At 40.1% G+C, this 71,937-nt stretch overlaps 2 protein-coding genes and 1 long non-coding RNA gene across 5 annotated transcripts in view; 2 read left to right on the top strand and 1 right to left on the bottom strand.

Moving 5' to 3' along the window:
* Positions 1 to 19,115, top strand: part of LOC120310133 (ATR interacting protein) — a 20,345-nt gene extending 1,230 nt beyond the window's left edge. Inside the window, exons 2-15 of one of the 3 annotated variants that reach the window (XM_039348211.1) lie at positions 1 to 44; positions 330 to 758; positions 1,610 to 1,686; positions 5,995 to 6,165; positions 7,691 to 7,803; positions 8,196 to 8,353; positions 10,356 to 10,427; positions 11,729 to 11,858; positions 13,003 to 13,710; positions 14,239 to 14,387; positions 15,460 to 15,551; positions 16,142 to 16,225; positions 16,474 to 16,726; positions 18,416 to 19,115. The exon at positions 1 to 44 is cut by the window's left edge and continues 89 nt beyond it. In XM_039348211.1, coding sequence (XP_039204145.1) covers positions 347 to 758; positions 1,610 to 1,686; positions 5,995 to 6,165; positions 7,691 to 7,803; positions 8,196 to 8,353; positions 10,356 to 10,427; positions 11,729 to 11,858; positions 13,003 to 13,710; positions 14,239 to 14,387; positions 15,460 to 15,551; positions 16,142 to 16,225; positions 16,474 to 16,726; positions 18,416 to 18,483 — 2,487 coding nt within the window. In that variant the 5' untranslated portion in view covers positions 1 to 44; positions 330 to 346 and the 3' untranslated portion in view covers positions 18,484 to 19,115. The remainder of the gene's footprint in view (positions 45 to 329; positions 759 to 1,609; positions 1,687 to 5,994; positions 6,166 to 7,690; positions 7,804 to 8,195; positions 8,354 to 10,355; positions 10,428 to 11,728; positions 11,859 to 13,002; positions 13,711 to 14,238; positions 14,388 to 15,459; positions 15,552 to 16,141; positions 16,226 to 16,473; positions 16,727 to 18,415) is intronic. The other 2 variants (XM_039348210.1, XM_039348212.1) reach the window with 2 other exon arrangements.
* An 18,490-nt stretch (positions 19,116 to 37,605) lies between these two features.
* On the bottom strand, positions 37,606 to 69,674 carry SHISA5 (shisa family member 5). Its single transcript, XM_039348209.1, has 6 exons — positions 69,511 to 69,674; positions 56,418 to 56,571; positions 54,284 to 54,358; positions 42,263 to 42,378; positions 39,995 to 40,207; positions 37,606 to 38,197 (listed from the first exon to the last, which is right to left on the bottom strand). Exons 1-6 carry the CDS (start codon positions 69,575 to 69,577, stop codon positions 38,124 to 38,126), a joined length of 699 nt encoding a protein of 232 aa, XP_039204143.1. The 5' UTR covers positions 69,578 to 69,674; the 3' UTR covers positions 37,606 to 38,123.
* LOC120310132 lies at positions 41,227 to 44,903 on the top strand. The gene is made up of 2 exons (XR_005557275.1): positions 41,227 to 41,448; positions 43,983 to 44,903. It is a non-coding gene; the product is annotated as an uncharacterized LOC120310132 (long non-coding RNA).
* Positions 69,675 to 71,937: the final 2,263 nt, after the last annotated feature.

The raw sequence follows: 71,937 nt of genomic DNA, 5'->3' as shown, positions 1-71,937 counted from the left end.
ATTCCAAAATAAGCTCTCCTGGATTCAGTTGAACTTATTCCCAGGTAAACATGTTAGGACTGTGGCTGGAATATAATTGTGTTTAAATTTTTGGTTTTTTCTTTCATTGTTTTTTACAAATCTTTGGGTCTACCAGTAAACTTCCTGAAGTTCTTCTTTGGTGTATGTGATAAATATGCATGCATTTGGTTTTCAAGACCTTAGGAAATAAGTCAATGAGACCCTAATATAATTTGTTTATGTCATTCTGCTGATCTCTTATGTTTCTTCCTTATTAACATTTGGTTGAACTCTTAACTACTTTTTTTATTTTTCTGTCTATTTGCCAGGCCTATGTTAATAGAAAATGTCAGTGAATAACTTCTTTGGAAATAAGAAGAGAAACAGCTCTATATTATATGATGTTGATCAGACAAAAATTACTTCTTCATCTTCACCTTTCCAGAGATCTATGAGCCATAATAATATTGGAAATCATGGTGAAGGATTCCCACCAAACAAGCGTTACAAAAGTGTTGTTTTACCCAAATGTAAAGAAACAGAAGATCCATTTGGGGATAATGATGATTTTACAGTAGATGACTTGAAGGAGATAGACATTATTGCTTCCCAGGCATTGACACCAGATGTTTCTTCAGAAACAAATTTGTTCAAAACAGAGCAAAATGCTCAGTTGTCCGTTTTCCCAAGTAGCACCAATCAGTTCAAAACACCCGATCAATGGAATATTACTGTAACGACTGAGACAAAATCATTTGGTATGTACACAGTGAATACAGAAATCGATAAGAGGTAGTGGATTGATATGAATCAAATATATAGGTATATGGAAAGAAATTGCAACAAATCCACTTTTATCTTCTGGTAAATTAGTTCATTTCTCTTTTCCTTTTCCCCTACATCTCCACATAATGCTATGTGAAAGAGCAGGGTTTTTATTGTACTGAATGCATAAATACAGGCTTGGCCTGTCGCTTATCAATATTCTATTAGTAAACACAAGCAATTAAAAAAATCCTTCCATTTTCCTAGCAAGAAGATATAACCATGGCAGAACCATTGCCTATTTTGTCTTTGGTTTAAAATTAAAGTTTCTATATATAAAACTTAACCTTTATAAACAAGGCATAATTATAAGGCAGGAATGGCTCTATTAGCCACATGTAACTTCCTATCACCCGTCTAAGACCATAGTACTGAATCATGACAGCAAAATGACCACAATTAGGCATTGATTTTTTTATTTAAGCTTAAGATTGGGGATCATAGTGGAAACATTTAACTGATCTGATTCTCACTCCAAACCAGACTATAATTACCTTTTCTCAGTCCGACTTCAGAATCTTTTTGGCTCTTTATAGGGGTTATAAGGATGGGATGGGAGTAGGAAGTCCTTGAGAAACAAACTGTTTCCAGGTCCGATTTTAACTCTCCCGAAAATAACATCTGAAAATTTGGGGAGAAAAATTGAAAGATCCACTTGCAAGTAGTTTGTGAGCATTCCATTCCTTTTCCCACATTTAAGATAAGAAACAAAAATAAAAAATGGACTAAAAATTAATCTAACCCTGTACTAAAGTCGCGTTACTAGATTAATCTCTATCTACAGGAAGTAGCATAGAAGAAATGAAAGGAAGATTTCAACTTGAAACACTCCAGGCACAACACAAAGAGGCCATGAAAAAGGTGAGATGCAACTCATTCATGTTTTTTGAAATTAAATTCTAGTTCTGAAATGTTTGATGCAGCTTCTCTTGAGTACTTGACCATGTAATGTACCTGCTATTCAGGAGAAAGCTTTGTAGTGTTCATTGGAACTTACTCTTGAGCTAACTGTATATAGAATTGTAACCTAGACATAGAAGAAATTGAAGAATGCATAGTTTCAAAAGGAAGATTTCATAGTTAGGGATAATTAGGTAAGAAAATTGTGTATGTGTTTACAAATATTTCAACAGATATAAGTAAATTGTGAGTGGTTGAAGAAAATGTGTTGATTTAATGAACAGTAGAGATGCCATGCGCTCATACAAAGTCCAAATAATTTTGATAGTGTGCACAACTGTACTATATATCTGTGATATAAAATAAAATCCTTATTGGTTAGTTTTGTCTATAATAATTATTATAATTATTCAAACGGAAGTAAAGTTATTAGGACAAATATTGTTAATATAAAGAAGAAATTAAGACCAAATTTTATGCCTCCAGAGTTGGCAACATTTGCCAACTTTCTGGGCTTGAAAGCTAACCGCGATTGGGCATGGTTAATATTTGGATAGCAGAACTCCAAGGAATTTCAGGGTTATTGTCTAGTCTGAGAATTTGAAACCATATCACAGTAGAACACAGTGGCAAATTTTATTTGTATCATTGCCATGAAATTACCAGCACTTGAACTTGATTTGCTTTTCCTCCTCAGTTGCAGGAATTTTCAAAGCTATGTTTGTTCTAATGATTTTTTAGTGAAAGCAATTTTTCATACATTAAAAACTTCAAATATTAATTTAAGTTTTCATTGTTGCAGTAATGAATATAGTAACAATTTGAATTAAATCCATTGGTTAAGAGGGATAATTTTATATAGATTAGGAGATGTGGATAATAAACTCCCATAAGAAATTATTTTTTATTTGATTTTGCATGGCCATCCATCTGATCTAAGATACTCTGGGTAACTCGCAACAATTAAAAATAATTGCAATAAAAACAAGTAAAAATCCAATATACAAACATATAAGTATGTCCGTAATCAATTTAAAAACCAGAAAATTTCAATCAAAAGCAGAATTCTTTCCGCATCAGCCATTAAAAAGCTTCATTCCTGGACCCTCAGACTGGATAGTAGAGACACTTCTTCCCAAACTTTGGATCAGGACCCTTCAGGGAGAGAAGAGGGAGTTACTAATTTTCAAAAACTTGATCAGTCTTGCCTTAACAAAGCAAGAATACTGTCAAGAACCTTTTCTTGGTTTTGCTTCTCATTTTGCCTATGCAAACATGTAAATCTCTTCTAATATCTAGAGGTGGCATATTTAGGGAACTGCGGTGTCAAAAAGTTTGAGAGACATTATATTAGCAGGATTTATGGTAAAAGACAGTTGTGTGATGTCCACAAATTCTTCAAAGCCTTTTAATTAAAAAAAGGATTATACCAAAGATAATAACATGTACCAGTTTGCTTACAGTTCTAGTAACACAGTCTCAAATTGTTATAACTTGTTTAATACAGTTGTAATTCTGTAAATGTTTTAAAAGGTGCTTTAGAATGCACAAGATGAACCTGAGACCTTTTTAAAGCAGTCCTGTTTTTTCTTGAGATTGTGTGGCTGCCCTCTGCAATTGTCACATTATCCCAAGCTGTTTTGGAGAGCTGCAAACAAAGATTACATTTGCATTCTGGAGCACTTTTTGGAACTCAATCTAAAGCAGTGGTTCTCAACCTGTGGGTCGGGACCCCATTTGGGGTCGAACGACCATTTCATGGGGGTCGCCAAACAAGGCTGTCCGCCATTTTTTTCCCCTTTTCTTTGGCCACGCCCCTGGCACCCAGTGATGTATAAGTGGTTGGGGGTCACCACAACATGGGGAACTGTATTATGGGGTCGTGGCATTAGAAAGGTTGAGAACCACTGTTCTAAAGCATTGCATAACCCTATTAATACAGTAGTTTCAACAAAGTCCAGGAATAGCTACAGATTATCTTCATGATCAGCTCTTGACTTGCTGAAATGAATTCTATGCCACAAAGAATTCTAGTGTTCCTCCAACATATTAAATATAATTTGTTTATCAGATTCTAAATTATACATTGGCAGTTTTAAGACTTTCAGCAGACCTTGCTGTGTGTCATGTACGACAGAGGCCCCCAACCTTTTGGGCATCAGGGACCGGTTCTGTGGAGAAAGATTTTTCCACAGACCAGAAGGGATGTGGTTTCATGTGTTGCCTGCATGCAGTGGATGGGGCCTTCGCTTGTTTGTGCAGCCCAGTTGCTAGTATTCTGTGGTCTGGTGCCGGTCCAGGGACTGAAGGTTGGGGACCCCTGATGTATGAGTTTTATGTAAAATTAAGAGATGTGTACTACTTTACTAATGTTTTGACAGTTGTAATTGTTACGGCCTACTTAGCAGAAGAAATAGTGGTTGAAAGACTCATTTAAAACCAAGTCAGCATTTGTAATCAGTCATATTCCATAATATATTCTGCAATCCCAGAATTTGTTTTAATAATCAAGTCTCTCTTGTAATACAAGTAGTCCTCAACTTATGACCACAGTGGGGCCTAGAATTGCAGTATAAAGTGTGGTGGTCTAAGTTGAGGCATTGTATGACTGGACTTGATTCTACAATTATTTTTGCATCATAAATCAAGTCACTACAGTTGTTAACTGATTCACATTGTTAAATTAGCCATATGGTCATTAAGTGAATTCAGCATATCCAATGGGCTTTCCCCCCCTTTTTTTCTGGAAAACTGCAAAAAAAAAATAGCAAACCACAGACACATGACTATGGTGCACTGCAACTGATTGTAAATGTGAGCTGGTTGCCAATGTGATCACCTGACTATGGGGATGTATGGCAGTCGTAACTCCAAGGATGGGTTGTAAGTAGCTTTTGGAAGTCTGTCATAACTTCAGATGGTCATTAAGCACCAATTCTAAATCAAGTACAATCTGTATTTCCATTCCTTGTATTAACCAAGTTTATCCTTAAAGAATGATAAAAAATGAGAAAAGAAACCAGGAGCTGAAAGTATCTTTTCAAGCTTCTACACTTTCAAACACCAGTTTCAGATAACAAATTGTCACAGAGAAAACGTATGGCCCAGAATGGAAATTCTTCTTCTTGTGCCATATCCGTTATCGGACGTTGGTGATCATGTTGGCAATCCTGTTTTTATCAGCAGCTGCACGAAAAAGTGCTGCTGAGTTTTGTCCAAACCAGTCCCTTAGATTTTGAAGCCACAATGTTCTTCTTCTGCCTGGAACTCGTTTGCCTTCAATCTTTCCCTGGAGGATTAAATGGAGTATGCCGTATTTTTCTGGGTGTCGCATCTCATGTCTGAAATATTCTAATTTTTGTTTTTTAATTGTTTTGATGATTTTCCTTGCTAATTTCATCTGTATCTGGTGAACATTAATTGCAAATGAAGATAAATATACACATCCCAGGATAATATTGCAGGATCCAGTCTGAGTCAGTCACTGGAACCAAAGGTTTATTCTTCCAAGCTTTTCAGGCTTGTGCTGGAGCCCATCATCAGGGAACCTCTCTCTGCACATATTCTGAAGAGAGAGAAGTTCCTGATGATGGGCTCCAGCATGAGTCCAAAAGCTTGGAAGAGTGACCTACTCAGATTGGATCCTGCATTAATTGAATTCCTGATTATATACATTAATTGTCTTAATTATAGGGCATCCAAACAATATTCCAAATTCAGTATTCTTAATCCTTCACAATACTTTTGCTTATATTGCATGGTTTGTGTAATTCCAGTTTATTTATAGTTTCATAAATGAAAAAAGCCTCATAAATGAAAAAAGCCAGTTGCCATTTATGAAATAAACTAGCATAACTCTGATACGTTTGGACAAAGGAAATTTTAGGAAGTATAGTCTTTTTAATGCTGTTATTGTACTAAACATTGATAATTAAAACTATTGTCGTAAGTTTTTCTATTTTAATCTTAGGCTTAAAAAAGTCATGGTTGCATTTCTTGAATTAATCTCAACCTTTTATAATAATTATTTGTAAATACCCAAATTCATCAGGATTGATATGAAATCTGGTAAATTCTTGAGGCTATCTCTGTGATATCTTTGTCAGAACATATTAATGTATCAGTTTATCAGAGTTAACATCTAAGTTAGTATTGCAGGAAAAACAATTCACTTTATAATTAAGTTATTTTTCTATTAGGATTTTGAATAAAAATTAACATGTCTGCAAGTAGATTAATTACATTAATGTTTAAATTGTGAATTGGCAGTTGAAGGAAATGCAGGATGAAATCCTTATTAAAAATGGAGAAATAAAAATTTTGCGGGATTCAATGCAGCAGATGGAATCTACTTTGGAGGAGCAGCGGAAATCATGCATATTACTGGAAAGAGAAAAAGCTGAGTGCTTAAGTGAAAAAGAAAAGGAATTCTCCAGAAAGGTACTATTTAACAAATGACCAATATAAACTGCCTTAAAACTTCTGAGATCTAAGAAGTCCTTTGTTGAAACTTCCTTTTTTCCTGTTTGGAATGACTTTTAATCATAGATGCTTGTTGAAAATAATCAGCCAAAATGATTTCACCAGCCCATTTGCTAATGAGCAATGGCAGGCAAACTGCTTTTTCCAATGGTAAAAGGACAAATGAAAAGCAGTGTAGTAGATAAAATCATTAGGTCAGAATTATTGTGATCCTGAATGATGGCCTTGAGCTAGTCACCCTCTCTCATCCCTAGGAAGAAGGCAAAGGCAAACCACTTCTGAAATCTTGCCAATAAAACTGCAGGACTTGTCCAGACAATTGCCAGGAGTCAAGAGTAACTCAAGGGCACATTGAAAAAAAATGTGTGCAACTGATGAAGTGTTTGATGTTCTATTTCCACTCTGGCTGTTATCTTATTTTTTCATTTATTTATTGAAATCAACCCTTCAGTTGAAACCAAGGGAGGGGAATTATTCTGCCGAAGCACTAAGGTCTGACATTGATTACCTGCCAAACTGGAAGCCTTATCGCATGTTTAGAAGGAATTTGGATCCATGTCCCTTGTCCATTTCAGAGTAGCTCCTTTTGGCTCTGCCAGCGTTAATGTTTTTCCAAAGCTATGCAAGGGGGATTTCAAAAGTCAGATTTGCTTGTCTGATGTCAGCGCTGTTGTTCAGCCTCAGACCTCCTAGAAGGAAATATCGTAAAGCCAACAGTTCTCTGGGAGACTTCCAGCAATGACAGGAATGCAGGCTGACTACGTGTGTTTGGTTGTTTTTTTTTTTTATAACTAAGTAATATATATTTACATAACCTCCTTTTCCTTTAATTTTATACACACACACATACACACACGCACAAACACACACATACATACATACATACATACATATATATATATATACACACACACACATACATACACATACACACAGAGAGAAAGAATGGGATTCTAATGGTAAGGAAAGATTTCAAAAAGCCTTCTATATATGGAGATGTAAAATATAAGCCAAATGGCTTACCATACTGTTGTGATGCTTTTGGTACAACGTATCTCAGGCATCCTTGTTCCTCTTGGAGTTTAAAACAAGATGATTGTACAAGCACTCTGCCCTATTACGTTGAAAGTGAATAATTTCCAGAATATTTTTCACTAAATTGCTATAATAAATGCTTCTGTTCTCTCTCTCTTTTTTGTGCATGTCTGTGTGTGGAAAACGCAAACTATTCATGCTTTTAAGAGACAAGCTTTTTATTATGTTTGTAAATCCTGTGTAGAGTGTACCTGGGAATATTAGCACTTTCTCAGAATGGGGGAACATACTTTTTACTGTTTTGATGAATAAGCTGTTAGTGTTGATTTTGATGTAACTGAAAAGAGCAAAAGTATAAGTGAAAGCGAGGAAAGAATTGCAGGCTTCTTTCATAGTTGTATATTGTTTTCTGTGCTCAGTGGAATTTGAAATGTCTTTGCCCTTTTAGTTACAGTCACTGCAGTCTGAACTACAGTTTAGAGATGCTGAAATGAATGAGATGAGAACAAAGATTTTGAATTGTGAGAGGATTAAACCTGTGACCCCTGTTTCACATACCAGGTACAAAATAAAATTGAATTTGTTTCAAGGAGTTCAGTTCCTGAAGAATTTCCTTACCTCCCCTTTATAGCTGAAAATAATGAATTGCAGAACAGTTCTTTTACAAACTAGAGACCAGACACTATAATTGAACACATAGAATAAACTCTGAATTTATTTCTAGTGTTTGAATGCATAGGTTGCTCTTATGCTTGAAAAATATACATGTGAAGACATTGTGTATTTCATTTACTGCATTGTGAATGTCTAAAATTGTCATTCAGATTCTTTCATTAGGAAATATAATTCACCGTAAATGTTTTAACTATATATTTTTTTTAAAAAAAGACCTTTAAAGTTTCAAAATGAAATGCCTCTGTGCAGTTAATCCAGACTTTATTTTTATTTTTTAGTCCTAAGAAAAGCCCCCCTAACCCTGTGAAAATTGAAAGATGCACTCATATTGAAAAAAAAAGTTACCCCACAGAAGAGTCTTTTGGATCTCAGATATTACCAATACCATCTTGTTTCAGGACCCAATCCCATGTTCACATTCCTCAGCAAAATAATGGTAGGTAGATTTTTGGTGAACTATATTTGACCAGGGTGGTGAGGGTAATTTGGTAATTTAGCATGTCTTTGTGGGGGGATTGTAAGAAGGTTGAGAAGAAATTGGAGAGGGAGAGAGAGAGAGAGAGAGAGAGAGAGAGAGAGAGAGAGAGAGAGAGAGAGAGAGAGAGAGCACAGAAACCACTAAGCGAAAATGAGCAAGTTAGTTTACACTTATCTCATAAATAACAATTTAGCCCGAGAAAGAAATCAAAGAATAAATGTTTCAAATCATTCAAAAAGAATTCACCATAGCTAACTGATAAGGTTCCTTTTATAGGGAAATTCCAAGATGCTATATTTACCCAAGACTACCACTAGCAATATCTCACTGAAATCTATGTAGTCCTTGCTCCTTTGTTCTTGCCCAGCTGTGTGGAGTTTGATAGCTTTAATGCAGGGAACAAAATTCCTGTGGTATTCACACAATTTTATGTTAATTGTGTAATGGTATTATTATACAATTGATATAATTTGTGTAACAACAGTATTGTGGATGATATTGTAGCAATGTGGAAGACCATTGTATTTCAAAGAGCTTAGGTGACATATTTTGATTTCTCCTGCAGATTAAGAAAATTCTAGAAGTTTAGAACTCATTCTAAGCTAACCCGCTTGTTTGTCATTCTTGCTTGCTGAATAAAGGAAAAGGGGAGGGGGAAATCTTCACACAGCTGCAAAGCTTTCCTTATCTGGAAAGTTCATCATACATTCATTCCCATCCTCGAGTTATGCACTCATCCACCCCAAGACACATATTGAGTCAAGGTCAGGTCTTGCTGTCTTCTCATGACCATGGAAGCAGGGCCATGAAAACTTGGAGCTAGATTTTAATAAAAAAATCTGGATGTGTCCATTAAAACGTGGTTTGAGTGCTTAGAATGGGCACCCAGGGTCTTGGGATATCTCCGCTGCTTGAGATGGGTTTCCTAGCAGCTGAAGGGAGAATGTTTTATTTGGTTAGGTTATACCAGTAGTGGTGAACCTATGGCACTGGTGCCAGAGACGGCACTCAGAGCCCTCTCTGTGGGCACACATGCCGTTGCCCCAGCCTTGCTTCCCCCTGCAACCCCCTCACCAGCAGCCCCCTGGAGGAGAGTCGCCCCCAAGCGTGGCCCACACGGAGCAGCTCAGCCAAGGACATGGCAGCCAGGCAGAGTAGATAAGACTCTGCCCTCACGCCCCATCACACACAGTTGATGCTGCAGGGCGCAGGGAGAGGACATGGCCGCCATAGCGCTGCTGGGTTGCCTGGGTGATCTGCGGTGGACCCTGGAGGCGGTGAGTGGCCCTGCGGGAAGGCAGGGTGGGGGTGGGACAGGGAGTGGAGCGGGGCGGGGCCAGTTTTTGGGCACTCGGTCTCTAAAAGATTCACCATCACTGGGTTATACTTTCTTGAGTTTCTGATTAATTTGCCTACTACAGTTAAAGATTAAAGCTTGAAATCTCCTCACTAGTGTGTTTATTGTCTCTGGATCCTCAAAGAACCAATTGTCTAGCACCCAGACACTGTTTTAATGGACAGTTAGGAATAGCAGACATTCTTTTCATAGTTGGTCCATTAAATCGGTATTTTAATGTATATAACTGTGTCTCATTTGGGAATGGTCCAGTAATATTGCTGGACTTCAGTGAATAGGGTCAAGCTTAGTCTGCATAGGTATTGTGGGAAGATGTGAAGCAGTTATTGGTCTTTCTCTAAAAAGATCTCTGAAGACAGCTTTGGGGATTCCATTACTGCCCAACATGAATATGCAATTGGATTCTCTTAATTGCAGCCATTATATGGTTCTGAAATGTAGTAGTTGCAGTGTTTTGCCTTGTTTATTTTCTGAAGTTGCGAAATGCATTTCAAACCTATATCAGATAAGTCAATCCCAAAAACTGATTGCATTGTGATAGAAGGGCAACCTATACTAGGCTAAAAATAAATACTATTTGATTTACTGGATTTTTCTATCCAGACAGCAAAATAACTGTCCTTAAAACTGAGCCAGTGAAACAAGAAACAAGTTTCAGCTGTCCTCTGAAACCAGGTAAATTCATCTAAAAGATCTTGTGATTATTTATTAGGATTAGAAACCTGTATGAATGGAAATCATAGGTTATTTTAATATTAATTTCAACTATATGGGAGGAGGAAAGAGGGGATTTGGGCAAATAAAGTAAAAAAAATTGTGGTGGATCTGTAAATCATCCCTTAATTTACTAATAAATGCCTTATTGTATTTTTGTTCTGCTGTAGAAATGAAATATTTCCAAAGTCACAGGAAGTGGAGACCTATAAAAATTCCTTACTTTCAAATTCTAGATTCTGAATGCACTCTTTCCTGGAATGATTTCTGCTTACTACGTTGAGTTATAAATTGAAATACATTTTAAAAAAAGAAAAATCAAGTGACTTTAACTTTAAATGTTTACAGTTTTAGCTTAATATTAGCATCAGCCATTCTACAATATTAACATATTTTTGTCTTATATTTTGAACTAAGTTGTTCAAGGTTTTTCTAGTTACCATATAAATTTTAGGATATATCTTGGCATAATCATCCATTAAGCTAGTTAATAAACATCTGCTTGACTAATCCCTAATCAGTCTTCTAAAGGATGAAATCAGAAATTTGAAAAGTGTTTTGTAATAACTTGGAATTTTTAGTTAGAGCTAAATGGCTCCAATTTCATTCATGAGTTAGAGCAGTATTGCTGCTATAACTTTGGCATTTTTCCAAAAATGGTTATTAAAATTAACTAATTGTTTTTTTTTCTCAGTGTAATAGTCTTGCTTATATTATGTGAGGTAATGCTAAGTCTAGAATTTTCCCTGCTTTTCACTTGGCACCTTGTAAATGTTTCACCTAATATCCAGAAAACAGGTGTGGACAGTGTTTGAACCAGGTTATTTTCTAAACACTGTTCTCTTCTGAATGCAACCTAAATGTATTTATTCTCACATACGAACCAAATGCCACAACTTTAAAGCTTATGGTATTTGTTCACTAATAAGGATAGTTGAGTATCACTGTAAAATGTACCAAGTAAGTAAGTGCAAAAGAAGAAAATACATTAACTTGGGCATATGGTGGGAAGGGAGGGAATATTTTGCTATAAGAATTTTTATACAGCTACTAAATATATAATGAATATATTCACTTACTATTCAGAGCCAGGATTTTAATCAGGGTTTCTTGCATAAGACATAGCAGCGTGGTTCTCATGTAATGCAAAGTAACAATGCACCAAGCTAAAATTAAGCAGAGTATATTATTTGTTCAGCTGTTAAACACACTATGTATCTTGCTTCAGCGTGTGTCTTCAGCCTTGGATTTATCCATTGTAGGTTCCCTTTTACTAAATGCACTGATGAAGCAGCCACTTGTTCCGGGATCATCGTTAGGAATCTGCAACCTTCTTAGCAGCAACCCTGAAGCTTGGACTGGATCCACTATGCAGTCTGCTTCTTTCAGTGTGTATGTTTGCCATTGACAATCGTTCACATTTTCTGAAATAGGAAGAAATCAGATTGCTGAAACAGAGGGGTGGATACTTTGAGACAGCATTTTATCAGATGGAGGCTGGTTTACTTTACCTCATTGTTTTTAGATAACTTGATTGGGTGAATTTGGAAAGTAAGCCTGATCCCACTCTACTGAGAATGTTAAACTTTTTTTCTTTTGGGTGGAATTTTATTCTAGCATAGTAGTCAGGTACAAGAGTTGAGGAATTTAATATTCAAAATAAGTCTGGGGGGGGGTGTTTGACAAATATCCATTTATTTTTTACCTCTCCACTGATTTAAAGCGTGCCATTAGTGGCTTAATGTATCTTTGCCCTATTGATGCTAACCATGGCATATTTACCGGACCTGCTGGTCCAGATGAATTGTAAAAAATCCTAATCCTTTCTAGTTAATGCAAATGGAGGATATAAATGTACCCTTAATGTATTTTAGAAATTAAAGACATATACAGGTAGTCCTCATTGTACGATCACAGTTGAGCCCAAAATTTATGTTATTAAGGGAAACAGTTTTTAAGTGAAATTTGCCCCATGTTACGACATTTCTTGCCAGAGTTGTTAAATGAATCACTGCAGTGGTTAAGTTAGTAACAGGGTTTGTAAGTGAATCTTGCTTCCCCATTGACTTTGCTTGTCAGAAGTTTGCAAAAGGTGTTCACATGACCCTGGGATACTGCAACTGTCATAAATGTGAGTCAGTTGCCAAGTATCCGAATCTAAATCATGTGGCCATGGTGATGCTGCAACGGTCCTAAGTGTGAAAAATTGTCATAAAGTCACTTTTTTCAGTGGTGTGGTAACTTTGAACGGTCACTAAATGAACTGTTGTAAGTCAAGAACTACCTTTCCCTTTACCACGGGCAGCGACAACCATGGCGCTTATGTGGAGACTAATTTACAGCAGTTTCCATATGAGAAGGAATATTAAATTAAGACAAACTCTCCTTGTAACAGTAAATTCTAAATTCCCTTGGCAAAAAGTGGCAGTAATGTCGTTGAGCCCACTTTGCCTGGAGCGTAATATGTGTTCTAGTTTCAGAAGATACACAGAACATCACAAACAGTACTAATTTTTTTTCCCTCTTGTTTTCGTAGAGGACCTACACAGAAATTCAGTAACAAGATTGCAAGCCCTCAGGAAGGTGAGACTTCGTTGAGAACTACTCAAAAACTCGCCTTAACTGGATTGAATCTGATTGCTGTAGATGGAGGCTCACTGGAAGGACAACAGAACAGGAGAGGCATGCCCCACCTTAAGCGCTTTAAAATTCCCGGAGCAGTACATCTTCTTCCCCTCCTGGAACTTCACATTGGTGCATATAACCAAGCCCTCTTGTCAGTGACAAAGACTGGAAGCATTTCTTCTGGAAATCAATCTCCTTGCTCCTCTAGGACATCTTCAGGTGCAGCTTCAAATCTAGAGGAAGCTTTAGCCACTCTTGAAGAGTATGCGCTCGTGTCACTGGGCATCCTTTACTATTTGGTATTTTATAGCTGGGAAGTTATTAATACACTTCTATCCCGTGATATGAAAACAGATTGTACTCCAGGCGCTATAGACGTTTCCGAGAAGAATGAGACTGTGGCTTGCCATGAACAGGATACAGCTACTCTTCAGGAAACCCTCCCAGAAATAGAGGTGACCAGTTCGGACAAATCCCAGCATCCTTTGTTTAAAAAGCTACTACAACTCTTAACCTTGTGCGTAAGGTCAGCAGGATGCCAGAGATGCCGCATCGCAAATCAGTGCCTAGAAGTTTTCGTGAAATTAGCTGAAAAGTCAACAGTTGACTTACTAATAAGGTAAAAATACAGCTTGAATTTAACCCCACTTTTATTTTTAAATAAATTTGTTTCGTGGCATTTTCACATGGCATAGCTAATTTGATTAAAAATATGCAGGTTGATTGTTTTGTTCTGGGTTCTAAAACAGCCTCTCCCAATGTGGACATCCTCCAGATGTGTGGTTTCAACTCTAAAAATTGGCAGCTAGGCTATCCATTGCTGGGGAATCAAAGCCATCCCATCTGGAGGTCACTGAGGCTGTTCTGTATCTTCTAAGCATTATTGTGAAATATTTGGAACAAAGTTATGCTGATAGCATATCCATGCCGGAGCACCTTGTGTGAGCCCAGGAAAAAGCAGCTGATTTAAAGCAGGTCCAATAGGCAGGGTGGGTGACCTACCTACATCTCCTTATGAAGCATCTTTGGATCTGAAGTGCTTCATTTCTGTTCTCTTCTTTACATGGTTAATTTTGATTGCTCAATATGAACAAACTGCTGGAAAAATCAGACACTGAATGGTGTTTTCTTATGTTTTTCTATAAAGCTTTCAGTGCTTGTTCGATAGCCAGTCACAGATCCTGCTTCGCTGCTTATCTTCGGAAACTCCCTTGTTTGCTGTCCTTCTTACTGTTAGGATGTTAAGTTTGCTTGCTGAGCATCAGGAGCTGGCTGCTCAGTTCTGTTCACGTTCAGGTAAGAAAGAGAACATCTTAGCCATCCTACTGCTTTAGTAAAACACTGAATTCATAAGGCAAGCAAGAGCATTTTAAAATGTGGTTCTAAAGTTTGGGTGTTGTTTCCTTGAGGATTTCTGTATTTCTTGGTTTATTTTAAAATACATTTTGGGTCTCTGCGAATGGTTGCATATATCATTCTGTGAAATAAAGTAGTTTTAGAGATGGTTCTTGGTACATAATTAGCTTGATCGGAATTACTGTTCACCTTTAAATCCTAAAAGTAAGTGGCTAAAATCAGTTTGCAAGAAGAGAATATAAAATTTGTTGCCAGGTTGTTTGTATGTTTTATTTTCTTAAATTTGAACAAGTTTGAATGAGCATACTGCAGTTGAACACTCTACTTGTCATGACAGCATTTTGTTCCATCAACTATATTTATATATTTACTATATTTTTGAGCCAGGAAGCATAACAAATGTAGGAGCCCAGGCAAATTATCTTGCTTTCACTCCCTCTGGGAGAAAAAAACAAGTGTGTGAAGTCTAAAGGTGCTGAAGTGGTCTATGTACTCATCATAGGACAGCCAAGAGAGTTACAATATCTGCACATATTGTTTACTGTGGTGTGGGACCACCGGTGCAATCCAGCTCCTCACCCATAATATTATTTTTGAACAAATAACACATTTAAGTGGAGTGAGGAAGAAAAGGATACAGATACAACCAGTTAGATGAAATTATGGGAATCTTGCCTGAAATGCTTATTTCAAAAGTGCTCTATGTTAGGAGTAGGCAGCCTGACCCTCTGGCATCCCTGCCAAATGGTAAGGATTAAGGAAGTTGTTTCCAAACACCAGGAGGGTGCCACTTTGAATTTATTAATTTAATGTTTCCGTCTTTTGAGGATTTCCCTTACCACTTGTCCTGTCCTGGCGTCCACTTTGAAATGAATTAAATTACCGTAGTATTTAATTTTTTGTTATATAGAAAATGAGGAGCACCCTGTATTCAAAAGAGCTTTGTCGTTTTTAAGACATTGCAGTCACATGGATGATAAGGCTGACATGTTATACTTAATTCTTTTCACAGAAACCTGCCTACTTTTGGCATTATATATGTACATCACATCACGCCCCGATAAATTAGCATCTGAGGGGCTTTGGCTGCAGTTGGAACAAGAGGTAAAAGTGTATTGCATGTGTAAAGGTAAAAACATGACGGTTTTTTGAACAGGAGGGATTAAATGCTGGATTTGAGCTTTTGAGTAAAAGTATTATAAAAATACAAGTTTATCTTAATCCTGCCTTCCAACTGAAAAACCATAAATTTGTATCAGTTTCTAAACCTCTAGAGCTATCTGAGCTATGGTTCAGCTTTTGGATGTGTAATGGAATAGAAGACCTGTGTATGATGTAGCTCTGACTTTTTTTCTGAACTTGGCTGAAACCAAGTTTACATAATAGAGAAATATAATAAAAATACATTAGTTATGCTAGTATGAGGGATTAAACTGAATTTAAAAACCTGATGCTCAGCACATTTATTTGAAAGTCCTCCCTCCCTCCCTCCCTCCCTCCCTCCCTCCCTCCCTCCCTCCCTCCCTTCCTTCCTTCCTTCCTTCCTTCCTTCCTTCCTGTTATTTCAAGCGCTAAAGATATTTGTTTAGTAAGTTTGGGGCCAGAGAAAGGCAAGGTTTTCCTTTATTTTGATACTACATGTTTTATCTTTTAAAATAGCATTTTAAAAAATATTTTGTATTAATTTTTCTTAGACCGTTCGTTTTCTGACAAAGTGTATGCAGTGTTGTAGATCCTCTGTTTTACTTGTGGGAACAGATTGTCAGTGCACTTCTGAGGTAAGCCACTAAAAATTAAATTTACGATCATAGTTTAATACTTTATACTTTTTTCACCTGAACAGTGTTACCTGTTCAGTGTTACAGTCAGGGCATATTGCTTAAGTATGCCTTGTGATCTTCAAAGCTTGGTCCTCTAATAAGAATCTCATATGTCTCAATTACAATAGTACTATTCCAAAAAGAGCAATTATAAATGTAACAGTACATACCCCAATCTGTAAGAGAACTGTATTTTTTTTTTGTAGGTAGTGAAAGCTCTGATAGTAATGTTACATAGGCAATGGCTTATGATCAGAAAAATGGAAGGAATCATGTTCAATGTACATGAAAAGCAAATTGTACAGTTTTTGCGGGATGCTGTTTTGCTTCTGCATGGTCTCTCCCAGAAAGATAAACTTTTCCATGAACATTGCCTGGAAGTGCTCCACCAATATGACGGTGTGTTGTCTGGGGTTGCAACAGTCCTGAGAAAAGGGCAGCATTTAAAAGCTTGTGAAGGTGAGACTCCTTGCATCAAACATGTGACTGCTAGCGTAGACGTTGATCTGCTACCTGTAAGTGCATGATTATTCCAAAATGAACATCATTCATTTTCTCTGTCTGTCATAATATAGCATAGAAAGGCAACAGATGCAGAATTATGTTAACAAAACCTGTGCTATTTGGATCCAGTGTCATTGCGGCTTCTAGAGTTTGTAACTGCATGGTTTGCCGTGTCATGAGTGTGCATTATATTCATGTTTAATTGATTCACAGATTTCTATAAGAGCTGCTTTTAACTAATCAACTGCTGTCAACAGTGACAGGCATCAAATTAGCTGAAGCACTTTTCAGGGCCATATTCTTTCCCAGGACTAGTACTTCAAATACACTGAATGGGATATTATGAAGCAGTGCGAGGACCAAGAATTATAAATGATATATTTCACTGAAGTTTTGTTCTTCCTAAATTCCTGTGGAACATATTTTGTTTCCTACTGTTATGTTTGTGGCTTTTTAAAAAGTTCTGGCACCGCTGTAATTGAGCCTTTAGATCAGGGGTTCTCAACCTTGGCAACTTTAAGACTAGTGGACTTCAACTCCCAGAATTCCTCAGCCAGCTTTGCTGGCTGAGGAATTCTGGGAGTTGAAGTCCACAAGTCTTAAAGTTGCCAAGGTTGAGAACCCCTGCTTTAGATGATCTTACTGTTAGAACTCACCTGGCATTCTGCCCTCTTTGAATTTTTAGAGTATGGACAGGAAGTTTGCGTGCTCCAAAATGCCATTTTCAAACGCCATCTTCCATTTTCAAGAATCCTTTCTTTGTAAGGAGGACTTTGGTTTTTGTCTCTTGGTGCTTTGTAACCTTGGCAGCCATCCTCTCCAAATTTCTGTAATCCTCCTAGGTAAACCAGACAGGAAACACAACCAGATGAGCTAATTCTACTTTATTGTAAGGCTATATTAAGTCAGACAGGAAATGCGACCAGATGAGGAAATTCTGCTTTATTGTATAGCTGCCTAAACAGAATCTTGCAAGTCTGAAAGTACAGATCATCCACCAAAACTTTTAACTTCCTGATCCATTCGGGTGGGACCTTCCTAAGTTTCCTTCCTTGACCATGAAGCCACTGCCCCCCCCCCGCTTATCTGATTGTTTCCTTGGAAAGATGTCTTCTTCTCATTCCTCAGGGTCATTCTCTCACATACTATTACAATTTCAGAAGTATGCACTGGCTCCAAAGCATTGGGAATAGTTTAGAGACTATCCTAAAGATACCTGTGTCAAACCATTACTTGTTAATACTGATGTTTTTTTTTTTAATTTAGTACAGAGTTGTCTCTATTTGGAAGGAAATACCCTTTAATTTCTGGCTTATAAGAGTCCCTCTTACAGAGTATTGTTGAGTTATACACATTCCCTGTTTGTAGACACAGAAGTTTACTTTCTTCCAGATAAGTTGATTGAATTATCCAGCTCAGGAATAGCACTCTCAAATTCTTAATTGTAGACTTTTTCTCTAGCCAGGGGTCCCCAATTCCTTGGCTGTGGACCAGTACCACAGCCATAGCATGCAAGCAACTGGTCCACACAAACAAGCAAAGCCCTATTCGTGTATTAAAATACTGTTAAATTTAGACAATAGCAGTGTTGAATAAACTTTTTTTTTAAAAAAAATCTTATACATTCTGTGTACATTCTTTCAGAACTTGCACTGGATGAACTGTATCCTTTGGAGCCCGAAGTCAATGACCAGGAAATGGATTGCAGATAATTGTCTTTCAGTAATGTATTTGTTTATATTCCAAGAAAAGGTTACAATTGTAATGTAATTCAATGTGCTTTTTAAAATTTACAGTTTAATGCAAAAAATGTTTCCTATATTAATTACAGAAACCATCACAACCCAAGCTTTTGTATTGAATAAATTCCCATAATGAAACATAAATTCCCAAAGAATATATTAAAAATTATATTTATAAACTTTAAGCATTGTGCCTGAAGAGTTATTTACAGTTAGGATTAGAGGTAGGTGAGAGTCAGGACTATTATTCTCATTAAATCTCCAAGTACAATTTTGATGAATCTGATTTCCTTAAAAGTTAATAATGCTTTATGAATTAATATTGTCTTTTTTAATTAACAAGGACAATTTAATGTGTATCTCACAGGTCCAGTTACAGAAAAATGCTTGTATTTTTGAATACTGTTTCATATCTGAAATTTTATACTGTATACCAATGGGTAAAACTGAAATTGCTTGTGCTTATTTCCAAATAAATCTCTGTCAACATTATAAATGAAAGGATAAAAAATCAAGGTAATAAGTATTTGTAATCTGTTGTTTACTGTGGAAAAAAAATGATAAAAATAATAAATCCTGAATCTTTTTTTTTTCTGTGACTAGAAATTACAGTTAACATCCTATGTTCTTTGTTTTTATCATTTTGGACAATTGCAGGCTGTAGCAGCTTTACTCTGGTAGAATGGCTTATGCATCACAGTAATACAATCCCATAATTTTAGCATTCACTTGTTAAACAAGAAATGCACAGCTTATTAATCAAATGTTTATTTTTATCCTAAAATCAGTAACCAACATTTTTCATCAGTCTTTCCTCTATTGTATATTTAGCGTCAATGTGAGGAAATATACCCTATAATATTAATTGTCAGAATCTCTTATTTTGCATTGTTGTATATTGTAGGAATTACATACTGTAGTTGAACAATGTCACTTAACAATTCTTGTCTGATACTGAAAAATTAAGCAATATTGGACTAGATTAATACTTGGATGGAAAGTCTTGAGTCATTTTTAGGCCTAGAGATTAAACAAGAAAGTTTTTAAAAATATATTGGAAAACGGCAAGCCATCTCTGAATTATTGCCAAGAAAACAAAATTGATGTGTCTATGAAGTCACCAGGATATTTTACTATGCAAGTTAGCTGTCTCAAGTGTGGTGGTACTACTACATCTCCAGGCTTGCACAGCCAAGCTGTGGTAATGCTTGTAATATTACTAATGTTCTTCCTTTCAACTACAGGTACTAGACCGTAAGGTATTGAATGATCTATCTACGATTCCTACTTTATATTCCACCAGCATTCCCCTCCCTTTTTAAAGCCATCCAACCATTTTCATTCCTTGAGGGTTAAGGAAAAATAGTTCAGCTGAACCACCCTTGCTGTAATGAATGTATTTTAAGTCGACACTGTCTTAGACAATAGCATTCTAAGAAGACATTCCATAGTAGAGAGCCATTTGAATATATATGTGTTTTAAAGATAATCAAAAGTTCAAGCTTGCTTATGTTGTGTACCTTAATTAATAATTCATTTTAATTATTTAGCAGCCGAATCCAGGAAATCACTGACCAGCAACTCACTAAACAGTACAATTGTGCCATCGTGACTATAATGTCAACATCTTTGTTTCATAAACCAGTGCAATGGGCTGAACCAAATATTCAGTGTGATAAGAAAATGTAATTAGAATGCCATGTTTGTTTCAAGTTCAATATCGTGTTGCGTACAAATTTTAGCCGCATGAGTCAGCAGAAGACCTAGGGAAGAAACTCAGATATAGCCTTGGAGTGAAGAAATGAGGGCTGATGAGCTCTTGTGGGGTCTGGATGTAGGCAGCATTTCTGTGAGTCAGGTCTTGTATATAGGGGGCAAAGGGGACCCATCACTTCAGTTGCTGGAGGACATGGCAGATGATAGATAGATAGATAGATAGATAGATAGATAGATAGATAGATAGACAGATAGATAATCTTTATTGTCATTTTTTCCTGTGGGCACATTAAAAATGAAATTTAGTTGCTTGCTCTCAAAGTACACATAACACACATTTAAACATGCTATATATAACATGTATAAACCTACACCCTTACATATAAATATTAATCATTGTCCATCTTGAATACATAGTGGAAAAAACCTTGAGAATTCACAAGGTTAATACTGTATGGAATGAAACTATGACTAAATCTGGATGTTGCTTCCGATACCACGGAGCCTCCTCCCAGAAAGTAACAAGGAAAACAAGGACTATGTAGTATTCCAGACAATCTTGCGGACCCTGCTCAAGCAACACTTCTGTGCTATGTCCTGGATGGAAGGGAGGGAACTGCCAATAATCTTTTCTGCCATCCTCACCACTCTCTGCACCGCCTTCCTGTCTGAAGCAGTAATGCTTCCAAACCAGACTAATGCAATGTGACAGGATGCTGTTGATCGTCCCTCTGTAGAAAGTGGTGAGGATGGGAAGGAAGGTGTACTTTTTTCATGTGACGCAGAAAATGCAGGCGCTGCTGTGCCAGCTTCACCAGTGTCTCACTGTTGAGCGACCAAGCCAGCCTACTCATTAACTGCACACCCAGGAATTTGATGCTGGTAACCATCTCCACAGATGAATCATTAATGCGCAGAGGAGTGGGGCTGTGCCTGCCTTTTCTGAAATCAACAATGATCTCTCTGATTTTTCCAATGTTTAAACCTAGGCTGTTTTTCTTACACCAGTTCACCAAACCCACAACCTCCTTGCAGTAAGCACCCTCATTTTCATCATGAATAAGACCCACTATTGGATCTTACTATAATAAGACATGCTACTTGTCTGACCTGTGAAAGAGACGGGCAGCCACGTTTTAGCAAGTGTTGCAGAACATGCTATTTGGAGAGTGCTAGAAGTTTTGGTTAGAGAAAAACGTAGTAATAATACAAGAGAATTTGTATGGTTGCAATTACCTGATGCTGGAAGGAGAAGAAGCTGAAGATGATAGTGGGAGGTTTCCCCTGGCAGAAGAGACAAAATCTCAGATAGACGAAGTTTGCAGACAGATACTTGGAATTTTGAAGTAACCTCATATCACGAAGGCCTGGGAAAAAGGCCCAGAGGGAGATGTATCACACAGTGTCTATGCAGAAGCCAGCTGCCAAGATCCTTGCTGAATACTTTCCACAGCAGTACAACCAATTCCCTTCCTATCTCTTTCTTGGGGAATGGGCTAAAAGAAGAAAAAGATGGAAAAGCTGATAACTTAGCACTGGACCAAGGGGTTGTTACTGAATAGCCCTGAGTAAAGGCTGGGAGAAAGTGACATATTTCTAAATGGGAATTCCTAATTGCTGTAAGTAATACTTACAATAGTAAAAGAATCAGAAAAGTCCCTACCATCTCTGTCATTGTGAAGCAGTTGTCCTTAGTTAAAAAGACATCCAGCTGCCAAAGAACCCACGGCCACACTGTGACACACTAAGGTTGATGTAATGTTATGTCTGGGAAAAGACCCTCTCATCAAACTGAACAAAACTCTTCAGATAACTTCTCCAAAACAGCTACACTGGAAACTGGAATTCAACCATAGCAAACCACAAATCATATGTTAAATCCAGTTGTGGATCGCATGGTATGAGCTTCCATCTCTGCTTTCATGTCTGGAAAGAATTTTTAAAAAACCAGTTGGTGCCAAGAATTCCATAAATAAAAACAAATGCTAATTCCTCAGATATTGAAGTTCAAGACCAGAATCAAGAATCCATGGTGAACCTCGGTTTCACTTCTGCAGCTGGACATCCAGGACAAAATACTTCTGAAAGATAATCAAGGGAGAAAGGCATAATTATGCCTTTAGAGATTGCTTTATTCCTAACTGATTTTTAAAGCAAACAAGCATAGATATACCGGTAGTGTGATGTGTCAATCCATTAAATATATGCTTTCCCTACACTACTCAACCACATTGTAAGGCCTCAAAGTATCTTTAGCCTCTCTTTTTCTTTGCCATTCTCTGACTGTGTTTGGATTTTATCGCATACATACTTTAGCTATGTTACATCCTGTTAAAAATATTTTTTCTCTCATTTATTAATCCTTTTTGTAACTTGCCGTTTTAAAATAAAGTTTCTGTGTTTTCTTTCTCTTCTGGCTGATGGGAAAGGAAGCTTTCTGGTGCCATCTTTTGTTCACCAGAGAGATGAATCCTTTTTTTTCTCTATGTGTTCAAGATTAATTGCAGAACATTAATCAAGATCATATCCATTATTGTTTTTGATTGCTAACATTGTCATGAGAAATAGGGTGCAATTGTTTTTATCAGTACTTGTTCAGTGGACTACACTGCTGGTAAGATGTGTCCCTCATCTACCACTATTTTGTGTAGGAGGGTGGATCTCCATTCACAGCATTCACAGCTTCTGGAGGCAGGTTGTTCCATTGATTAACCATTCTAACTATCAGGAAGTTTCTCCTTAGTTCTAGATTGCTTCTCTCTTTGATTAGTTTCCATCCGTTGCTTCTTGTCCTGCCTTCAGGCACTTTGGAAAACAGCTTGACTCCCTCTTCTTTGTGGGAGCCCCTGAGATATTGGAGCACTGCTATCATGTCCCCCTTCGTCCTTCTCTTCGTTAAACTAGACATACCCAATTCCAGCAGCCGTTCCTTATATGTTTTAGTCTCCAGTCCCCTAATCATCTTTGTTGCTCTTCTCTGTACTCTTTTTAGAGTCTCAACATCTTTTTACATCGTGGTGACCAAAACTGGATGCAGTATTCCAAGTGTGGCCTTACCAAGGCATTGTAAAGTGATATTAATACTTCACGTGATCTTGATTCTATCCCTCTGTTAATGCAGCCTAGCACTGTGTTGGCCTTTTTGGCAGGTGCATCACACTGCTGGCTCATATTTAGGTGATTGTCCACTAGGACTCCGAGGTCCCTCTCACAGTTGCTACAGATGGTTCTGTGCCTGAACAGAATGGAGGCTATTGTGTTGGGTAGACTGAACTTCCCTGTGGCTATATTGTCCCAGAATGCTCAAGGTATGGCCAGAGCAGGAGCTAAAGCTGTCGCCATGACAGTTCTTAATAAAAGGAGGAACCAGGATGCAATCAATGCAGAAAGGAATAATTATTAACATGTTTTCTGCTAATAAATGTACTGATTTAACATGCAAGTATAACAAATATAATACACATATAAAACAGCATTATGAGAAATATATCAGCATTTTGAGAAATATATACAGTCATTATGAGAAATATATCAGCGTTTTCCTTTCCAATTTATACAGAAATACTAGAAGAACCTCCTATCCAAAGGAATTTTCACTTGGAAATGGCCTGAATTTGCCCCCCACATATTTATTTACAATGAAATTTGAAATCCAATTTCACTCAAGTGCAGTTTTAACACAGCTCTAGCCTTTCCACAATACATCTTTTTGTAGAGCCTTATCTTATATTGGCACCGTGAACCTCTAAACCAGGGGTAGTCAACCTTGGCTCTTTTATGACTTGTGGACTTCAGATCCCAGAATTCCTGAGCTAGCACAGCTGGCTCAGGAATTCTGGGAGTTGAAGTCCACGAGTCATAAAAGAGCCAAGGTTGACTACCCCTGCTCTAAACAGTCAAGAAGATCAGAGTCATTCATCTCCCTCCCACTCAATCTCCCTCTATTGATGGTATGGAGTGTTGATGGGGACAGTCTGAAGTCAAAGTGCAACTAGATTTATCTGGATGAAATTACTGAGCTCTTTGTTCTTGGAAATCTTGGAACAATCGAGTTTCCTAATCTGGTTTGCATCTGTTTCATATCCTGTTTGTCAGTAAGACAAGGCTGCGGGCCTGGAAGACAATAATTGAAGGAAGCATTCATTCTTTTGATTTTAGAACATCTGAGTACAACTTTGAGAATACTCTTTGCCAGTATTCAATTTAATCAATTTAATCATTTGGTCAAGGATAACATAAAAACAAGAACAAAACCTCAGCAAAACAGAAATGGTCTCTCAACGGCACCATACGGAAAATTTCAATTTCAATTACCATGTATGGATATATAGTTTTCTATTGTTCATACTAAACTAAATGGGCCCAGAAACTGAGATGAGAATGGCTAAAAACTGAGAGTAAAACCATGGTATCATTTGAAACTAAGACATTGTTCCTAACCAAAGCTAAATGGCAGGGGTCTGGAAAATGATTTACTTGACAGATGTCAGCCCCCATCTAGTTTTAATATGGCAGAATTTAGCAATATGTAAGGAGGTGCCATCTGAATGATCTGAAAGGAGAGGTTATATGTAATAAGGAGCCACGTGTCCGGGATATTTTGCTATATGAGAGGCAATGAAATGAGCTGCCTGAAATAGAATAAGACATGAACACAATAGATTGTACAGTGTTTGTGCACAAACACTTAATTGGGCAGCACAGAGTATTTATTTTTACCTGCCTTCTAGATTCTAGAACAATAGTTGGCAGAGCATGAAGCTGAGCTGATGAAGCTCAGTTGGAAACTGAGATAGAATTTAAATATCCCACAAGTCTGAGTGAGGAAGATCAACTATTTAAAGCAACATCTTAGAAAAAATAATAGAGGATGCTTACACCTTGGTGACTTCCCCACCCACCCCCACAGCATTTTGCAATACATACAACACCATGACCAGGTTAGGGAGATAACTGTAGTCATAATAAACAAGCTGAAAACTGCAATCAGGAATATTATAATCACTTTTGAGTGTCCTTGAGTGTGTAAACTTCTTGGTAATTTGTTCCCTCCCTGATGTCCTGTGCTTGGATTAAATGCAGAAAAATGAAGAACTCATGAGGAAACTTCCAAGTGGCCTTTTCATACCAGAACTGAGAAGCTTCAAAAGAAGGAAGGAAAGATGTATAGCAGGAAATACAATAACAATGTCAATTAATAGATCATCTGCAACAATGGAGCAAGTTTAAACAAATTCTAAAGCTCTCTGATAAATGAGGCAAGTATCAGGAACTCAGATGATAAATTGTAGGACATATTAATTTAGATTTATTTTGACTAAATAATTTCTCATTGAAAATTTTTCAGCTGAAAACAAGCACAACACAAAACTTCTCATGAGATAATCTTTAGGTAATTCTAAACTAAAGAACAGAGATTCTCTTTACAGCTTTAGAAGCTTCTGGATTTCTGCTAAATAACTTTCAGTAAAATAGTTCTGAATGGAATGTTTGGAAAGCTACATGATGAATTAATGAGTCATTGTTTCCATTCTAGCCATTATTTGCATTTCATGGTCAGTGGATTCAAATAAACTGTTTACAGATGCAATGGCTGTTCTTTTTGAATAGTTATTTTGCATGCCCCAGTGTTAAAATATGTGTTTATGGGAACTCTGTTTGGCTAAGAGTTGAACAAATATGACTAAATTATAGCATAGATTCTCCAACTGCCATATTTAGAACAGCATAAGGAATTCTCACTGTTCACACCATATTAGTTTTAGAGGAAATACAGAATGAGTGTTTTTTTGTCACCCACATAAGATTTTAGCCAGCCTCTGCCTCCCAACTCCTCTTTTTTCCTTTCATAAAGCAATACAAAGACATGTTGAAAGCCTCTCCTAAGTCCCTGGATATTAACACCATCTCTTGGGAACTTCTGGTGCATGATCGACCGACATGGCGCACCTTGGTGTACCAGGGTTGCCAGACATATGAACACAGAAGGACAATCTTGGCACAAGAGAAGCGTGCATTCCGCAAAGCCAGAGCTGTAAATGCTGAAGTAACAGTGTCTACATTTCTTTGTTCAATATGTGGCAGAACATTCCGTGCTAACATCGGTTTTATTAGCCACCTACAGACACATCGTTGATGGCCCATAACTCACAAGATGTCAAGGTCTTCATCGAAATCGATGGACGAACAACACTTCCTATTCAGGACTTAGAATGCTCTTAAAGGTGCCACAGGGAAATCCACCACACAATGGGGAAAACAGAAATAAGATCATTTTATTAATGAAATAAACACAACATTCCAAACACTATTAGGGGAGTTCATTTTTTTTGTAGTAAAATATTGGCATGCAACTGAAGAGATTTATGGAGCCTCTCTGAGATTTATCTCTTGATGGAGATCAAATAAATTTCCAATCATGCAAGTTTAATCAAAGCAAATCTATCTGGAACTATTGTTACAAAAAGAACCCCTCCATCCGCCAGCATTGCTTTCAAGCTGGTTGGGCTGAAGCAACAGTATTTGGCAGTTGTAAAAAAGTAGAAAGCAAGGGATACAGTTGAAACTGGAAGCACCTCTCTGCCTGAGCAAATAGGGGACCCCAGTAATACTTCACATGACACGGCACACCTGCAATTTCTTCTGTTAATTTTGTCCCTTTCCTTGGACTTTCAGAGACTAATTCATCCCATTATATATTTTAATCCACTCATGCAAGAAAACTAGTGCTACATATATAACCTCTTTTGTTGAGAGTTACACTAACTGTTAGAAGTTCCGTTGGAGAATAATATGTATTCTGTCAGTAAGCACGTGTCAGAAATTCCTCAGATGTATCTATATCGGGCGATTATGGACAAATCATGAAATTGCTAGATTTCTGCCTGCACAGTTACATAGGTGGTGGAATTTGGTGGAAGTATATATAAGACAAAATTTTATCAGGAGCATCTTTGTCAACTGACTGGGGTAGTTGCTGCTTGTGAATTTCTCTCTGAAATTATATTCCTCCAGCCCAAATTGACTGGAAGGAGTAATAGGAACAGGGTGTAAGAATTATGAGCTGTAAATCTGTCAGGGAGTACAAAATGTGAACAAAGTCTTCATAGCTTATGTTAAACAAAATTTGAGAATTTAATTATATGTTTCAATTTCCTGGATTGTTTTTTTTTTTAACTATGTTTGGCTTGCTATTATACTCACAGCTTAAACTATGGGGTTTTTTTTTTAAATGAATGACTTTTGTTGTAAGGATATTTTATTAGCACTCTGCATAATGTTGTAATGTACACCTGAAGAACTGTATTTCTCCCAGCAGTATTTTGGCTTCTGCCAGAACTGGTGAATCTACAGTTAGAAGAATTCTCAAAGATCAGTGGAAAGTGAAAGCTTCTCCTGTTGTTAAATTCCTCTGCATCTAAGCTACAGCGATCTAGTTGAGAAAAATGCTACTGCGAAAAATGCTGTTATTGTCTACATTATTGTGTTTGCCATTTTAGTTGGAAGTAGCTTCATGCATGTTAAGAAAGCAAAGAATTTAGCATGAGTTCATTTTAAATTATAGTTCTAATGAATCTACTAGATCAGTGATGGCGAACCTTTTAGAGACCGAGTGCCCAAACTGCAACCCAAAACCCACTTATTTATTGCCGAGTGCCAGGTGGGCGTGGCTCACTGGGTGGGTGTGGATGTGGTGGTCATGGCAGACTGGGTAGGTGTGGCCAAGGTGGGCATGATCACCTTGATGTTGCTTGTGGGGAGGGACATCTGTGGGGGCTGGGCAGGGTTGGGGGAGATCCAGGGGGGTCTCTGGCAGGTGGGGCGGTGGGCAGGAGGCTTGCCCTGTAGGGTGAGGCGAGGCAAGGCGAGGTGAGGCAGGGCAGGGGTGCCATTGTCGCAGGGCAAGGCAAGGCACGGGCCAGGGCGGCTGCTGCCTGACACCATTGGCCCCACACAGAGAGGCCAGCAAGCGCATGGGGGCCAACAATGTCCATCAGCAGCCACAGCCTGCCAGCCTCTCGACCGGCACACTCTGGGGCTCCACAGCCCACCGCCAGCAGTTCAGAGAAGCTGACTCTGAGCTGGACAGCCAGCCGACAGCTGAGGAGGCAATGCAGTGGGTTGTGCCCGGGAAAAGGAGAGCATGCAGGGCAGGAGGGATGGGATGGGGGGAGGGAAACCAGCCATGCTGGGATGCATCCGGCCACATGGGAGCTCGGCAAGTTAGCGGGCGGCTAGTTGAAGAGGGGCGGTTGCCATCTCCAGGGCATGGTGCGTGTGCCCACAGAGAGGGCTCCCAGTGCTGCCTCTGGCACGCGTGCCATAGGTTCGCCACCACTGTACTAGATAATACTGTGCTTCCCCGAAATAAGACCCAACCAGAAAACAAACTCATACATGATTTTTCAAGATGCTCGTAATATAAGCCCTGCCCCCCAAATAAGTCCCAGTTAAGATCATTAGCCAGATGGACGCATTTAGTACGTCCACTGCAACACATGACAGACATATTGAATTATAAAAATTAATTAATCTGTCTTTGTTTGCCTGCAGCTGCAATGAAACAAGCAGCCATGTGGTATGTCTGGCAGGCTGGTTTCCATGCCTCCCTCCATGTCTTTGCTTCCACCTGCTGCTGGTGCTGCCCCCATGAGGGGAGGCAGGTGGCAGGGCGGGGGCGGTGCCATACCATGACCCCTGAGTGCTTGGTCCTCACCATCCATCCTTGCCCTCCAGCTCCACTGCACACACAGGACGAGCCTCCCACCCACCATCCCACCTGTGTCAGCCTTGGTGAAGGGCAGGAAGCCCCCATCCTCAAGAAGCAGCCAGGACTCTCCTCCCTGCTCTGCCCATACAAGCCCAGTCCTGGAGCTTCCCCACATATCCTGTACCCGCATACCTCAGGGCCCTGCAGCCAGGCCATCACCCCTGATTTAATGGTAGATTTAATGGGAATAATATTTTGACCCCCAGACAAGATGAGTGCAAAAACAAAGAGCTATTCTGTTGAGTTCAAGAAAGGAACAAGAATCTTATGGCTTATGGGGCAAGAATCTTATCGCTTTCTGCAAAGAGAAGCAGCTGGATCTCCGAATGGTCCAAAAATGGCAAGCAGAGTACGATAACCTCAGTCAATAGGTGGACTAGGGAAATGCTAAGAAGCGCAAGTGTGGCTCAGGTCGGCAACCATTATTTTCTGAACTGAAAGACAGCATCTGTGAATGGATTGCTGACAGGAGAGCGAAGGCTGTGGTTGTGCGCAGGGCTGATATTCAAGCACCTGCAATGGCACCACAGTTAGAAATATCCCCAGAATTCAAAGCATCTCAACACTGGCTGGATGGCTTCCTTTAGCGATATGAACTATCTCTAAGAAGATCAACAACACTGTTCAAACTGGAAGATACTGAACTTATTAAATGTGCACTTGCATTCAAGTCCTTTGATGGCATCAATTTTTCTAAATACCAACTCTCCAACATGATTGCCATGGATGAAACTGCAGTGTTTATGGGCCAAGGATCTTAAATGACAATTGATCAAAGGGGTGCCTCATCAATCTACATTCCCTTCACTGGTTTTGAAAGTGCACGTGTTACCAGCATTTTGGCAATTCATCTGGATGGAAAGAAAGCCCCACCTCTAATCATCACTCAGGGCAAGAAAGATAAGCTTGAACGTACTTCAGGCATTTATATTCTTGAAACCGGAGAAGCATGGTGCACACAAGCAGTTTTAAGGAAGTGGGTCAATTTAATGCTGCCACTTGTTTTGCGAGGTGGCCAAAGAGATCTGCTAGTCTGTGATTCAGCCAGCACTCACTGCACTAAAGACACGAAGAGCTTCCTTGCAGAGAGAAGAATAGATCAAATAATGATTCCCACAGGAATGCCTGCCTCCAGACTTTGATATTGCAATAAACAAGGGCCATTTGCACATGGAAATCAACGACTACATTTAAAATAGAATGGAGAGAAATCAGCGTGGAAACTTTGAAAGCCTAGCTTGCCAGAGATCCTGACTTGGGTGAAGAATTCATGGGATAAAATCACTGACAGCTGTGTTGCCAATGCACTACAAGCATGGCTACATGGACAAGGAGTGCTCATTTAAGGACAGCTCTATTGCTGGACATGAGAGATTGGGGCCAATGGTTTTACAAGAAATGGAGTTGCAAGAAATTCAGGCCGGAATTTGGGATTTGGAGAGTTATGATGACGTTCCAGAAGAAGGTGGCATGACTGGATTTGAATAAATGTAGATTGTTGTACATCTGATATACTTTGCTCATTCTCCTTGCCCAGGATGGGCGGGGGCTCCTGCTGGATGAGGCTGGTGCTGCTGGTGCTGCTGCTGCGAGGTGAGGCAAGGGAAGGCAGGTGGCGGGGCGGGAGGGCTGGCTTCTGGGCCCCAAGGTGCAGAGGTGTGGGGTGCATGGGGCAGCTCTGGGGCTGGGCTCGGGCAGGGCAAAGCAGGGAGGTGAGTTCCAGATGCCTCTTGGATTAATTTGATAATCAGATAGGTATATTGTGTGAATGCAGCTGTATAAAGAAAAACATATTTTGGCTATAGTTTTGCTTGTGAAATACATTTGGTAATATCCTGCTAGTCAAAGTTAACATAGCATTTTTTTTAAATCAATCAGCTTCTCTTTTCTCGTTAAGCAGATTGGTTTCTTAATGGCATCAAAGATCAAAAGTCAGATTCTTTTGAATCTCCTTCCCAGCATGGTGGAATAGTTAAAAAGAATGTTTTTTTCTTTTTCCTTTTGATAATGGAGGCTGGGACTCTAGCAATTGGATGGAAAAAAAACAGGGATTTATCAATATTTTCTCTATAAATAATCATTGATGGTAATCAGATCCCCTTCTAATTCTTCTTGCTGTCAGACTTGATAAAGAATCCTTCAGACAGTAGCTAGATGCTATTCTGACTCTTCTCTCTAATTTTCCACAACAGTTTTCCCCATTTTAATTTCATAAATAAAGTAAGTTAGTGTTGGTAAAAAAAAAATTAAGTCCAGAGCAGAAACCGTGGTAATGTTTTTTGTATTAAAAAAAACCTTCTAAGATCTCCGATTGTAAAAACTTTGAAACAAAAGTTGACTGCAAAACAAGCTCAGTTATCCTTTCTTCTTTCTTCTACCATCTCCAACTCAGCTTTAAAATAACTCCATCTGCACACATGTCAAATGCACATTTCCAGCAAAGTTTCCACCCACCCTTGCGACCTGCTCCTTCCTTCTTTGCTATTCAATGCTTTCTGAATAGGTTGTAATCTATTGTCTCTCCTGAAAAGCAAGACAGTGGTTGCTGTTGAAAGGAGATTCTAAGGGGGGAGGATTTTGAAAAGTACATCTCAAGTTCTGGGTGCAGAGCCTTTTCCAACCTGAACCACAATTCCAATATGTGAGGATGTTGTTCCCCAAACTGGGTCTTAGCTTGGTGTTGAAGCCAATTAATTACAACCCAAGGTATGGAAAAACAGACTTTTATTTTGGTACCAAGGAATAAAAGTCACCTCAGCTTTGAAAGCTACCGAGGTGTCATTTAGAGTTTTACAGCAGTTTTTATAACCAAAGGTGATTTTCATACACCCCTCTGCCCACCCAATACATCACTTTTCCCTCCCCCCCATAATACATGCATAACATATAATATTGACTGGTTACCTGGATTGCAGCCCCCTAAAGCTTGCTTGCTTGCTATATAAAATAGCTAAATGTCAGGCGACCTTTGCTCTCCTTAGGTCTAATTTCCTGTGCCAGCTATGTGGTTTTAACATTTCTTGTAAATGAAGTTCAGCATCCTGGCTAAGTGGTTAAATCTGTGATGTTTCATTGTCCCTGCACCCCCATCCCCCCCCAGCCTCCTAATATGTCAACTGTTAGCAAGCTTGTCTGCAAAACCCTCAGTGAGCAGAAAGGGAAAAAAAACTGTTAAAGAAAAAGCTGTTTAAGAGTAAATGTTTCTTCTCAGACTTCCTCTTCCTCACTCCCATCTCCATCACAACCACACCTGGATCCTATCTCCACATAGGACCCTTCTTCTGATCCCCAGGGCCTCATCTGCACGTACATTGTTTCATCTGACCCTTCAAGGGGAAATCATAGTTTTCTAAAGTCTTACAAGAAATGTTAATGACTAGTAGAAAGGTTCTTTTTTATTCAATTTTCATTGTGGAAGAAGGAACAGAGATTAAGGAAGCTAAGACTTGAAGATAAGGTGGCCTTCACAGTTGGCAGGATTCAGCAACCCCTTGTTGAAGATGGTGAAGGCAGCAGGAGGAATCAAGTTAATATTATCCTTCCTAAAAAGGGCCCTGAGATGGGCTGTTCTCAGGCTACTCAAAGTAGAGGTGTGATAGAAATGATGGGTGATGTTAGCATTTGGGGATTAGGTGATTGAAGACAGAGGAAGCTGCAGGCAAAAGGAGTAAGGGAAGGAGGGGGACAAATGACAAAAACTTTGAAGTTGCTCCAAGAAGAAAGGAGTGAAATACAGGAAGGAAAAAACAATAGCAGGACAGGAGACAGTAACAGAAACAGTGAAAAAAAATCTGTCTTCCTTCAACTTGCAGGCAGATCAGATGGCGCTGATGGAAGCTATTGTATCTTCCTTGGAATCTGCCAAAAAAGGGCATCTGAAAAGAGACATGGAGCGAAGAAAAAGGAGTGTCTCCAGTCCCTCCCTTCCTGCCTAGCCATATGCCCCACCTGCCTCCGCAATATATTCTTGCTGTAAAGTCCATAATTCAGGGCTATCTAGGGGTATCAAAAACAGCATGATTGGTGCCTCAGTTAAGCACCTATAAAAGGGGTAGAGCTTTGATTATAAAGTGGTAGCCACCACCTTGGCCTTTTTTATTGCCGTCTGGCTTTGTAGCTGCAGAATCAACACATTTTATCTCCAAACAATCAGCAGGTAGTTTTTGTAGGTAATTCAGTAATTTAGTTACAGTGATGCTTGGCTGGTCTGAAAAACAATAAAGACACACCCCATACGGTTAAAAAAAAGGGGGGGGAAGTATAATTTGTGTTTTTTCCATATATGAAAGGGCTTATTGTTCTGCACATTATGCAATCCTACTCAAGATTCATGTACTGGATCAGACTAGCCAAACTGTAGCTCTATAAGGGTCATTATAAGGTCAGGAACAGACCCCAGATTTGAACCTGTTTTATGTGCTACATCATAAGGAAGTTATCTTTTTTCTCATTAGTTTGACTTTTTTTTAACAGGCATACTACTGAAAGCTCTACATTTCATCTTTATTGGAAGTTCATAATGAAAGTGAGGAAAACAAATGTTTTGTAATACTAAATGGATAACATACTAAATAAACATACTTTTCTTGTTGAGGAATGCAATGTGTAGAAAGAACAATAGTGAAATATTAAAGTTTAGGTTTAAGATGATATTGAGCACTTGCTCAAAATTTTCTTCCCTGATCATTTTTTTCAGTTCAAGTTCTTTTGGTGATTGGAACATATTTGCACACATTATTAACACAATCCATTAATTTTACCTGGCTTTTTATTCCTTAAATTTTTCATATCCCTTTTTTCATTTCTCATTAACTCCATCCATATTTTTCTCAGCTTGCCCCCTTCCTCTTAAACCATTTCTTCTTCCTTCTGTATTTGTTCTGCAATTCAGTCCTTCTTTCCCCGTTTGATCAAATCACCTCCTTTTTCAGGGGCCATGTTTTGATACAATCCACATTCATTTAGACCAGGGGTAGACAATCTGGTTCTTTTATGATTCAGGAATTCTGGGAGTTGAAGTCCACGAGTCATAAAAGAGCCAAGGTTGCCTACCCAATTTAGACTCTACTTGATACTGTCTCATTGTTTCCACTCATCCCACCTCATTCAAAATTTATTGTATGTCTCTTCACACCCCAAACTCTCACTTCCTCAGGAGTACAGAAATGTTCACACAGCTGTTTCACCTATAGCTAAATCAATGTTTTATTGCCATCCAAAGGAAAGGCCAGGAGAACAGACTGCTTTAGGTATGGAGGTTCAGCTGCAGGATGGTGGGACACTCTGAATTAATGACTTTGGGAGGTAAACAGCCAGGAGAAAACTCAGACATTATTGTCAATACCTGAGATAAGAAATGGGAGAAGCCACCATAGTAAAGGAAAAGGACTCCCGCTAGAGGGAGGTAAGTTTAAGTAGGTTAAGGCTTAATTTCTTATATTTTCTCTCCTATTCTGGAAACAATACTCTACTTCTGTATATTAGAACTTCATACTATTGCATCAGAACAGAAATCAGTGCCAGAATAAAACCCCTCATTTGTGGGGTTATTGGTGCTCTCTGAGTTTGTTTTTTTGCAGATGTTTCATTACCCAAACTAGGTAACATCATCAGTGTTAACATCTACAAGAAAACAAGCAAACTCACAGAGCACCATGGATCCCTCATGTCAACCTGAGCTACAAATATTTTCCTTTATTAATCCCTCATTTGTTTAACTACTCTCTTTCTCTCGGTATATCTGTATCTGCTCCTATCCTAAGTCACGTTCCAACATACTGAAACACAATAGAATACTCAATAAAAAACTATTTTAAAGGCACAGAAGATGCTGGAAGTTGGGCTTAGTTGTATCTTCCTATCATAAGACTGCTCACAATTAGAAGTCACATGAAAAAAGAGCCACCACCAGGAAAAAGAAATCTTAGTCCCATTGAAATGTGTGGGAACATTTAATTAAAATGAATATAAGATTAAGTGTATGTGAAAACAGCTCCATGCAATTTTGAGTTAAGACCACTAACATTTGATTCAAGGATGCAAACACTTTTAATCTAAGCCAAATTCAAGTCATTTAAAAGCAATGTGTATTTTAAATGGTCTGATTTATTAGAAATATCCACAAATATGCTAGCCTTTTTTCTGAATGTATTTTCTTTACCAGAAGCAACAACATGTAAAAGAATTTTTTTTATTAAAAACAAAATCAAGATTCGGAACAAAAATATCACAGTACATTAATATTGTACAATAGCTATGGTGGCACAAGTTACAGAAATTTGAAAAGGCACTTTAAAAGTTTACAATAAAAAAGGATAAACTAAAATCTTCTCTTCTTCAACAAAGAATGCAGCATTTTAATTGAGACACTACATGTGCCACTTGTTACAATTCTTCATACAAGTACTATGAATTGTAACAGGACCCACTTCTACCAGTAGAAAGTGCCATTAAAGAAACACCTTCTATTATAAATTTTACATACGCAAATACTTTTGAGAAATTCTGTTATAGTTGTGAATTACTGAAATCTTGCCAATGTTAACTATGATTTCACATATTACAATGATTAGAAACTAACCTCAGCAATATATAGCCTAAATAAGGAAACAGAAGCAGCTCGAGGCAAGCAGGCAAACAGCCTTCAGCAAAATAATACTATGATTCCATAATACAGCACAGGGATAGAGAGAGGTATTCTTTGTGAGACCATATGTGGAAGTAAAACCATAGACTGAGTCATGCTGTGATAAAAACTGAAGCTTGCTGAAATAAGATATCTCTTATCGGTAGGAATAAGGGGGGCAAACTCTTTCAGACTTACAGGTCATCCTCGTCTTACTGGTTGCAAAAAAGTCATAAAATCATATGATGTCCTGCTTTACAACCATCATGACTTGCAATCATAAATGGCAGATTTCATTATGGTTATAAGTTGAGAATTACCTGTATTTACAAAGAGTACAGTAGTGGAGCTGAACATAAGCTGCAGATATCAGCCATTTTCTCTTTCCTATGCACAAAGAAGTATTCCATTATCCACATACATAACTTTTGATTTTCTGATATCCTTTCATTTTTCTGTAACATAATGTAGTCCACTTCTCTCAGATGAGTGCACTTTATCGTGTTGGATTATAATTTACAGTATATCCAGCAAGCATGGCCATAAACCAACATATCTCAAGATTAGTGCTATGGAAAAGACTGATACAACCTATTAATGCAGAGGAGATACTACATTTTTTGAAGAGAAACGTTCCTGTGTAAGTTTACTGTAAAGTCCCCCTTCATTCTGCAAGTATTTTAAATAGAAAAATGGAACTGAAATTGGGAGCTTTAGAAGACACAAAGGTAACAAATATTCTTCAAACACCAAGACTACAATCCTATAACTACGGAAAACTATTAGCAGTAGAAAAAAAACATACACCATGTATGTCTTGGCTGGGTATTTCTGAACAGGGACTATAGTTCTCAGAACTTAACTAATCTCATAATGTTGGCTGGTTTTATGAAGTGCACTGATTTATTTTGGGTTCTGTATCATTTTATTTGGAGCAAAGTTGTTTTCCTTTGGATTGCTTTAACTAAGCAGAGATTGGGAACCATCTCTTTTCTGGGGAGTTAGCCCAGGGTTAGGCTTTCTTCCTTATCAAATTAGTTCCATATTACTATGTAAAGAGTTTTGAAATATTTCCACTTTCGTACAAGTGTCTAGGATGCCAAATGTATTACAGATAATGTTTGTTTCAAGACAGAAATTCATCTCTCTCTCCTTAAGTAGTTGAAAAATTACTTTCAACTGAGAAATGGATTGTTCTGAAATGGCAGCAAAACATCCATTTAAAATGAAATATTATTGTGATATTTCCTCCTTCTAATAGTATGCTCAGGTTAGTGAGACTCTAATCCAGTGGTTCTCAACCTGTGGGTCAGGACCCCATTTGGGGTCGAACAACCATTTCATGGGGGTCGCCAAACAACGCAGTCCACCATTTTTTTCCTCTTTTCCTTAGCTGTGCTACTCCCTTTTATTCTATTGGCTTTTGAAAGCCAATAGAATAGACTCTCTTGAATAGAGTCTAATTCTATTGGCTTTCAAAAGCCAATAGGAATTGTCCAGGCTGTCTCTGCCCTGCTGAGCCCGCCAAAAGTCCCATTCTGCAAACGGTGCTGCACCAGTTGAGTAGTCCTCGACTTACGACCGGTTGGGGGTCGCGGCATTAAAAAGGTTGAGAACCACTGCTCTAATCAAAACAAATACAGCCTAGATCAAAACTATATATATGCCTATAGGAAACAGATTGTCAGTTAGATAAGAAAAATGGTTAATGTGTGGAGGAATGAAATGTCCCATTTAAATAGCCTAGAGCAGGGCTATGCAATTTAATATCCCTCCAGCTGGATTTAAATTCCCAGCAGCCTCTGGATGCTAAGGGCAAGGGATTCTGGGAACTACAGATAAAAGTAGAAGAGGTCACATTATTTATCTTTGTTTGGTCCGAGTCTGGGTCTTCTTTCACAAGAGCACAACGTGCTGTAATATTTTGTTGCAGAACACAGAAAGCTGACAAATGATCCCATTCAATAATCTCCATGCAACAGAGGATACAAAAGATTTTTTAGTATCGTGATAAAATTCCAGTGAAATTCAAATATTTGCACTGAGATACTGAATAGCTGTGCAATGGACAAAAACAAGGGAATTATTGAACAATATGCCCCATTTGTTGCTAAAGAGCTATTTCCCTATTACTTATAAAACATTGTTTCACAGCAGATGTTACTCTTCCCTGAAGTAGAGATTAGCCCATTCTTAATTGATTTTGATGAAATGACAAAATAATTCCACAAATGATTGTTCCTATTTAATCCAATTATATTCTTGATGTTTACTTTTTAAGTTCTTTCTTAGATTCATCCCTACTTTTTTTTTTTTACCAAAAAAAACATATTTTAATTGCTTGAATTTCTTGCACGTCTCAATGCACTGTAAATAAAATTGTCTAAACTGTGGCCCACCCCTCCAAACAGATATGTCGGAATAATATCTTCAGAAATAACTCCTTGTGAAAAAGGCAGTTTGAAGAGGCTTCCACAGAGACACAGAGCAAAAGTCCATTTAATAGGAAGCCTTTGGAGGATCCATATATGCTGGATTATAAGGGGGTTGAGCTGAAGGAGCTGAGGCACCAGCTGTAAAAGAAACAAACAGACAAGCACAGCAGGTTAGTGGCTGTCCACAATTTACCTTTTTATAATTATTTCTGCATATTTTTTAGATTTTCATCACAAGGGCTAGTGTCCATATAGTTATGAAATCAAGAAAGTGTCTATGGAGATTCTCAGTCATCCGGGTATGGTTGTCCCAAAGGTGCTTTTTTCAGAAGGCGAGTGGACTTTGTTTTTTCTTTGAAGACGTTTTGCTTCTCATCCAAGAAGCCTCTTGGATGAGAAGTGAAACATCTTCAAAGAAAAAACAAGAAAGTCCACTCGCCTCCTGAAAAAAGCACCTTTGGGAAATCAAGGAAAGTCTCTAACTTGATCTGTAAGTTCTGAAAATTATATTGCAGAATGAAGCATATTAAAGTGAATTAATGTCCATGGGGAACTTTTGTTCTTCCGTCATAGAAAATAATACAAACACGTTGCTTGGAGCACTCTGTAAGATGTCTGTATGGAAGCCTTATTCCTATAGTAGGAAAAAAAGCCAAAATGTCTTCCTAATCTCCATCTAGCTCTCCTTTTCTATTGAGTTAATTGCCCTCTGTACAACAACACTCCTTCTATAGAGATTGTCTTTGAATTACAACCATTTGTTTAGCAACTGTTTGAAGTTATAACAGCACTGAAAAAGTGACTTACAACTCACCTTTGAATTTAGGACTCTCACAGAATACTCATGTTCACACAATCAAAATTCGGACATTTGGTAACTAGCATGTATTTGTATTGGCTGCAGCATCCTGGGGTCATATGATCACCATTTGTGATCTTCCCAGCCAGTTTCCAACAATGGGGGAAAACATTCACTTAACAACTGTAGTGTTTCACTTAACAACTGTGGCAAAAATCATAAAATCGGATGTGAGTCACTTAACAATAGCCTGCTTAGCAATGGAAATCATGGCCCCTGTTGTGGTCAAAAGTTGAAGACAACTTGCATTTGAAATGTTAGGTTGTTGCTTTTTTCTTTTGCACAACATCTGTATTACCCCATGGAAATTTATAGGTAAAGTGGTCTCTCTCTGGTTTCCTGATGAACGTTGCATAGTAAATGATATTGCTGGGCCTCTTCAAATCCTTGAAGGGGGCTTCGCTTTGATGAAATACAAGCAAAGTACCTCCTTGAAAATCTTTCATAAACCAAAGTTTACTTTACGGCAGTGGTTCTCAACCTTTTTAATGCTGCGACCCCCCCCCAACCGGTCGTAAGTCGAGGACTATTCAACCGGTCGTAAGTCGAGGACTACTCAACTGGTGCAGCACCGTTTGCAGAATGGGACTTTTGGCGGGCTCAGCAGGGCAGAGACAGCCTGGACAATTCCTATTGGCTTTTGAAAGCCAATAGAATTAGACTCTATTTAAGAGAGTCTATTCTATTGGCTTTCAAAAGCCAATAGAATAAAACGGAGTAGCACAGCTAAGGAAAAGGAGGAAAAAATTGGCGGACTGCATTGTTTGGCGACCCCAAATGGGGTCCCGACCCACAGGATGAGAACCACTGCTTTATGGGTAAAGACTAAGAGAAGTCATCCTCTGCAGTGCTGGTCAAAGTCCTTCTAGACTGGGATCTCTCAGCAAACACTGTAGAAAGACTACAGAGTGCACCAAACCAATCCTGCAGCATGAGTCAAAGCAATCTGCCCTAAAGCCTCATCCTCATAAACCAAAGATCTTCCAGGCAGAGAGGCTTCAGTATCTGCTGAATTCTGCACCACATATCTGTTTCTTTTTTCTTTTTAGTACCTCTCTCCCCTCTTGTTTCCTTACCTGCCACAGTTTCCTGGTATGGTGGTGGCCTTATAGGCTGTGTAGGATAGGGCGGAGGGTGCTGGATTGGGTAGGGTGCTGCTGGCATTCCAGGCTGGGGCTGTACCGGCAGTGGATTGTATCCTTGGTATGCTCCTCCAGCATAAGCAACTGGAACCGCAGGCTGTTGAGGGTAAGGCATCTGCATCACAGTTGTGGATGTGGTGACTATAGCTGTAAAACACAAGAAGGGTGTTTAGAAAGGAATCAGTACAGGAGTGTGATCGTTAGGTGTCAGGGCATTTATGTGGTTACTAGAGTAGAATATGACTTGATGGCACTTAACCAATTGATCAATCACAGTGTAATGGTATGTGGGAAAGACCTTAGGAAATTGGGGTGAGATAATAATAACAACAGCAATAATAATAATAATAAAGTTGGAAGGGACCTTGGAGGTCATCTAGTCCAACCCCCTGCTCAGGCAGGAAACCCTATACCATTTCGGACAAATGGCTGTCCAGTCTCTTCTTAAAAACTTCCAATGTTGGAGCATTCACTGCTTCTGGAGGCAGGTTGTTCCACTGATTAATTGTTCTAACTGTCAAGAAGTTTCTCCTTAGTTCTAGGTTGCTTCTCTCCTTGATTAGTTTTCACCCATTGCTTCTTGTCCTGCCTTCAGGCACTTTGGAAAATAGCTTGACTCCCTCTTCTTTGTGGCAGCCCCTGAGATATTGGAACACAGCTATCATGTCCCCCCTCGTCCTTCTCTTTGTTAAACTAGACATACCCAATTCCAGCAACCGTTCCTTATATGTTTTAGTCTCCAGTCCCCTAATCATCTTTGTTGCTCTTTTCTGTACTTTTTCTAGAGTCTCAACATCTTTTTTACATCGTGGTAACCAAAACTGGATGCAATATTCCAAGTGTGGCCTTACCAAGGCATTGTAAAGTGGTATTAACACTTCACGTGATCTTGATTCCATCCCTCTGTTAATACAGCCTAGCACTGTGTTGGCCTTTTTGGCAGCTGCAGCACACTGCTGGCTCATATTTAAGTGATTGTCCACTAGGACTCCGAGGTCCTTCTCACAGTTACTACTATTGAGCAAGGTACCCCCTATACTATACCTGTACATTCGGTTTTTCTTGCCTAAATGCAGAACCTTGCTTTTTTCATCATTGAATTTCATTTTGTTAGATAGTGCCCAGTGTGCAAGTCTGTCCAGATCCTCCTGTATCCTAAGCCTGTCTTCTGGAGTGTTGGCTATTCCTGCCAGCTTGGTGTCGTCTGCAAATTTGATGAGTTCCCCATCTATCCCCTCGTCCAAATCGTTGATGAAGATGTTGAAGAGCACTGGGCCCAGAATAGAGCCCTAGGGCACTCCACTATACAATTCCCTCTATGTAGATGCGGTTCCATTGAGGATCACACATTGAGTACGGTGAAGCGATGATGCCTAGGGAATGATCAGGTAAGAAGCAGCACAGTCTGCAGCTAGATAATGAGCAAAGCAAGAAGCTCAGAAGGGACTTTCTCTACTTTCTTGGGCTGTAAAGACGACAGCAGAAATGTACTTTCAGATTTGCAGATTCTGTTAATGTTTCTTGACAACAAAATAGAATTAGCTTATATGTTTCCTGTCTGGTTTACCTGGTAAGGCTGACTCAGGGCAGGAAGGAAACTCAATATTTCCCTTCTTGTGCTGGTTTTATAACTTGGCCACTATTTTTCAAATATGTTTTGAGCTTTCTCCATAGGCAAGAGGTAGAAAAAGAAACTTATCATTCCTCCCACCAGACATGTTACTTCTGCTAAGAGGCACACCAAGAGAAGATGTCTGATCTTCTAGTATCTTATGCCTCACGCCTGCTGATTTGCCCAGATACTTAGAAACTGTAAGCCAACCTTTCCATCCTTATTCAAGATTACAGTGCCCATAATTCCCTATAAGTATGGTCACTGGAATCTCCCAGCTCCTGGGGATTTCTGAGAATGATAGTCCTAAGCTAAGTAAAGTCACAGTAAGACTGAACTCCCTTAAGTTTGTCACTCGTGCAGAGAACCAAAGAAAACAGCATTTCTGATGGCTGAGGTAAGTGTCCATTCCTGGTTCAGCCTCTGATCTAATGTTAGTTACATTTTAAATAAGTGACTTTTCATCTATTTTAAAGGCAGCATTTTTGGGAAGCATTCTGCTGTGATTGCTTTTCCCCCCAGTGTGCTCAACAACAGCACTCACAGTTTTTCTTAAACAGAGCAACAATTCAGCCAGGGAGGATACTTACGCTGCGGTCTCCTTCTGCAGGCTTTATACAGGCAGCAACATGAGCAGGTGAAGCAGAGAATGATGGCTACTACAAACACGACAAAAATTGAAATGCCGATTGCTATAAATGTCCCACTGAAAAACATAGAGAAGGCAAGTTGTCCAAGTTAAAGGCTTCAGAAAGTAATACATTTAAAACCAAGACCTTTTTGCTAGTCTAAAGGCAAACAAAAATGGCAACCGGGTTAGGATCGAAATGCAGGATTTGTGCATGGCTAATCTCCATCAAGTCAAACTTTCAGAGAGATAGTTTTGTTAGCTTACTACCATGGAGAAGGGGGGGGGGAATCAAGTAGGCAGGCCTAAAGGCACAAAAAGAGTTTCATCTCTTTTAAAAGTATACCACGTAGACATCAAGCATGTTAAAAAAGCGGGAAAAGAGGTGAGGGTCATCTGCGTAATCATATCCACCATTTTGACTTCTTTTTACACCACTTTTTTACTTTTCTTCTGCTACATCAATCAACAACTTTGACGCACCCAGATGTTGCAGACTACAAATCTGATCATCCCCAGCCACTGCACAGGGATTATAGAACATGCTGCCCTAAACAACTGGACAGAACAAGGTTGCCACCTCGGCTATGAGCATCTCCAAAATAAGCCTTGCTAAATTTTCAGTCTACACAGTCACATTTATTTTGTTAAATCTAGACAATATATCTTTTTCAAGAGACCAGAAAACCCTTGGTTAGTTTAAGTCCATGAAGTTAACTTTACCGAAAACAATTATAAAGAAGCAAATAAAGAATTTTACTTCGAGGACTTTATATGCATGACGGACTGAAAAAAAAAGTTAACGAAAATTCAAGGTTACGATTCAGAAATGCTTATTCACAAGATAATATTTATGATTTCCCTTTACAAAAGAAAAACTGCGTTCCAGTGAAGTGTAAACTCCACATGCAAATAAAATCTTCAATGATTTCATCCTGGTCTTAGTCTCTAATTTACTATTTTATTTATTGATTAGATTTTTATCCCTTTATTACTTTATAAGAAACTTAAGCCTAAGACTCTTTCCTCCTCCTATTTTCCCCACATCAACAACCCTGTGAGGTGAGGTGAGCAGAGGGTGACTCAGTAGCCCAAAGTCACCTGGCAGGCTTTTGTGTAGCATGCAAATAAAAGCATGCAGCAGTTCGGTCTATTGTTTAACTAAAATCACAGTCATCTGGTTTAAACACTAGACCAAACTGCTGCATGCTTTTATTTTTAGCCTTTGCTTTCTGCACGTAAATGAAAGACTCTCATCTCTTTCCTTGGGGGGGAGGGGGTTGTTGCTCAGACTTCACGCACTTTACACTCAGACCAAATTGTTCCCCAGTGTGTCCTTTTCACAGGCTGATTGCTCCTACACTGACTTGGCTCATGTTCATTTGATCTCTTAACTTCTGATGCTGTTACCTCTGGTAATATAGTCTTGCTGGCAACTGAGTTTATACAAACGCCAGTGCTTCAAGGAAACCAAGGTCAGACAAGGCAGGGATCCCAGGAATTCTGCTTCACTGTTGCGGTGCACATTAACTAAATCAGGGAAGTTTGTCCAAAACTTTCATTGCCTTTTTTTAAGGACAAGATGTCTCTTGAGTCTCTGTCACATTTTCTACTTTTCTAGGGCTAAGCAACCATTGTTCCTTTCCCTCCTATAACTTCTACTTTGTTTGTTTTTCTTCTAGGTGCTTAAGGTTTGCCTAGAATTATATACAGAAAAAACAGCTGGAGATGAAGAAGCCACAAAGACAGGATTAAAGATTATCTCACTATGCATACTGCTTCATTGTGCAAAACTGTATTTGCCCAGCAGAGAAGCTGTCCTTTTGATACAAGCAGGGACATGTCACACAAAGTGCTCAGCTGGAGTGCCTTCCGGCAAGTAGCGTCACCTACCCAGGTAAAGAGAAAGGAACAAGGAAGGGGAGAAACAAATCCTTCCAAGCTTGCACTTTATTTAAATTAAAATCTAACTTGAGAATCAGATTGGATCACAAGGAAAAGTGATGAAATCTATGTAGGACTGATTGGCTTCTTTACCTATGCTAAAGAAGCATTGTTTTTCTTCTACTATAGATACCCCCAGAGATATGTCAGCTTTATTAATGAGCAATACATGAAGTTATTTTAATTTTTAGATCTGGACAAAAGTCATCATTTTGATTCTGGAAATGGGTCCAAAATTGCCTGTTAAAAGGATACTATAGACACAGGACTTTCTGTTGTACAGAATCCTATACCATGAAAGGAAAAACAGACTAGTTGTGCCACTCAGTTATCCATTTATCTTTTAAAAACACAATTCACCACACAGTATCTATTGCAAGACAGAAGACCTCCTTCTCTAACCTTATGAAAACAAGATACATAGCCAAGGACAAAGAATGATTTACTTCTATGATAGTCTATGCCAAGTACTGTCATAGCACATTATTTTATTGGGAACACAAGCATGACACGTTGCTACTTAATGACTGACTCTTTCTAGTTTGTGTAGTTAATTACCAACACATTAAAAGGATAAGAATTATTTTTATACTTAGTAATGGCTTTCCTCTTTGGCTCGAGCAAGCAAATGTGACATTAAAAACCTCTTTGTTTCTTCAGTGTTCTTTGGCTGTGTTTTCTGGACTTTGCAAAGTGAAAAAGATTAAATGACTGCTATTAACGGAATAGGTATTTCTTCTAAATAGTATCCCAAAATTACATAGGAAAGCTCCAAGGTTCATCAATGAAAAGAAAGATGCCTGCCAACAAAATGCACAAAGCTTACCTCATTTTGGCTGCCAGGGGAAAAAAACACCCTTATATTTTCCTCTTTAAAATTTATTTTAGTGATTCTGTCCCTTAGAACTATTCTCACCGAGAAATGAAACTTCAGTAGCTACATTTCTGGATAGAACCGGAAGACATGTGATTTATCTCACATTTCCTCAACAGGAAAAGTAGCTTCTTTGATCACATCCTGCTCTCTGCTCAGAGTTTTCTTAAAGATACAGAGCACTGCTGGGCCACAGATATCCCAAGCGCAACAGGCACAGCAGAAACAATTGCTCAAGCAAACTTAAACTGCTCAGTAGAACTAGCAGAGTCTTCCCAACCCTTTTACCAGAAATCAAAATATTCCAAGTAATATTTTTGTGCACAAACTATTTGGATACAGTTTGAACAACAGCAAAATGATTACTTAAGGACCATTCCTTTAAATCCTAAAATCATATAGGGTGTCTTTTCTTGAATGATTTTATTCTTAAATATATTGCTGGACTACTTCTCATCACTGTACATTTACTTTGGTCCCTGCAAAATAAACAAACCAGCTGATAGGATTGGACAAGGACCTCTCAGCAGTAGCTTGAGAAAGCACGTCAGAGAACTGTGCAGAGATGAGATAAGATATGCAGGTGAATAAGATGGTGAGATCTGCCCACGATTGCTGTTCACACTAGCTCCTATAATATATCCTTTTAGCTTAGAGGTCCCTTATTTTATATTACAACATTATAATGATAGGTACTGAAATGTCTGCAAGAAAACGATCAAGCTCAGACAGCACCAAGGAGCCCAATGCTATAATTATTTGTAATACACTACCATTTCAATTGCTCTTTTATTCAGTGTCTGCATTGTGCTGATTATGATTTTGTGGCATTACATTAGTGTCAATGATGTCTCTAGGAGGTTCCATCTTCAACTTGATCTTTGCTGCTGGTTGGTCATCATCTTCTTTTTCCTTCTATCTTTCCCATCTTTACAGGTTACTCCAGAGAGTTGGGACTTTACCTGAAATATGATAATTTATTCTGCTAATCTGTGCTTTGAGTGTGAATTCTGGGTTTTGATTGATGATGCATTTGTTTGTTTCCTTAACTGTCCATGGAATTCACAGGTGTCTTCTTCAATATCAAAGCATCAATATTCTTCCTATCCTGCTTCTTCAAAGTCCAATTTTCATTGTTGGTGGCCATATGCTGACATTGTAAACGATTAGAGAGAGTTGTAAAGCATTGTGGATCAGTATATAAATCTAAATGCTATTGCTATTTCATGGAGTGTCATAAGAACTATTGCTTGAATTATTTTCATTTTAGTAGGTACAAGTAGTCCTTGCTTAGCAACCACAATTGGGACCAGGAGCTCACTCACTAAGCTGTGCAGTCACTAAGTGGAAATCATACGACCCTGAGCCAACAGTGTGCAGCAGCAACCAAAAAACCCAATACAATCCTGGGTTGTATAAACAGAGGCATAGAATCAAGATCACGCGAAGTACTAGTACCACTTTACAAAGCCCTAGTAAGACCACACCTGGAATACTGCAGCCAATTTTGGTCACCATATCACAAAAAAGATGTTGAGAGTTTGGAAAAAATTCAGAGAAGAGCAACTAAAATAATCAAAGGCCCGGAGGCTAAAACATATGAAGAACAGCTGCGGGACTTGGGTTTGGATAGATAGTCTAAAGAAAAGAAGAACTAGGGGAGACATAATAGCAGTATTCCAGTATCTGAGAGGCTGCCACAGGCAGAAGGGGTCAGTTTGTTCACCAGAGCACCAGAGGGAAGGACAAGAAACAATGGTTGGAAACCGATCAAGGAGAGAAGCAACCTGGAATTAAGGAGAAACTTCCTGACAGCGAGGACAATCAAGCCCTAGAAATCGTGGGCGCTCCATCACTGGAGGTTTTTAAGAAATGACTAGACAATCACCTGTCCATGATGGTGAAGGTTCTCCTGCTTGAGCAGGGGGCTGGTCTAGAAGACCCCCAGGGTCCCTCCCAGCTATTCTATTCTATTCTATTCTATTCTATTCTATTCTATTCTATTCTATTCTATTCTATTCTATTCTACTCTATGCTACACTACTCTACTCTACTCTATTCTATTCTACATACAGTTTTATTTCTATTTTCTTCATAACTGCTTGTTGTAAGCCGATTGTGAAGCACATGAAGAGCTCTTATGTAACTACAGGACAGTGCAATGGTCATAAATGTGTACCAGACAGGAAGTGCCCAAATAGTGATCACATATCTTTAGGATGCTGTGATGGCCATAATTCCAAACTTTTGGAAAGTTTTTTGCTGCCTCTCTGACTCCGTTTAGGATCCAGCGGTTGCCATAGCTATTTCATGCACATTTGTGTTGTAGCTTTTTTCTTTTGAGTTAAACTTTTTCTTCAACTCTTCAAGGCAAAAGAACCTGCAGAAAGATTTTCTTTGTTTGTTTCCTTTCTTTCCTCTGTCCTTCAGTTTGGCAATCATTCATCAAGATAAGCAATTCATATACAGTATTTCTTCACCCTTTTTCTAGGCATGCAGTAAATTTAGTAAATTAAGTTGTTAAAAGGGATTGAGATTGGCCGGCAGAGGTGGAGAGTTGTTTCAGCACCTAAGGTGCGTTGCGTGCATGTGTGTAAAGATCAAGAAGTCTGTCTCTCCCAGCTTTTTTTTGTTTTCTTCACTGAAGAAATATGAGCTTCTGAGGACAGGAGGGAGAAGGTTAAGTGAGGGAAAGGTTGGGGAAGCTCATCCAGAAGCTGCAGCCTTTCCATGCATGCAGCTGGCCTCCCCTAAGCCCAGGAGAGATTACAGTCTCCTGATGGGCAGCTCGTTTGGTCTCATGTCAGAAATGCAGGAACTAGAAAGGGGATAATTATTAATTTAAATTTAAAAAGATTAAAAACTTTTATAAAAACATAAGATTTGTATAGTTCTAGCCCAGGGATAGGCAACCTCGGCTCTTTTATGACTCGTGGACTTCAACACTCAGAATTCCTGAATTCTGAATTCTGGGAGTTGAAGTCCACGAGTCATAAAAGAGCCAAGGTAACCTACCCCTGTTCTAGCCCAATGTCGAGCCATGTTGATAGCAGGGATATTTCTGACCAGAAAGTCATTCTGTGTGCATGTCGGTCCCAGAGGGCACTGTAAAAGATGGACAGTTGTTTGAATACTGCCACATTCACAGTAAATTTATTTATTTATTTATTTTCAAATATTTATATGCCGCCCGATCCCAAAGGACTCAGGGCGGCGTACAAAGTTAAAACAATCATAAAAACAATAAAATAATACAGTCATACCGCGAGTCCGATCATATCCCGGCCCCCCGGGGACATCAGCCCCAGGCCTGCTGGAACAGGAGAGTTTTAACGGCTTTCTTAAAGGCCGGCAGGGTGGGAGTAGTTCGAACCTCGGGGGGAAGTTGATTCCACCAGGTTGGAGCCACCACAGAAAAGGCCCTTCCCCGAGGGCCCGCCAGCCGACATTGTCTGGCCGACGGGACCTGAAGGAGGTCCAATCTATGGGACCTCACCGGTCTCTGGGAGCTGTGCGGCAGAATGCGGTCCTGTAAGTAACCTGGCCCTATGCCATGAAGGGCTTTGAAGGTGATAACCAACACCTTGAATTGCGTCCGGAGACCCACAGGAAGCCAGTGTAGCTCGCGGAGGATAGGTGACACGTGGGCGTACCTTGGCGCGCCCACAATCGCTCTCGCAGCTGCGTTCTGAACCAACTGCAGCCTCCGAACGCCCTTCAAGGGTAGCCCCATGTAGAGCGTGTTACAGTAATCCAGTCTTGAGGTGACAAGGGCATGAATGACTGTGAGTAAAGCCTCCCAGTCCAAATAAGGCCGCAACTGGTGCACTAGGCGAACCTGTGCAAAGATCCCCCTGGCCACAGCCGATAGATGTTGTTCCAAATTTAGCTGTGAGTCCAGGAGGACACCCAAGTTGCGTGCCTGCACTGAGGGAGGTAAATTTGCCCCCCCCCCAGGACTAAAGATGGACCATCCAGTTGGCCTTTGGGAGGCAAGACCCAGAGCCACTCGGTCTTGTCAGGGTTGAGCCTAAGCCTGTTCACCCCCATCCAGACCCTCACATCTTCCAGGCACCAGCACATCACGTCGACTGCTTCATTGAAAGGACATGGGGTGGAGATATATAATTGGGTATCATCCGCGTACTGATACCTCACCCCGTGTCGCCGATTGATCTCACCCAGCGGTTTCATGTAGATGTTAAAAAGGAGGGGGCACAGGACCGAGCCCTGAGGCACCCCATGATCGAGGCGCCTAGGGGTCGATCTCTGTCCACCCGCCAACACCGACTGCGACCTGTCAGAGAGGTAGGAGGAGAACCACCGCAATACGGTGCCGCCCACCCCCACCTCTCCGAGACGACGCAGAAGGATACCATGGGCGATGGTATCGAAAGCCGCTGAGAGGTCAAGAAGCACCAGGATAGAGGAATAACCCCTATCCCGGGCTCGCCAGAGGTCATCGGTCAGTGCGACCAAAGGAGTCTCAGTGCTGTAGCCGGGCCTGAAACCAGATTGAAAAGGGTCCAGATAACTGGTTTCATCCAAGGATCACAAGAGTTGAGACGCCACCACCTTCTCTACAACCTTCCCCACAAAGGGGAGGTTGGAGACGGGACGAAAGTTCTTCAAAACAGCTGGGTCCAGGGAAGGCTTCTTGAGGAGGGGCCTCACCACCGCTTCCTTTAAAGGTTGCGGGAAAGACCCCTCCATCCAGGAAGCATTGATTATCGCCTGGAGCCAGCCTCGTGTCACCTCCCTACTGGCAGAAACCAGCCAGGAGGGGCACGGGTCCAATAAACAGGTGGTGGCATTCATTGCCCTCACGGCCTTGTCCACTTCATCAGGGGTCACAGGCTCAAACTCGCTCCAGATAACATGACTAAGACCAGCCACTGGCAACTCAGCTGGCACTGCCCAGTCGGAGTCCAGGTCTCTCTGAATCTGAGCGATTTTGTCCGAAAGAAACTGAACAAACTCCTCAGCTCTCCCCTGCAAGGGTTCCTCCGCCTCCTTTAAGAAGGGAGCGGGTCACCCTAAACAAGGCGGCCGGGCGAGATTCTGCGGACGCAATAAGTGCGGAAAAGTGAACACGCTTTGCCGCCCTTATCGCCACTAAATAAGTCTTAAGATAGGCTCTTAATAGTGATCGGTCAGATTCAGAGTTACTGGCCCTCCAACGTCGCTCTAGACGTCTCTTGTGGCGCTTCATCTCCCGGAGCTCCTCAGTAAACCAAGGCGCCCTCCGGGGACCACCACCACAGAGAGGTCGCAAAGGCGCAATTCGATCCAGGGCCCCAGATGCTGCCTTATTCCAGACCGCAACCAGGGACCTGGACGAGTTGTGGACAAAGGAGTCAGGTATTTCCCCAAGCTCCTCCTGGAACCGATCTGGGTCCATTAGGCGCCTGGGGCGGAACCATCTAGTCGGCTCCCTCTCCCTGCGATGGCGGAGTGATGCTCTGAAGTCCAGCCTCAATAGGAAATGATCTGTCCATGACAAGGGCGAGATCTCTATTCCCCTTAATTCCAGATCATGTCTCCATTGCCCCGAGAGAAACACAAGGTCGAGTGTGTGACCACCCTATGAGTCGGATCCTGGATTACCTGGGTCAGGTCCATGGTTGCCATGGAAGCCATGAACTCCTGCGCCACCTCTGAGCGATCGCCGAGTGATGGTAGGTTAAAGTCCCCCAGTACTATAAGTCTGGGGAACTCCACCGCCAACCCGGCTACTGACTCCAGCAACGCAGGCAGGGCTGTTGCAACGCAGCTGGGAGGTAGGTACGTCAGCAGCAAGCCCAACTGAACCCGTGAACCCAACTTCAATAGGAGGGACTCACACCCAACAACCTCTGGGGCAGGAATCCCACGAGGGCTCAAGGACTTCCGAGCGATGACTGCCACTCCCCCACCCCTGCCCTGATGTCGAGGCTGATGAAGCACCACAAACCCGTCCGGGCACATCTCCAAGAGGGAAACACCCCCCTCAGGGCCCAGCCAGGTTTCAGTTATACATGTCAGGTCCGCCCCGCTGTCCAATATTAAATCACGGACAAGGGGGGCTTTGCTGACAACGGACCTGGCATTAAGCAACAGCACCCTACAATTAGGGCCCTGTACTCCCCTGTCACCAGTACTACAGGATGAGCCTTTTGAGGGGCCGGAACAAGGAATCGCTCTAACATAGCGAGTCCTCGTTCCCCAAAGATGGTCTGCCCCTCGGCTCCCGTCATATCTGCCCATCCCAGTCATGACCAGGATGCTCCGACCTTCTCCCCTCCCCGGAGTACCCCCACCCTCACCAGCCTTCTCCCTTCCTGACCGGACTCACTTTCCATACAGACCAAGCCCAAGGGTAAGTCCTGCCCCCCCTACTTTTGCTATTGCACTCAGCAGAGGGGGTACCAGGCTCCACCCCCGACTCTATCATTCTCATACCCCAAACACTCAATACACATTCACACTCAATTTATATACATAGAAAATAAAAATATTCACATTCATACGCCCTAAATACAATAATAAAATTTATACATAACAGGGCCACCATTTATCTACATGCATACTCACACCCACAACAAACATTCTCTAAAAATAGTATTGCCCCTCTGTGTCCCAGCCTGGTCTAATGTGGCCGGCTAGGTAATCATTAGGTACTTGTCTTGGGGCAGACCGTACTTGGCCTTATGCTCCTCAAAGAGCTGGGTCAACTTCTCCAAGCTGTTGCTGGCCGTCATCGCAACGGCGGCAATTGCCACCAAGGCAACGGGCGAAGGCACGCGGGGAACCCAGGTCACTGGAGAAGGCCCCGCTGCAGAGCCTGAGGAAAACGACGAGGCGGCGGCGGCGATGATAGCGGAGAAGGAAAAGGAAGCCACACACGGGGCAGTGAAGGTTGGCTGAGCGCCGGGCCGAATTGCCCAGGTGGGCTGCTGCGGCGAGGCCTGCCGCCACGGGGAAGGCTGTGGCTGCTGGTAGAGCAGGCCGGCACTCTCCAACGGCAGAAAGTCGGGCTGTGGGTCGCCGCCACGCGGGACGCGGGATATGCCGGGCAGCGGGGACGAGGCGGTGGCGGCCTCCAGGCACAGCGAAGCGGCCGAGGCGGCAGACGAAAGCCCTGCACAAACCCAGTTAGAAAACTGGCTAACCAGACCAAGCTTCAATGTGAAGGAAGCCATGAGGGTAAAAAAACGCTGGGCTGGGCTGGGCAGGGTAAGGCGGGGCAGCGGCAGCTGGAAAAGCCCTGGACGAGGTGCGCCCTGCCCTTTTCCTTGGCGAAGGTTGAAAAGTTTTCCTCTGCCCGGGAAGCTACCTGGCGGATAATCCTGCCAAGCGGGCGCCCTTGGGCCTCTTTCGCCGGTGGGGCGAAATTTAACAATTTATCAATTGATTGTGTGCTCAGAGGTTTTTCTGCTATTTTATTTCTGCCATTCTTCTGCTCCTGAAGAAGTTGAAGTTGTGCAGCATTTGGTTAAACAAAAACCTCTGAACTGATTTCACAGGCATCGATATGGAAATGATTTGATATTACTTTCTTCTAGATATTTTCTTTTTAACTTCCGAGTCCTGCGATATCTGGATTCAAGCCAGGGTAGCTTCAAGATATCAGCCAAGGCTGCCTAGAAGCTGCTCCCTACCTGGGACTCATTGGTGTAAGCTAATACGTTGGTGATCGTCTGGATTCCAGTTATCCAGTTATTCCAGATGATTACCGTCTGGATTCCAGTTATCTAGCATCGACACAAAGCCTGCCAAAAGGGGTAGCCTTCCGTAGCAGGCGTTCGGTGTAGAGAAGTATTAACTCTGCAAATCCAGTCCTGACTGCACCCCCTTCTCGATTTAGCCTGTAGAAACGGGGGTATTAGAGCGAAAGATAAAACTCTAGGCAGAAAGCCACAGCTTGACATTTACACAAACAACACTTTCACCTGCTTTTTCCCCTCACAAAGAGCGGGCAGGCCAACAAATATCCTTGTCTTCAAGCAGAAAACCCCCATTTCCCCACGTGGTCTTTAGCTCTAGCCAAACCAGTGGACAGTTTATTTAAACATCTCCAAAACATCCACTCCTCTTCTGAAACTCCAGGCAACTCCTCAAGCGGTTCTATCCAATTATGAAGAGGTTTAACTTGAAGTTTCCATCTCTTTAATGTTTCTTTTTGAGGTGTAGTAACAATCTCATTGGCGCAATCCAAAAAGCTCCTTCTTGATTTCAATCTTTTTGTGGGGGGAGGGGTACTTGGCTAAATAACGGGTGTGCCAGATCGCGTAACACCTTTCCACATCTCGTGCCACACTCCTTCTCACAGCCGCTGGGGCTATTCCTACCAAAGATATATAGTTTGGCCAGCTGATCAAGGCAGAAAGCTCCCAAAGGCAGCTGTCATTGCTGCAAAGAATTGTTGGAATTCTTTGCTGAAAATGGTGGCTGCTTCAAGGAGGCCTGAGGAAGAGGCCCAAGTGCTGCAGGGAAGGAGGAAGGAGGAGGAGAAGGAGGGGGTGGGGTTTGCTGCGGCCTGTGGCCCTGTGGTCAATTGTAAAGGTGAATGATTGCAGGGTGATGCAGCCACTGTAAGTGTGAAAAGAGGGTTGTAGGTATCTTTAGGAGAGTTTGTCATTACTTCAAATGACCATAAAATGACCAGTTCTATCTTGAAGACTACCTGCATACCTCTTAAAAATAGCAGAATAGTTGCAGAGTGCCAAAATGACCAAAATGACTTCATGGCTCTCTAACTCTCCAAGTGCAAATACGCAGCAAGCTGATGCAGCTTATTCTTTTAGCTTTATAGCTTTTGGTTTTAGAGCAGAATGTAGCTCCCACCTTTTCATCTTTTAAGACTACGGCTATTGTCCTTACAGCAGTGTTTCTCAACCTTGACCATTTTAAGGCATGTGGACTTCAACACCCAGAATTCCACAGCCAGCAATGCTGGCTGTGGAATTCTGGGAGTTGAAGTCCTCATGCCTTAAAATGGTCAAGGTTGAGAAACACTGCCTTACAGTGTTAAGACACACATGGCTTTTATGTTAGCGTGGTTAATTTCTCTTGCATTTTTACTTTAGATTGGTCAAAAGATTATCATCAGCATAAAAAGAAGCATATGTAGGTAATACAGGATATTTCCTTTCTAATTGCATGGGATTTTTACATTATGTGTACCTGAAATCAGATGAATATAGATCTTCAAAATCTGGGTCCATCTTGAATGGTTCAGGCTTGAAAGATGGAAGTGGCCTATAGCAACAAGAGTAAAAAGAAAACATTTTAAAAGATGTTCAAATATTAAATAAAAAAGTGTTTAAGTTGCCCTTTTCTAACAAAAAATGAGAAATGCCAGTGCTTTTTTTCTCACACACGTCATACAACCTGCCTTGCCTACCCTACAAGGTTCCATCCAAAAAAGGTGCTGGAACTCCGTTCTGGGCGTTCTATGAGAAAAAAAGCCCTGAGAAATGCTGTATACAACCAATAGTGCTTATATAACACATCCTAATAATGCTTAAGATGACTAACAACAGTCCTCAGAAGCAATTAAAGGGGGGGGGAAAAGACTTAATGGTATATTGGGAAGAAACAAGCATTGGTGAAATCCAGATTAATATCACTTGCATTGATTTACATCACTTTTATAATTGTGTAATTAATGTAAAAAGTGTTGTGTGCAGGAAAACCTGTTAAACAATAAATAAGTAAACAAAAAATCTCCACTGTATCTATCAAACTAAGACTTTATTTCATTGAAAGGAGGAGTGGCATACAACTGAGACACCTTAATGTGGATTATTGTACCGAAATTGATGGCCTAAATCCTAGTTTTCAATTCTGTGATTCTAAGATAAAGAGAATAAGTGACATCAGGTATTAAGCCAGGATCACTGACATAATAATTTGCAAAAATCTTCCTTGATGCCTATTCTTTTCACATTTTAAAATTTTAAATTGTGCTTCCTATAGTAATGTAGTAAAAAAGGTCTTATAAAGCAATGTTCCAGTTTCAAATAGAATTTCACTTACAGAAATTCTTGAGTCCCAACTAAGCTTTCTTTGAAAATAAAGTATACCCTTATTACGACAAAGAAAAGTAGGAAACTAGTGGGATGGCAGGTAACATTCTGGTAAATCTACAGTAAGGTCTGCAACTGGGCAAGTCTCCTCAATTGTCATTTTCTGAGAGCCCATGTAATCTATTCTCAAAAATCTCCACCAGCTCAAAAGAAATGGGGACCTTTGTACTTAGGTTTGTATGGATTGTGTGGGAAGATGCAGTCTGGAAAAGGGTTTGGATTCAGTACATACATGCTACTATGGGTGTCATATAATATAGCAATTGTGCTATGGGCCACATGAAAATTTCTTCTCGGCTCCAGTTCTGATATAAAGTAAGGGCATGGCATTATAACCAGAAATAAATGCAAATTGGCATAGTAGGTAAATTTAGGTCAGTATTTCTCAACTTTGGCAACTTTAAGTTGAGTGGACTTCAGCTCTCAAGAGTTCCCCAGCCAGTTTTATTTAGGCAAAGCCCGCAACTAGACCTGGCTATAACCGGTTCCACAGGGCCAAATCCAGGAGGACTGCCCCGTTTAACGCTTGTAGTTCAAACAGGAAGGAGTACTTTGAGCAAGTGTCCAGCACCATTTTCCAATTGGATGCCTGACTATTTTTTGGACTACAATTCCTCCATTCTCTGCAGGGAGCATATTAGAGAATTTTTTTTCCTGGAATGTGTTTTCTCTATAATTATGGCTTACCTTTGAAATCAGTCTTTTTAAATTTTTTTGGCCAGGTTCTCATCTGCTGCCAAATATGACCCAATTTGTTCTGTTTTTGAGACCCAAAGGTGCTTTTTCAAAAGACAACTAGACTTCCTTTGTTTTTCCTTTGGGACAACCATGACCTGGATTACTGAGAATCTCCATAGACATTTAGCTGTTTTTGGAAAGTTATCTTTGATAGGATAGGGCAGTATTTTTCAACTTTGGAAACTTTAAGATGTGTGAATTTCAACTTAAGAACTCTTCAGCCATTAAGCCAGGCTGGGGTTGCTGACTGAGGGATTCTGGGAACTGAAATCTACACATGTAGAAGTTGCCAGGGGACAGACAGATGAACAGACAGTAGTGCCAAGCTTATTATTTATTTATTATTTATTATTCTCTTGGGTTGGGAAAATGAACAAGATAAAACTGGCAAAAAGGCAGAACATGGAATTATGTTCTAACTTCGGTATCCTCTCTAGAATTTAAACAACCTCACAACACCCTAAACTTTGTGCAATCATTTCCAATCATACCTTTCCACGGAACAAATAAACTGATAATTTTTTTTAAAGAGGTCGGAGCAACAATAACGATTAGTGCAGGTTCCACAACAATATTCTAAGCAAGTCTGCTGTGGATGCCAAAGTCCATCAGAATCTGTGTAAGCCTCACAATGTTCAGAGGAATCTGAAAATTAATCAAAGCAAGAGGTTATTTTACCATATCATATTTAGCTTTGAAAAAATGACAGCCAAGAGGAATATGGATACATTCTTCATATATTTGAAATATCATGGCACAGCAGAAAATTAAGACGTATTTTGACATCTCAGATGGTAGGATACAAAATAATGGTATGAAGTTACAGGGAAACAGATTCCTGAGTTGAGCATTAGAAACAAATTATTAACTGAGTAAGAGCAATTTGTTGAGGGAGCTGTGCTTATTTATTAAATTTAAATAGCTGCCCATCTCACCAGAATTGACTTTGGGTGATGTCCAGACTGTTGCTATTGATGAATGTGTTTGGGCAGAGGTTGGAAACCATCTGTTTGAGATGTTTTCACTTAGATTTGTATATTCCACGAGGTTGGACTTCATTGCCAACCAATTCTATCAGTTACGCAACAAATGCTGGACATTTTCTAAGTGGATATGCTTATTCTTAACCTGTGGCCTGGCCCTGCGGAAAGAGTGAAGTACTGCTCCAGGTAAAACTGTGTGTTTCCTGATTATTACTTGTCTGCAGTCAGATAATGAAAGAGGAGTTCTGGGCAAATGATCTGAAGCTTATTCAAAGGAATACTTGCTAGTACAAAAAATATTTGAACCTAATATTTAAAGAAACCACTACCTTGTATTTTTAAATAAAATAAATAAAATTAAAATTAAATAAAAAACAGGAGAGAAATCAAACCAAACGCAAATAAGCAGTCAATTATCTATGAATAATATAATACATTTCACTTAAGGAGAGAAATGAAAGGAGCTCAGAGAATGGCAGGCAAAATGTGAAAAAGTTTTAAGATGCAATCTATTTCACAATGTTTTCAGTTACAGCAAAAAAATGAATCTCAAGAAACCTGAAAAAGAAAACAAAAAAAAGTTTTTCTACCACAGAAAAGGAAAGAACTTCTTTTACAAGATAGCGCCATTACATACATGCAACACAGAAAGATTTTTTTGCATTAACACAATTTCACTTGGGAATGGAGAAAGAAAGAAGCAGACAGATAGAGAAGTAATTACCTTCCCATATAACTTGTACACAGACTTTTGATCCTTGAAGGATCCAATGTGGTATGGCTCCTCCAACGTTGGAGGGGAGGAAGATGTGAGACCCCATCAATAGATGCTTGCAAGTGACCCTTGGCTGGGTATATCTGAAGTACTCCTGAACTAGAGGCACATACAGTTTAAATAGTACTTAAACACTTCTTTTTCTGATTCTGGATCAGATGAAGTTAGATGATTCTTCTAGGCTATAAAATCCAACTGTTTCAGAAACATAGGAAGATTGTGCTCCCAAAGTCTAACAAGGCAACATACTGGAGGGTTTAATTCAGTTCCTATAAAGCCCAGCAACTTCTCTGTGACTGTACTACAAATCCAACACAGTAGATGAACCTGGAGAACCAGCTTGGAATAATGGTTAAGACACTAGGCTTGAAACTAGGAGATTGTAAGTTCTAGTCCTGCCTTGGGCACAAAGCCAGCTTGGTGATCTTGGGCTAGTCACTTTTTCTAAACCTTAGGAAGGAGGCGATGGCAAGCTACTTCTGAAAACCCTTGCCAAGAAAACTGCAGGGAGTTTTTCAGATAATCTCAGTCGAGAAGGACTTGATTGAGAAGAACAAAAAAAGATGGCCTTCACAGGCCTCTCATAGCTTCAGGGTCAATGGCTGGGATCGGGTATAGTCCATGATGGAGTGTCTGGCTACAGATGGCCTAAACTAAGTTCTCTCCCCCCAGATAAAGAGAATGTGGGCAAGTGAGCGGGGAAAGCTCTCTTCTGATTTCTGGAGAAGATAAGGAGAGATGGGGTTTCTTTCTCCTTTTATAGGAATTTCTGCCCTGAGGAATAAGTACTGCGAACTTAGGTAGTCCTGATAAATCGCTAACAAAATAGATGGTCAAGACTAACAAAAGATAGACAAAAAAAGGGGAAAGGTTGGATGAGCTGTCTGGTTTGGCTTAATCGCTTTCCTCTTTAGCCTTAACAAAACAGTTGTGACCAGATTGATGGCCTTGAAAAAATTGTCCAGACTCCTTTTGATTACTAAGCTAAGTCCCAAGAAAACCCAAAGAGTCATTGGGCTTATGCCTTTGATCAACAAAAGGAATGACCAAGGAATTGTTCATGCCTCTGGCAATATTGCCTTCCTAGATTTGCCATTGTTTTACCAAGGCCTAGCAATCAGCCATGCCAATGGAAAGTGATCTTCTCAATCTCAGTTTGGAAAAGTTTACCCTTGGGTCTTTTAAAAAATGTAAGTTTTAAAGAAAAAGAATTGCTGTACATAGAACTTTGCTCTGTTCACAGGAGTTATAGAAGGGATTAGTAAAAGTTACCCCACTTTTCCAAACTAAAAATATCTGCCAGGCACCTTGTACATAAGGGTATCGATTTGATTGTGGAATGGAACTCTTTCCTGCAATTAGCACTTTTGGCCTATTGGTTTACCATAAAGTTGCAATGGATAGTATAATTTAAAGGGGAAATAAGAACTTTCCATATGAATCTTACCTGTTCTTGCCTATCAACACAGAAAAGATTGAACTGCTTTATTCCTATTTTGCACTTCTCTTTTCAAAAAAAAGGAAAAAAGTGATCCAACTTGTCAATCGCCATGGTTTGGAGGTTGAGGGAATGGGCAGAAGAGAAATGCAGGTAAAAATAGGCAAGCAATAGTTCTACCCTAGGCTGTGCTAGTAATAATCCTAACTGGAATACATGCCCAGTTCTGGTCCCCACAATAAAAGAAAAATTGCTAAGGAACTGGAAAGAGTACAGAGAACAGCAACAAAGATAGATAAGATAACCTTTATTGTCATTTTTTACTGTGGGCACACTAGCACACATTAAAAATGAAATTATGTTGCCTGCTACCAAAAGTTTACACATACATAACACACATAGAAGCATGCTATGTACATACATATGTATATACCTACACCCTTATATATAAGTAACATATAAATATTAATCACTGTCCATCTTGAATACATAGCGGAAATATGAAGCTTGAGTGTTCACAAGGTTGATACTGTATGGAACAAAACTGTGACTGAATCTGGATGTTCTGCTTCGGATACCACAAAGCCTCCTCCCAGAAGATAACAAGGAAAACAGGTCATGGAGAGGTTGTGTAGTGTCCCAGACAATCCTGCTCAAGCAACACTTATATGATGGTGAAGGGAACTGGAAGAATATTTTGGACATACATAAACCAAGGGCTACTAAAACCAGGAAGAATCTATGGTTCAATGAGGTGGAACTTCCTTGCAAACTTGCTTTTTAATCAACATGTCAGATATTGAATCTAATGAACTATATTAAGTCTAACAAAGTACATATAGTCCAGCTGAATGCACAGGTTATGTAGAAATTCAACATGCTAAGGTGGACAAAAACAATAATATACCAAAGATGACGAGAAGATCAAAACAGGACTGATGGATAAAAAATACCAACAGCCTAACAAGAATTTCTATGTTCAAGAACAGCCAAAGATCTAGATCTCTCTCAAAATTGTAATGTAACAATATTTTGTGACAAGATTGATGAAAACCAGCTGTTCAGAGCCCGATACTTTTAGGTGAGAAAGTAGAATTTAGCAAAGTTAACTGTATGTATATGTGGGTGCAGCATATGAGGATATGAATATTTTGCTTGTTATTTTTAGCTTGCTACTTCTCTCACTATCTTTTGTAGCCTGGGACATTTTTCTGGACTGCAGAAGGCTCTAATTCTGACCAAACTAATTATAGTAGGACTAGTGATTAAAGCAGATCTTTTTTCATATTTATCCACTACCCTAAAATAGGGAGCTGCTTTAAGGAGTTGAAATGCCTCTTAAAGCAACCTCAACTTGTTTTTAGGTTCACATGCAGGCCTGCAAAAAGAAGGGATATTTAATAATAAGAGAGAGGTGCTATGTTCATATGATGTCTGAAGTAATTCTCCTGAATTGTTATAGAAGCACACACAGCTCTAGAATATCCAAAAGATGCATTATAAAACTTTACTGACAGTCAAACATATGCTGTACTGACTGCCTGAAGGATTTAATAGCAGCAGCAAGAGCAAATGTTCTGGCTAAATTTTGGAGACCTGCAAGTTAAGGATTTTCCCATTTAGACTGTCACTTCTCTTTAGTATTTAAGCAGCTCTTGTCTTAATATCTAGGGAAATCCTCTGGCACAAGTGTAATGCATTTATCTGTTGCCTGCTTATTAATGTTTAAAGTTTTAAAGTTTTTATATTCTTGTTTTTATGATGCTGTAAGCTGCCCAGATTTGACAGTGAGATGTGCAGCATATATATTTAATAAACAAACACAAGATAACATTAACCTGAGTGTAAATGAAGTGCAGCAAAACGTATTCAGAAACAGTCCCTAGAAAAGGAGTTAAATAAGAAAACATCCTTGTCCCACTATTCAAGTGTTTATCAAGTCAATAGTTAGGAATTTAACTCAAGAACTTGCAGCAAAACTGCTAAATACAGTTGATGCAGTAGTTCTTCATGGATACCCAGTAGATCTAAGAAGAGAAATGAAAGCTTTGACCCGTTTCTATAAGTCTAACTTTGAGATAAGCACTTTGTAAAAAAATTAAGATATTAGTCCATGGCTTGGAATATGAAGGCATGTGGCATTCAATAAGTGGAATGCTCCAAATATTTAGGTTCTGATTTAATTGACAGGAAGGGAAATGTCTAAACAGACACCCCTCTAGAACTTAGCCCATGCACCTAAAAAAGCTAATCCATTATCACTTTACTTTTCCATATTTACGGAACGTCTTTCAGCAACTCTAAAATCTGAGACCACAGCACTGATATAATCTGTAGGATTCAGCTAAATCCCTATCTTATATTTTCTAAATTTACATCAATTCAAATTTTCTGAGAAAATTGCTTGATGTTGATTGGTTTCTCTATAATGCAGCACTCCACACAGAAGAGGAATGAATATGGACCAGAATATGAAGACGCACCTTCAATTACAGTATTGGTTAAATCTGAACTTTCTATCACACAGTTTAGTTTCTCCCTTGATCTTTCCTTGAAACACATCACTGTCAATCTTCAGTGCTGTGGACATTCTCTTGAGCTGCTGCTAGCCTAGAACGGGGGTCTCCATACCCCATGCTGCCTGGGGAATTCTGGGAGTTGAAGTCCACAAGTCCTAAAGTTGGCAGATCTGGAGACCTCTGGCCTAGAGTTATGAATTGGCCAAGACAAAGCTTTAATAAAGAATTCTGGATGTGGAATCCCATACTGAGCTCAGCAATTTTTCTACAAGGGTTGGCTGGATAATCACAAGAATCATTTTAAACTAGCTATATAAATTGAGAATTTCATTATATGCTGTCAAGTCAAAGGTCCTTCAGGTCTTCCAATAATCAATCCATCTACCTTGCTGGGGGTTGTCCTTTCTTTTTCTTTCCATCTTTCTCAGCATTACAGACACCTTGAGAGAGCTATGACTTGCATAATTTCTCCCCAAAATGATAATTTTAAATTGATAATTTAAATAATAATGGTTATTTGTGCCTTATTTCTCTTTTTCCATCTTTAATAATGACTTTTGTATTAGTTTTCTGAAAGTTCTTTATTAATAAAGTTCCTTTCTGAGATCTGTCCTTCTGGGTTTTAGAGTTTCTTCTTGGCAATTTATTTTATAAATTTATTTATAAGTTTCCATTATTTGCGCTGACATCCAGCTTGCTTTCTTCTGTTTCTTGGTCTTTGGCAGGCTCTTTTTTCATTTATCCTGTAACTTATTTGATTCTATTCCATCTGTCCTTTGATTCCCTATCCATGGGGAACAAGACTTTAAAGTATTCCCCATGCTCTCCATGAAATAGTGGCAAAAATTCAAGAGTACGATGGCACCTTTCCAGACTAACACATTTTATTAAAAGGCATAAGTTTTCATGAACTTTAGCTTTGTGTATCTGATCAAACTCATGACATTTGAACCCTTTTTAATAAAATCTGTTGGATCAAAAAGATGCTACCATGCACCTCCTGTTTTTTTTTTTTTTTTACCACTACTGACTAGCCAAGCTCTTCTACAATGCCTTGAAAAATGGTATGTGCTCATTGTGTGGAAAGTAGCTGAGTTGTTCTTTACCTGGACTTGGAACTTGCATAAAAACACTTCATGACCTTAATTACTGTCGGCCTGACCACACCTCTACTGGTATAACTGAGCTCTACTTCCTGATACCAACAATATAATTATTCTGATCTCTGTGTGTATTCCATCTAGCAATGTCTATATATCCAAGTGTTATTTGCTTGTTTCAAAACAGCGTTAGCGATAAAGAAATAATTAGATTAGCAGAAATTGTCAAGTCATTCTCCTGCTACATTTTTGTTTACTAGATTGTACAATTTAACCACATCCCATCCTTAACATTTCCATCATATTCTCCAACCACTTGCAGCATATCCGGTTTACACATTCTGTCAATTTCAGATTAGATTTAATCATAAAACTCATCAAGTTCTGCATCAGTGGACTGAGCATAAACTGGGATAGCTATCATATTAAAGAGTTTTCCCGAAGACTAATTGATATTATTTGTTCACTGATATTGTAATATGACTATATTACTTATTAAATTAAAAATATGACTATATTATTTGTTCACTGACGGACAAAACAAACTAGACACAGACCTAATTTCCACAGCACTGTCTTATGCCTAAAGATATCTAACCATGTAGTAGGACTGTATTACTATTATCCTTCTCAGCTTTCCTATTACCTGCTCCTATTGGTATCTTATGACTATCATTTTGTTTTATCTCATGATTTATCACTTTTTTGCTTGTATGTGTACCGAGAGCTTATTCACTGGAGCAAATTCCTTGTGTGTCCAATCACACCTGGCCAATAAAGAATATTCTTTTCTATTTTAATATTCTACTGGTATTGTTTTCAAAGCAATGTGTGCCCTAAGTAGTAAACAGTATGAGCTTCTGAGAGTACCTAATCCCAGTCCATTTCAATTTGCTGATGCCTAAGAGGAAAACGTATAGTTGATTCAGTTCATTTTTTGCTATGTTGAGCTTTCCCATGCTCATGCGTCTTACATTTCTTGCCCCCACTGGGATTCTGTCTTTGCAGCTTTGGATTTTCTTTTCCCTACATGGAAACATTGGCAACTGGATGTCCCAAAGGTTTTAATCTAGCTCCACACAAACAGCATTAATACTGTTCGTTCTTGTTAAAAATCATCTGCCACTATATCGACTATACTGTCCACACATTGGTAAAAGACTCCTTGTCAGTCTAAGAATATGCAACTCTGGGACTGGTTGGTGACATGAGAATTCTCCTCCCCCACCCTTTTAACTTTTTAATAGCACAGTTTTAAGTTTGTTCATAATTCTATTTTAACAGTTTTTATTTACATTTTTTTATAGTAAACCGCCCAGAGTGTCTTAGGTGAGATGGGTGGGTGTAGAAAAGTGATTGGTAAATAAAACCCAGAAGCACTTTGCCACAACTTTTTCCACAGTTTGAAATTATACTTTTGCTGTTGACATCAAAGTGGTCATCAACTTTCAACATCTTCCTATATGCTGCTACCCAATATAAATGTTTGTTTGCTTTAACTGGGATTACCTTCACATTTGGGTGGCCCTGTTGGGAGTGCACTCCTGGCACTCATCCCTCTCAGGAACAACTCTATACACACTATGGGGCAACATGTTGAGATTTGGGAACTTACTGTACACAATTACAGCAGGGCTTTCACCTAATGAAGTTTAGCATCTTATCCACAGCAATTTTCTTTTACTGTACTGCAAAATAAAAAGAGCTGTTTTTTCAGAAAGAGTAGGCGCTTGTAAAGTAGTAACTCTTGGGAACCACTTGCTTGCCTCCAATTACAATATATTGTGACTTGCACAGACTCTATAATATTCTCTGAGGGCCTCTTTCTCCATAGATGAGTTCTACAGTATGTGGGTCAATTTTTGTCCAAGATTTTACAATAACACTTTGTGTATCCACATTCTCATTAATAGCCTGCAGGTTTTGATAATTTAGAGGAGCATATTTATTCAGATGGTCTAGTACAGCGGTTCTCAACCTGTGGGTCATGACCCCTTTGGGGGTCAAATGACCCTTTCACAGCGGTCACCTAAGACCATCGGAAAACACATATTTCCGATGGTCTTGGGAACCAAGACACCACTCTTCTATCTGTCTCCAGGCGGATAAAAACAACACAGAGAATGGTAAGACTTAAAGCATCAAAGGAGCAACTCCCTGCCTCTCAGGTAGAGCTAGCAAAAGCCAACGACTCAGCCTGTCTTCTCCCAGCCTTTTCACCAATCAGAAGCCGTGGCCTGGACATTGGCATCTGTGACGTATCTTCCCGGGGAATCTGTGAAGCCGGCAGAGCTGCTCGCACCTCTGTGGAAGAGGGAGACGGGCTGGCGGGGAATTGAGGAGGGGGTGAGACAGGAGGAAGAGGAGGAGGAGGGAGGGAAGGAAGGGTTGTTAGCTGTGGAATCAGCATGACGGAGGGTTTTGCCATGGGGTGGGTTCCTTTTGTATTTTGATTCCCTCCCTTTTGGAGGGATGAATGGACATTTTATGATCTGGGGGAAAAAAAATCTGGTGTCTGTGAATAAAAGCACCGTCAATCATCTTTTCTTTCCGCCAGCTTACCTTGATGCATTCAGTGCAATTGCTTTTTTAAATAGCACTTTTGGATTGTATTTTTTTTATCTTAGCTTTTTTTTAAAAAAAACTGGGGTCGGTCTTTGACCTTGCGTGGGGGGGGGGTTTGCAAGCACCTTAATTGAGTCTCCCCACCCCCATCTGTGGGATTTTCCTCGAGATTGCTAGGAGCTGTGCTTAAACTTGGAATCGCCCGGCTGCAAGCGAAGAGAAGGGAGTTGGCACGGGCGAGAAAGCCAGCAAGCCAGCCTGCGTGCCTGCCAGCCCGGATTGCGAGCTTCCCTTCGCCTTTTTCGTCATGAATCGGGAGCAAGCCAACCTTGAGATTTTCCCTCCTCCCGCCTTTAAACGACTCCTTTTATTCTGCCTCCCGCCTGGTCGGGATCCAAAGGCGAGGCTCCGATTGGAGAAGTGTATATTCCACTGCCAGAAATTGTTAGGAAAAAGGAAATGTATTGAGAGAGGGACTTGTCAGAAAACATTTAGATGAGAATCAAGTGTGCTCAGTGGAAGGTGAAAATGTTGGAATGAGAGAATGAAATAGCTGGAATCTGGGATAGCTGTAAAGTCGTATCCTTCTGTTTTGGGAAACTTCCATGAAAAAGTAGTCATGTAACCCCTCGCTTCATCCACAAAATGTTACAGGGGTTCTGATTTTTTTATTTATAACCCTTTTTCTTTCTTCCATTCTCTTGCTGCTTTTCCTTCAATTGGTCATGTGATCAAAATGTGGATGCTTGGCAGCTGGCCTGTATTTATGACGGTTGCAGTGTCCCAGGGTCATGTGATTATTTTTAGCAATCTTTTGACAAGCAAAGTCAATGGGGAAGCCAGATTCATTTAACAACTGTATTCCTAACTTAATAACTGCAGTGATTCACTTAACAACTGCAGCAAGAAAGGTTGTAAAATGGGTGCAACTCACTTAACAACTGCCTTGCTTAGCAACAGAAATATTGGGCTCAGTCGTAGTCGTAAGTTGAGGACTAGCTGTAGTTGTGGAATTCCTTTTGTTGGATGGTTCTGTCTTCTGGAGTCTAGAGTCTGATTCTGCATATCAGATATTTACATTACGATTCATAACAGTAGCAAAATTATAGTTATGAAGTAGCAACTAAAATACTTTTATGGTTGGTGGTCACCACAACATGAGAAACTGTATTAAAGGGTTGTGGCATTAGGAAGGTTGAGAACCATTGGTCTAGTATAAGGTTCACTAGATGTATGGCAGCTCATCTTACTGTTATCTTTTCCTATGTATATACAGAGGCATTCAAATTGTTCTGTTGTGTTTCATTATTTTAACATTGATCTACAACAGTGTTTCCCAAACTTGACAATTTTAAGGCATGAGGACTTCAACTCCCAGAATTCCACAGCCAGCAACGCTGGCTGTGGAATTCTGGGAGTTGAAGTCCTCATGCCTTAAAATTGTCAAGTTTGGGAAACACTGATCTACAATCATAGTGAAAGGTATTTTGATTTTTTGCTGCATATTCTCAGTGGAATTTTTAAATCAAGTTTATCCATTTTTTTGTTATGGTAAAAGAGACTATAATGTTTGTTGGAAAAGTTCCCACAAATTCCAATCTCTAAGCAGCTGCCTTCTCATCTCTGGATGGTTGGGATTACAGAATTACAGAAGATTAAGAACTGTAGCTCTAATGCACCTAGAAAGCACGTTTTGGAGAAGAGAAACTTGTTGGAAAAACAGTCATGCTCCTTTTGGTACAGAGCCCCTGAATTAACTGGTAGCTAATCCTCAGGTATAGTTCAAAACATAGTGACATGTTTTAATGACTGGTTGGGTAGAAAGTTGTGGGGGGGGTGAGGGTGAGAAGATGAGTTGGATATTTATCATGAAATGAAGCACACAATGAACAATAGCAAAATCTATCCCTTGCTTTGTTTTCTTCTGCTTTTTCCACCCTCTGCGATAGCTGTTTGGCTTTGACTTCCCTCCCATCCTCCATGTATTTCATTTTATTATCAAAACAGCCCCCCCCACCAGAACTTATTAATGAAACCATCAAGCAAACATGTTCTTCAGAAACACGCGTGTTAGCTTTGCTCCATAAAAACCAGCCTGCTTTTTTCCTGGATGAACCTGCCCAATCTGCTTAGGATGTCTGGCAAAGCCATGTGCATAGTGGATCGAGTCAGAGTAGCCAGCTACCACAAAGGATACACACACTAATAGAAATGATATGAATGCTAACCAGCTGAAATGTACCAGGAAGAGAAAGGCTGCTTTAGAAAAGCTAGAACAGTAAAAAGATGAGTCAGAATTCCAAGTGTGCAACACTTTCATTTCTTCTGCATATCAAATTTAAAACTTAAGAAAGATTATATTGCTAAAGCAGCAGCAAACACTTAGCAACAGTATGTGTGGGGAGAAAAGGGTGCATGATGAACAAAGCTGTGCTGCATCATGACAAACCTCTACCCCTCCTGCAAATGCCCCGAGACCTTACACAAAAGCAGGGCAGGAGTGGAGGTTTCAGCATGATGGTATACCACAGCCACCATTTCGACAAAAGGAACAAGTTGCTGTTGACACCCATATATACAGGCGTATAAAATGTCTGTAAAGCCTATAAAAAGGGTATAAAGCCCAAAGATCCAATATCCAAAGCTAAAGGCAATATTGTACGGTAATTGAGCAGATGTTATACTTCCCTCATTGATCATCCTCAAAATCTTGACTTGATAGGTGTTCATGGTGCACATTTTATACCATTTCTCCATTTCTGACTTTGCTTTTGGTCCTCCCCATATTGTAACTCTGGGACAGGACAGACAATTGAGGAAAAAGAATTTCTAACCCTCAGCTTCCTCCATGTCTGTGCCTGGATGGGACGGGAACCATGGTTCCACCATGCTAGAATATAATATGCATGATTATGGTTCACTGAATGACAGTTCTCTTTTACACATGCCAAACCACAAATCATGATTAAAATCACAATGATTTGGTTCACTGGGTACCCAAAGGAAACCACAGTAATGTCAAAACGATAAGACTTGCACGATATAACCACACAAACCACTCCAAACTTGTGTCCTGACAAAGGATGCTAGTTACATATGCACAACAATATTATCACACCCTCTCAGATACCATCTCACATAACAAACTAAAACCATACCAAGAAACTATTAAAATCCTAATCTGAAAAATGTAGCTGTAATTCAGAGCCTGGGAGAAAGTGCTGGTGTTTAATTGGCTCAACTTTAATGCCTACTGCTATAAATACTGTTTCCAGTAATGCCTACTGGAAACAAAATTAATATCCAAGTTGTATCCGTTTATTATCAGAAGAAAACTCACACTTCCTAATTGGAAACAAATGCCAGTTTTGTACAATCTAATTCCAGAAGAGCCTGGAAATTTTCAGCTATTTTCATTTAGGGCTCAAACATGAGAAAGAACTGACTGTTCTGCAATGTGAGAAAGAACTGAATTCCTCCCTCAAAGAGTTAGAACACAAATACAGAAGTTCATGTAAGTAACAAAGAAGTTGCACAGAGCACAGCAGTGAGTCAGGTCTGTGGTCTTATGGAAATTCCACTTCATGGACTTTAGGACACAGGCAGACAAGTGCTGTAAAATGAATGGGATGGATGGAGCTTTGGTACGACCAAAATGTGTGTTCCATTTGGTTCTCTTCCAGGCAAATCTCAGAAATTGTGATGAAGTCACTCATAGCAAAGTAACTTAAGACGATGCTCGAGCTAACAATCTGCCCCCAGCAAAGAGGACCCCAACGCTCAGCAATAGGAGGGATGGCCAATTTAACCCTATTCGACCATCGCAACGGCAAACACGTTGCGCGTCTGGGGGATTTCCTGTTCAGGTAACGAAAGTTCATTTCTGTCACCCCCTCCGACGCTTTTCTGATCATAATGAGCGCCTGCCCCACTTGGTGCCCACTCGCTGTGATGAACCACATACAACTCACTACTCCGAACAGCCCTGGCTTAAGCTAAGCGGGACTAATGAGAGCTGTAACGTCACGCGGCCGTGGGAAGGCACCGCGGTGACGGACACCCGGGATTCAAATGAGGAACACAATCGCCGGTGTTTCGTCCCCGCCTTTAGCGGCAGCCTCGAATGCTTCAGCCGATTCCAGGAAGAGAGCTGCCCACCCCACCGGCGCCCAGCCAGCTCTCCCCTCCCAGGTCCATCACTCACCGCCGGGCGGCACCAGGAGGCCCAGAAGGACGCAAAGACTCCAGAGGGGACTCTGGGCGAAGGCCATCGTTCTCCTTCTCCTAAGGCGAGGGAGCAGCTGCGCCGCAGTGACTACGACGGCGACCCTTTCTGCCGTCTCCCTACGTCAGCGTCTCGAAACGGGGCGTTCCTTTTGCCCGTCAAAGAGCTCCGCCCGTCGGATGTGCCGGAGAAGGGGGGGAAGGTTTCCGCGTTGCGCCCGCACAGATTTCTCCTTAGGTTTCGCTTCCCGTTTCCCGGAGATCACGGGAGGTCGAGAAGCGAAAGGATCAAGTTCATTGATCCGGGAGGGGAAGGCACCGAGGTGTGATTGTGGCACCAAGCGTGCCCGGAGCGGCTGGTGAAAGTGAGACAGTTCGCCTCGTCTACACATGTAGACGTGACTTGGGTCAGACTTCCGTAGGCTACACTTACTTAGGCTGCTGGATTTGCCCATTACGTTGCCGTTTGTGGCAATGCGATTTCTATATGGTAGCCTTCGGGTTTTATCATCTCGGTAAGCCAATGGTGCTTTCCCCTAAAAACAGTGATTAAATCCAATCTGTGATTGTCTGAATCGGGGGTCTTCAAACTCAGCCCTTTTATGACTCATGGACTTCAACCCTCAGAATTCCTCAGCCAGCGTGCCTGGCTAGTCTACATCATGTCCTTGTCTGTAGTTAATTGACTTAAACCAGGGATCTGCAACCTTGACAACTTTAAGACTTGTGGACTTTAGCTCCCAGAATTCCTCAGCCAGCATGGGAGCTGAAGTTCACAAGTTTTAAAGTTGTCAAGGTTGCAAACCCCTGACTTAAGCCATTGCTTTGTTCTCACAGCACGCTACTATAAAGTAGCAACACAGGTTGTGATCACACAAGAAGATTACGGTAATTTCTAATTGACTACCTCCTAAGTTCAGTGTTGTGTGAACCATAGTCGCTCAGTGATCTCACACTGCACTCTGCCAAAAGCAATCTAATTTAGTTTTTGGCTCACATGTACAATAATGTGGAATCCAGCCAAATCCAAGTTTAATTATGACTCGAGTGCCCTGTGCGACCCTAGCAAATTTCATTCCGGAGGTGTAGCAGCAAAGTCAATGCTTTTAGTATGCAAAGCTACTCAAGTTAGTAGATACCCAAAGCAGAATCTGTAGACTAGCCTGGAGTATAAGCAAATGAATTTCTATCACTGCTGCTGCGATCTCAATGTGCTCTTACAGTTGTCTGAACAGAGCAAGTAAACATTTTGCTAGAAACAAATTTTGTAGTACCGTATTTTTCCGTCTATAAGGCGCACCCTTGTATAAGACACTCTGGCAGGCGGGTTTCTCCTTGCCGATCAGCTGTTCGGCGGAACAAATCTGGAAGTTTGGCTGGCCAACGATCTTGCCCCCTCCCCCTTCCCATTAGTGGCAAGCCTACAGGGGTTTGACACCTTCACCAGGCGGCATGGCAACCCACAAAGGCATGCCCTGGGCTGTGGAGGTTACTATTATTTTTCCGTGTATAAGATGCTATACTAGTATAAGACGTACCTGATTTTTGAACAGGGTGTTTGCAGGAAAAAATAGTGTCTTGTACATGGAAAAATATGGTAATTACTCTATGTACTGTGGGAAGAATCCAGAGAAAGAAATATTTTGGGAAATATTAAAAAGGCAGAATATATTTCCCTAAATCAGTGGTTCTCAACCTGTGGGTTGGGACCCCATTTGGGGTCAAATGACCATTTCACGGGGGTCGCCAAACAACGCAGTCTGCCATTTCCCCCCCCCCTTTCCTTAGCTGTGCTACTCCCTTTTATTCTATTGGCTTTTGAAAGCCAATAGAATAGACTCTCTTGAATAGAGTCTAATTCTATTGGCTTTCAAAAGCCAATAGGAATTGTCCAGGCTGTCTCTGCCCTGCTGAGCCCGCCAAAAGTCCCATTCTGCAAACGGTGCTGCACCAGTTGAGTAGTCCTCGACTTACGACCGGTTGAGTAGTCCTTGACTTATGACTGGTTGGGGGTCGCGGCATTAAAAAGGTTGAGAACCACTGCCCTAAATGAATAATGGAGAAGATCTTAAAGACAGAAATCAGCCCCCCAGCCCCAGCCCCTCTTTCCCAAGCAGAAACTAGGCAGAGGCCAGCTTTTAGAATGCAAATTCAATAATCCTTTCAGAAAGGTTTGAGCCTTCCAGCTAGAAACTGAAGAAATTAAGAAGACAAAACCCCCTAAAATCTACATGCTCCCACCCAAATTCTAAGGACAGGAAACAATAGGATTAACCCACCAATACCAAAAGGACACACTCAGACTCAGATCAAAATACATGGCACTGGAAATACAAAGCCTCAAACAGGAACAGGAAACAGCCTCAAGAGCCACAGAAGGTATAAAAACTTACCACTCCCTGCTACA

The sequence above is a fragment of the Crotalus tigris genome, unplaced genomic scaffold (genome assembly GCF_016545835.1).
Source record: "Crotalus tigris isolate CLP2741 ecotype Arizona unplaced genomic scaffold, ASM1654583v1 scf7180000018125.1543573, whole genome shotgun sequence".
NCBI classification, from domain to species: domain Eukaryota; kingdom Metazoa; phylum Chordata; class Lepidosauria; order Squamata; family Viperidae; genus Crotalus; species Crotalus tigris.
Note: the sequence above shows the minus strand (reverse complement) of the source record. Positions and strands in the feature narration are given on the sequence as shown.

What these genes read in the sequence shown, in the direction of transcription:
- SHISA5 (XM_039348209.1), bottom strand. Translation starts at nt 69,577, where the DNA reads ATGGCCTTCGCCCAGAGTCCCCTCTGGAGTCTTTGCGTCCTTCTGGGC. An exon ending in TTTATTTGTTCCGTGGAAAG is followed by an intron (nt 54,359 to 56,417) that starts GTATGATTGGAA and finishes TTGTTGCTATAG; the next exon opens with GCCACTTCCATCTTTCAAGC. An exon ending in CTGCAGAAGGAGACCGCAGC is followed by an intron (nt 40,208 to 42,262) that starts GTAAGTATCCTC and finishes TGTGTTTTACAG; the next exon opens with CTATAGTCACCACATCCACA.